Consider the following 72,089-nt stretch of genomic DNA (forward strand, 5'->3'; position numbering starts at 1 on the left):
ACAAAATGAATATTCATGTGCATCAATGAAAAATTTGCAATCAACACAGTATTCATCTGAGTTCATTAGTTTACAAAATGTTCTACATTTGCCTTCTCAGTTGAAGTGGCATTATTTTAAGTTTAGATTTTCCAAGTCAATTAAAAACAAAGAAATAAAACAACTAACTAAAACAAATAATTAATATAACAAATTAAAATAAATAATTAAAATAATAAATACGTGGAACTCCATATGTCAGCACTCTTGTCCGCTTCTGATATGTCCCGACCAGCGATGTTATTCGGTTCATTCGAGTACACTTCCATCTTGGCAATCTTAGATCCATAGGAGTCATCCTTTTTAGCATTCTGGTTATCTTGTCTTCACCTCCACCTGGAGGCAGGCATCTTTTGGTCTTCATCCAGGGGACTCCAGGACTCCATCGTCTCTCCCGTAGGCTCTGATCTCGGAACCTCCGACCAAATAATGTTAATTGTCTAAATCAAAATAGAAAATAAACAAATTAAGTACATAGCATAATACTAACTTCATCCTTTTGCCAAAAATAAAACATGCTTGGTAAAAATATTTCATTTTTTTTTTTTTTCTGAAATGAAACACAAGTTAAAAGAAAACAAGCAGATATTCAATATTTAACACACTCTCTCTCTGCACACCAACCATGAGCTTCCATTATATGTGCATTTATTTATTTATTTATTTATTTATTTATTTATTTATTTATATTATATATTTTTACATATATAACAGTGTTTATGTACCATCATAACAATCAACTTTTTTTTTTTTTAACTTCTTTGTCACTGCCTCCTGATTACACCCATTTATTTTCTCTTTTTTTTTTTTAAAGGACTTTATCTGTCTCTACATGCTCAAGCTGCCTGATCTCATGTCTGGGATGGCATGGTTTGATTTGATTTACATGGACAAACTGCTCTATTGCTGTTTCACCTTCATTTTTCAAAATTTTATACACTACAGGAGAGACCTTATCTATAATTCGAAATGGCCCCTGCCAGGCTGCTAGAAATTTAGAATTTTTCTGTTTACTTTTTCCAAAATGAAACTTGTACACCTGATCCCCTACACTGTATTCCTTTACTGATGTCTTTTTATCATAATATGACTTTGCACTGTCAGCAGCTCTTTCCAGATTTCTCTGCACAAAAGTAAATGCATGTTGCAAATGCCTCCTCAGTTCATCAATATATTCATGAACTGTGGATGCACTCACAAGGGTTTGCTCATGTGTTCTGTATAGTAGGTGTTGTGGTAACACCATTTTCCTACCTGTTAAGACCTCATGGGGGCTAACACCTGTTGCTTTGGCAGGAGTCGATCTGATTGCCATCAAAACCAATGGTAAACGCAAATCCCAGCTGGAACCTGCTTCTGCCACAAATTTCTTTAAAATATCCACAACAGACCTATTGCTTCTTTCAACTGTACCTGAAGACACCGCCCGATATGCGATATGTAGTTTCCTTTTCACACCTAGTATTTGCCATACCTTACTCATTAGAGTACTTGTGAAATTACTTCCTCTGTCTGACTCAATTCTTTGTGGCAACCCAAACCTTGAGAACACATGGTTCACCAGCAATGTGGCTGCTGTTTGCGCACTACAATCTGGTGCAGGAATGCATTCAATCCACTTCGACATCAAACATACCACACTCAAAATATAACGGTGTCCCCTGCTCTACCTTTTTACAGGACCTACATAGTCTATTTGCAAATCTGACCATGGGAGAGTTAGGCCTCTTTTCATCAATGGTGCTCTATGCATTGGTGAAGCAGGTTTAAATTGGGCGCATACTAGACATCCTCTAGTATATAATTCCACATCTTGGGACATATGTGGCCAGTAAGCATAATCTTTTAGTATTTCTAATGTTTTTTGTGAACATTTATGGCCTGCAGTTATGGCATCATGTGCATGGTGTAGCATTAGTCCTCTGAATGAAAGGGGTACTACCCACTGTATTTGCCCTGTTATGGACTCTCTAATCATGAGTCCATCCTGTAATCTAATTCGTGTTTTGTTCTTTAATAACACCCTCAACTCTTCTTTTCCCATACAATCATTTTCTGTTAAAGGATTTTGTTCAGGATCTATCAAATGATTATAATAGATTCCCAAAATTTGATCATTCTTTTGTGCCTCAATCAAATCTTGGTCTGGCGTGTCATGACTCCACTGCACCACTGGTTGATCTACCTCCTTTGGTGCTTTAGAACGTGTGACTGCATCAATTTGTATTTCACCCATTAAATAATCAATAGGTAGCAATTCTCCCATCACAGCCCCAATCTTAGCCAGGTGGTCTGCCTTATCATTTCCCTCCTTATCCTCTCCTGGTGTTTTTAAATACCCACGAATTTTTCTCCAGTATATTGTTAAATTATTTTCTGACACCAATTTGTCTATGGCTTGTATCATTTTTCCATGTTTAAGTGGCTTTTTGTTGTATGTAACCATGCCTCTTGCTTTCCAACCAGGCAAATACTCCACAAAGCTATTCCGTGCATAGTCAGAATCAGTCACCAGGACAATTTCACTGAACTTTTTATCAACTGCAGTAGCAATTGCTTTATAAATGGCTGCCAATTCCGCCACCTGACTGCTCCTATCTCCAATCCTCATCCCTATACTGGGAACGCCTTCACATTTCAACCAGACATTTCCTATTCCTGCCACTAATTGTTTATTACTGTCATTTTCAATGTGAAAAGCACAACCATTCACATATACAGTTGGCAAATCCTTGCATGTTTTTTCATCAAAAGCTTTGTGTGGTGATTGTTCAAATTCCTGTAAACTAGCTTCCACTTCCATTTCATTTGTTATTTGTTCAGCTGCACAGTCATGTAAGTCAGCTAACCCTTGAGCAATTGGGCTCTTTTTATTTTGTCCATATCTCACTTCTACGGGAAAACCTTGTAATGCCAGCGTCCATGAAGTGATTCTGGATTGTGCTAGATTGCCTGATCTAATTCTTTTACTCTCTAAAAATTGCAAAGGTTGATGATTTGTTTCAATAATCACCTTTTCTCCCTGAACAATGGGGCGGAAATGTTGTAGCGCCCACACAGTGGTTAATAGGGCCTTTTCACATTCATTAAATTTCATTTCAACTTGGGAAAATGCCTTACTTGCATATGCAATGGTTTTGTGATTCAAATCGTGTTTTTGTGATAACACTGCTGACATACAATGTTCAGAAAAACCTATTTCTATAAAGAAATCCCTGTCCTTTATGGGGTATGCTAAACATGGTGCCTTTACAAGACATTCCTTTAATTTAGCCACTGCATCAGACTGCCCTCTTTCCCATTTCCAGGGAGTATTCAGTTTAAGCAGTTTAGTCAATGGTTGAGTGATTTCTGCATAATTTTCAATGAACTTTCTGTTATAGCCTGTCATCCCTAATAGACTTTTTACTCCTTTCACATTTTTAGGATCTTTTAATCTTTGTATGGCCTCTATTTTCTTCCTTTGTGGATTTAGCCCATGTTCAGTCACTTCATGCCCTAGAAAGTTCACTTTTTTCTTGCACCATTGTGCTTTTTGCAAAGATACTTTGGCGCCTGCTTTCTGCAATTGGCCAAGTACATGTCTTATTTCATCAAAATGGCTTTTCAGGCTTTCATTTTTTATCAGGACATCATCCACATAAACTATTGTTCCTCTTTCCGCTGCATCCGGCATGGCCTTTCTCAAAAAAATGCCAAATTCACTCCCACTATTGATGTACCCGAATGGCGCTCTACGCCAGGCATATTGAGTCCTGTCAAATGTAAAGGAAAATAAGTGTTGTATCTCCTCTGCCAATGGCACGCACCAATATCCAGAGGTGAGATCTAATGTGGTAAATACATTTGAACCATGTATCTGAGCTAGGCCCTGATCAATGAATGGCAGTGGCCATCTAGATATTGGTACTCTTTTATTTAACTCTCTTAAGTCTGCACACAGCCGCCATTGACCATTTGGCTTTAACACACCTAAAATAGGCGTATTGGATGTGCTATGAATGGGCCTGATTATTCCCCGTGATTCCATATTTTTAATAATCTCTGCCAATGATTCTAAACATGCCAGCGGTAGTCTATACTGGCGTACAAACACTGGATTTCTGCTACAACCTTCTGGTAGCGTGGCCACATGTAAATTAGTTAAACCACAGTCATAAGCATCTTTTGCAAATACATCCTTAAACTCCATAAATATTTCCCTCAGGTCGTCCCTATCCTTATCGCTTTCACATGCATCCGCTAAGGAGATCTGCTCTTCTACCATTCTGGAAAATTCTGGAAACTCTTCTGGTGAGGGAATCTCGGCGCTTTCCTCTAACTGTGTGGCTGTGTCTTTTTGTAAAGCTGCCACTTTTAAATATTTTGGCATATCAGCTTCCACTTCAATGGACTGATTTCCTGTTTCATTTTCATTTAAATTAAATATTATGCAATCCTCTTGATGGCAGCACACCGTCTCATTTGAATCATAAGGATACACAGAATGAATTTTAAATATTCCTTTGGGCTGAGAGTCCAGGTGTTCTGGCAACTCGCCCTTGGCATCTACATATTTTTCAGGAATATTCCCAATCACCATGTTATTTAAATCTGCCGTATAATGTGATTTTTGTATGGCCATTCCTAATGGGGAGTTTTCCTCTAAATGAATATCCTGACAACCTTTATTATTTACCATGATTTTTACAGATCCCTCACCAATGTCTACCAATGGAATGTATTCATAATCCAGGCCTTGCTGTTTTATGGATTCATTCAGGCATACAAATGCATCAGAGCCTTTCATCTGCTGTCCATTTTTGCATTTCAGTGTTATTGCAAACTGTTTTGTAAATGCAGGAATAATAGTATTTTTCCTTATTTGTAATTCGATTGCATAAGGAACCAGTTGTGCACAATGATAAGCCCTTCTTTTGTCTTCAAATTCAGGTGCCGGACCACCTAGGCGTGACCATATTTTTTGATTAAGGAAATCTAACATCATACACATTCTGTGCATGATGTCATTGCCCATGTAAAATTCATTTTGTGCTCCACTCACTATCCATACATTATGGTAAATTGTTTTCTGCCCAATGCTAATTTTAAGCATGCATCTGCCTGCAATTCGGTTTTCAAAGTCTGAATTGTCCAACCCAGAAACATATTGGTTTTTAATCCTAAATTTCGGGATTTCTTCCCTCTCCATAATTTTTTGCAACAATTTCTCATTAATGAAGCTCCTTTCATGTTCAAGCGCTAAAGTGGCTTTTATTGTTTTAAAATAATCATTTATACCAACATGAACCCATGGTTGCTCATCCTCCATGTGTATTTCTGCCAGAGTGGTAATGTGTTTTTCTGAATCTGTTTTAGGAGCAATATTCTGTTTGCACGTTTTCTCTTTTAGATAAAAACATAATGTGTGCTCATCTATGGCAGTCTGCCAATCTTTCCTTGGGTCCAAGTATATTTGTACAGGTAGTTTTTCATTGCCGCTCTGTATTTTGTCTTGACACATTAATATGACAGTGACACTAGGTATGCAGCTATTCTGGAGATATACCTCCACAGCATCATTTGTTTTGGCAACGGTGTGACATTCATTTATATTGCTGTTTTGTGATTTTAGTTTCTTAGGCCTCAATGGTTTTTTGGTTAAGGACCACAGCACTCCATTCACCCCATCTATGAGAGGAGACAATCTTTTCAGGCAATCTGTCCCCATCAGAAATGGAATTTCACAAATAGATGTGATCAATACCTCTTGTTTCATTCTGTGCTTTCCTATTTTTATGTCAACCTCAGTTACACCTATGATGGGCACCTCCTCCCCATTAAAGTTATGCACTGGGCCTTGATTTGCCTTCACTGTGATCTGACTCTGTGGAGGCCTCCCTTCATTGATACTCTTTACCAGCTCCTTGGACATAATTGTGGCCTGTGCGCCAGTGTCAATCATAGCAAAGGTGTGGCATTTTTCTTCTACAGTGATGGGTGCATAATATCTGTCCTCAACTTCCTCTAATACACATAAGAAATGTGAATTCTTACTGATTTCAGGGCTCACCTTTCTCAGATCTTTTTCACTTTTGGCTAAGCACATTGGTAAATGAAAAGACATGTTTCCCTCCTTTTTACCCATTTCTGTGCGAGATATTTTATTCATTTCTCCATGTTGAGAGGTTTTTTGGAGTGTGGCCACTGTTCGCCCATCCATCTGGGTAACATCAGAGACCACATTACAATCCTCCAACTGAACATGTGTAACAACATCATTCAGCAATTTGTCATTTTTTAATTCTGTGCATTTGTGATCATTTAGTGTGATACCAGCCCTTTCAGCCTCTTTAAAAATATGTGGCTCAAAGAATTCTTCAGGTGATTGACTTGTACCCTCCTTGTGAGTATTTCCTTTTTCTGTCTGTGTTTGGTCATTGTTTTGCTTGCCCAGGGAAGGAGCTATAGCATCCCCACTTACTCCCTGTTTATTGGTATTCCCCATGCATGAGTCATTTTTCTTAAATCTGTTCCTTTGTTCTTTTGGAATTCCTAATGTTTCTTTTTCATTTGTGCAAATCTTTACTGTTTTATTTAGCTCTAAGTTAGACCGTACCTCTTTTTTAGAAGTATTTGCACTTTCTGTCACAATTTCATTTACTGGTACTTTCATTTTTAATCCATTAGGCATCTCAGAGTCGTTATGAAAAATTATATCAGAGCAATCTGTCATTTTGGCACTGCAGTTATCATGAGTACTTAGTCACTTTTCGGAAGCCCCCCGGTCATTGCTATGGCCATCAGCCCCCTCTTTGGAAGGTTGTTTTTGCGCTGTATAGAGCTTTCCTATTTGCTCAGCTAACATTTTCACTTGGGCCTCAAGGCACTGGAACCTTTCCATCTCTCTAGGATCCTCTTTCTGTGGCCTAGGTCGATATTGGTTGTTTTCCCCCTGATTGGATTTATTCTGATACCTCTCAGGTGATTGATGTCGGTTGGGATGGTTTCTGAACTCTTGATTCATTTGTGGAGGGGAGCGGGTTGCACCCATCCTTTGATTATAGTCCCCTGGTGGGGAATCATTGTACTGGCGTGGACTGTAGTTCACGTTTTGCCTCATGTCCTGTCTCTCAGATTGTGGGTACTGGCCCCTATGTTGATTTCCATTATCAGTAAATCGATCCACATATCGGGGCCTATCCTGATTACCATATATCATGGTGCTGGGATCAAATCTGCTCTGTGTCCCCAATGACTGGTAGGGACCATCATTTCTTTGATCTTGATTTTGTCTCTGGTTATTGTTCATACCTGCCCTATCAGACCGGTATCCTACCCGGGGTCTGTCCCCTAAATACCTAGGGCTGATGTAGCTCTCTCTATTACTAGGATCATGTGATTGGAACATTGGTACAGGAAATGGCGATCTTTGTTGATTACCCCTTTGTTCAGGTGTCACATTATTTTTACCTTGGCTTTGAGCAGACTCAAGGGACATTTTGGCTGACCTGATTTCCATTACTGTGGCTGAGGGTTCTTTAGATTTAGGTCTAGTATCTTTCATTTTATCACTTTCTCTACCCTGACAATAGAGTACCTCATATAGTTTTGTGCTTTGATGTACAATCCATTCAAGGGACTTGTCACGGTCAAATTCACGGACCAATTGGGATATGATGTCTTTCTGTAGCCCAAGGAAGTATGCAGTTTTAAACTCATTGGAATTTGAGTCAAAAGATACATCAAAGCGAGAAAATGCTCTTTTTAAGTCTTGTAAAAATTGGCGAGGGGATATATTAGGTCCAGCAGTAATTGTGTACGCGACTTTCTTTGCCTCCTGCAATGACTGAAAAGGAGAAAAATGACGCCTAATTTCTTTTTCAAACTCCAGCCATGTCATATTCTGCTGTTCATTTAATCCCCTTATGATGCTGGCCGTCGGGGCATCTAAAGTTAAATGAAACTATTGTCTGTACTGTTCCTTAGGTATCTGGAGTGCTTTAAAAATGTCATGCACCGCTTCTAAGTGATCCTCAATGCAGCATTCACCTCCCTTTTTAAATGGTTTGATAAGGGCTTTAATGGATTTCATTATTTTTATGGGGCTACTTGTTGCAATACATGGAATTGCACTATTTTGTGATTCAATCCTGTTTTCAGGTGTATGATATTGGTGGCTGCCCCCAATGGGAGTATCAAATCCCCCAAGGGCGCTGCAACCAAGTTCAGTCACCGGCCCAGTCACTGGAGCACTAGCTCTTTGGGCAGAGCTAGTATTCACCTCCACTCCATTGAATGTGGTACCCTGCCGCCTCTCCTGGGACCTGGGAATGCACATTTGCTGTTCTAAGTCCTTACACTTTTTAAGGAGTCTGGTTGCTTCATTTTGCAAATAATTATTTTCATCACTCATTTTATTAATCACCTCCTGCATTTCGCACATTTGCATTTGGCATTCATTGAACTCTTTATTTCTCTTGTCTCTTTCTTGGATCATTTTAATCATTTCTTGTTCTGCACTCTGGAGATCACCTTCTTTTTCACAATGTTCTTTTTGTAAAATCTGCATTTCTGAAACAACCTCATCTTTATCCTGCCTAATGTGATCCACTAAGGCTTTTAAGTGTGCCAATTCTTGCTCACTATCTTCAAATTGTTTCTTGCTTTTGGATAACTGAGTATCAAAGTCTCTGCATTTTAATTGCATGTCTTTTTGGCATACATCCAATTCTGCTCTCAACATTTCCTGATTTTTACTTGCCCCCTCTAATTCAGTCTTTAACCTGTTAATTAGCTGAGTATCATTCTCTTGCATTCGCAGGGACTTGTTTAAAATAAACCATATTTTGCCGCATAGCCGTATTAAACAGTCTTTCTCTGCACTTTTATCGGCTGCATTCAATAATCTTGTAAGGCAGACCTGAATTATGCTGCCTTCTGCAAAAATATTGTCTAGTTTTTCTTTCTTCACCTCACCCTGAATGCGGTTACTCCATTCTAACGTGCTATTCGAAGACCAATTCCCATGTGCAAATAACTTTGCCTCTAAATATTGCACTAGATCTGAGAATGTGGTTTCCCTTTGTGACATTCTGAAATTCGTTTTTAGTGGCACACTGCTATTATAAAATGGGTTCCCTTTAATGTGCAAATGGCAGTGTGAGACACACTTGCCACGCCCAGTAGGTACTCTATGATCACTTTCCCGGCCTGCAACGCACCATAAATATGTAGGGTATTTTGTGGAGATTTGGGGCCTGACGGTATTTTATTACCGCCGAAAAATAACTTAGCAATAATCACTCCTCGTATTCAGATTGGGCCCTGTACAACAATAATACAGTGGACATGCATTATTTCAGCACCCAGACATGCATATTTGGTATGCGTGGTTGGTATGCGTGGTTGGTGGTATTTTGGTGAGCATAATTCCCTTGTTTTATTTGTGGCCCCAATGTCCAGAATCCCTTATCTTTGCTTAGATTTTTCGTGTAATCACTAGAGAGACCTCAGACCTACATTTTAGGAATACCACATTTTTCAGTGTTAGTGTTAGTGTGCCACCATGGGAGATCTCACTGACTTATTTACGACAGAGAGCTATATATGGTAATCTTGTGGTAATTTCCACTACCTTATATACGGTAAGGAGCTATGTTCAGAGAGTCTCTCTTCCCGTTGGCTCATGTACCTCCAACGAGCTATGCTACAGTCACTCACAACTGTTCATACTGAATCTGACATGCACACATCTGTCTTAAAATGACCATTGCACTGTTTAAAAATCTCCCCACATCATCAGCATTGTAATGGTAAATAGTAAATACACCACCCGTCTGTTTTCAAATATTTTTCTGTATTATAAAAGTTGCAATTAAACACGATCTCATTCTTTACAGAAATAAATAAAATGGTACAGTAAAAGCATTGTCTGTGACACACTGCAAAGAGAGTGGCGGAGAACAGAACTCAAATTGCAACATTAGCATTTGATTAAGGCACGCACAGGAATCCCCTTTCCTACACTGACTGCATATTTTCGTGCACACCCAGCTCCCACACTTATGTAATTACCTTATCTGTTCAGAGTTTTCTTCAGCTGTTCTCTTTCTGAATGTGGCTCCCTTGAAGATTAACCCCAGTAAAGGAACGCCTGCCTTCTCAAACCGGGGTCATTGCCTGGAATTCTCAGCTTTTGCAGATAGGAATGCCTCAGCCAGGGGAAAGGTCCTTCTTCCAGCTCTGCCAAATCTTGACTGCCTTTTTCCTCCCTCAAACTTCCCCCAGCAAAAAGCCTGATCACTCCCTCTAGCATGATACTTGCTATGATGCTGCTCCAATCAGAATTAATCACGCCATCTCCTCCTTCTCTACACAATGGCTCATTTTTATAGTAATACTTTGTAACCAACTGATTTCCTGTTCTTTCCAGCCCATTTGCGTCCTGTAGTTATGTGGACAGGGCAGCAGAGAGAACAGAAAAAAAAATGGATGTGCGTTTAAAAGTTCACTTTCAGAATAGGCCTAATTCTGCAGTGGAGACACATTTTTATTAGTGGATTATGTTTCATTAGTCAGGTTAGTTGTCAGTAAGGTTAGTTATTATTTTCAAATGTGTCTCTCGCACCATAGGCATTTCAGGTGAAAAATAGTGTGCATTTTTGAATGTGCACGTGTACTTTTAACTGTAAAAATAGATTTTCATCTTATATGTTAAAATCGTTTTTGACTGAATGGCCTGTCTTTCCTTGTTAATCTGGTAACACATATAGCAATGCACCGCACCCTTGTGGTGGTGCTGCAAAAAAAAATTGCTACCTTACCTGTGCAGTAGTGCTGTACTCTGTGCTGTTTGCTACCTGTGTAGTAGTGCTGTACTCTGTGCTGTAACACGCCAAATATCCTTACACCACTTTGAAGTGTACATGGTCTTTGGCACCTCTTGGCCTTTATCGCTCCCTGACAGCTCCACTTGGCAGCACAAGTACCCCGGTGCGAACTGCCTTTGATAGCGCGGGGGTGGATTGGGGCGGTGGTCGTGCAGACAAGACACAGGAAGACTCGTGAATGGAGACACACTTATGTGGATTGCAGGGGGCCGCCCAGCGTGAGGGGGGATGCTTGGCAGGAGACACGGGGTCTGGAGGTAGACATGGGAACAACAACCCATGCTCTATAGACCACTTGGAAGTGTACATGGTCTTTGGCACCTCTTGGCCTTTATCGCTCCCTGACAGCTCCACTTGGCAGCACAAGTACCCCGGTGCGAACTGCCTTTGATAGGACGGGGGGGTGTGGATTAGGGCGGTGGTCGTGCAGACAAGACTCGTTTGCCGCAGGGCCTCACCAAGGGGAGGCCATCTAACTGCATGTAAGAGGCAGGCTGCAGGATCTAGTACATGGAAGGCAGGGGGGTGAGTTTATAAATACCTCACCCTCCCAGGAGAATATATGGGTGCAGTTCACCCTGGAGACCCTGGATGCCTAGGCAGTTAGTCAGCAGCAGGCTGGCCTGTGGTGGCAAGGCGGCACGGGCCAGAGGGGGTCATCTCTGTACCCGGTGCCCAAAAGGATGATTTATTATGATCAACCATATTGATTATTTACCTATAACCATGTTTTGTATCAATAAAATCCAACGGCCTTCCTTTTATTGCCAACGCTTGAACAAAGTGGTGTGGTAAGTATTTTTGGGGGAGGAGGCAAGGCCGGGAGGCTTGATGCCAACCCGCAAAATAACATATGTATGTCTGCTGCATATGGGTTCAACGGTTATGTGGATTGAAGGTGGGCGGCCAGCGTGAGGGAGGATGCTGGCCGGAGACATGTGGTGTGACAAGACAAGGCACAGGAAGACTATTCAATGGAGTCACACTAGATTCATTTAAAAAATCAAAACAACCATTGTTAAAATATATGTTGGGTTTTATTTTAGATCTTAATTTCAATTGAACATAAATAATAAACATTACACATTGTAAAGTTGCGGTTGCAGCACATCCAGGGAAAATCCGCGGTATTGTCCACTGTCGCTGGGGAAATGTTGTCTAATGGCAAGTACCGCACAGGCAGGTATTACACTCCGAACGCGGTGTCCGAGCCTCCCGTGAAGCCACCAAGTGAAGCAACGATAGGCCACCAGCCTGTACCACCTGTGAAAACGAAAGATGCAAACTGTATTAAAATGACAAAACTTTCTTATCACTGTCGATTCAGGTAAAAAAATGTCATTCTGCTTTGAAAAAAATTCTATCTAGAAAATGCACAATATGGAACCAATTTACATGCATTCGAATGATATGTAGATGTAATTTTATATGTGGGAGACGACCATGACATAGTAGTGGCATCACTGACATCAAAACCAGAGTATACTTACTCGTTACTCGGATTACGCGGACGAACAGTGCCGCGAAGTTCGTGCATAAGCACCATCATCATCCTCAACACGGTCCGTGAGAGGCAGGCTTCCCTGAACTCTGGCAGCTCGGTGATGCATTGCGGACTTGGCTCGCCTTCCGAAATGTAGGCCAAGCACCCGGAATTTTCACGGCAGCAGCAGTTCTCCTCCTCAGTTGGCATTAGCTCGCACCGATTGCACGTGCACCAGGTGGAGACGCCGTCCATGCGACATGGTCCAGGCTCTTCATCCGTTGACTGGTCCTCCCAACTGCCGTCCGAATCCCCATCGTTTTCACGTGCTTGCCTTTCCAGTAGTTCTTCCTCGGTGTACTCGGGCTCGTACATATACGGCATTATTGTAGCCATTGTGTGGTAAAGAAAGTAAAATAATTTACAGAGATGGTACAGGTGTTCACAAGAGCTAGAAGCGGCGAAGGTAGCTGACCAGAGCACAGAAACGAGTCACAGAATACTCAAAGTAACACAGAGAGAGTAATGGAATCGAAAATCTGCTGCTGTGTGTTGTGAAACGGTGTGTTTATACTTATTGAGGAAAGAGGCGTCCTGCCATTTCCATGGCGACACTTCATTAGCTGAGGCGCAGCGATTGTTGACACGAAACGTGCTTTGGCGTTGGGAAATGGGCGGTACGCGTCTGCTGATGTCAGGCTCAGGGGCGGGGGAATTGATTTAGTGCCGCATAAGCAGGTGAGCCAGGGCGATGGGGGGAAATTATAGGATTATCAGAAAATGGCGGCTGATTTCGAGTGCGTTAATGGACGAAAAGTCGGGTAAGGTCCATAGGAAAGTTTTCTACGATCTACCGAGTTATGCTTAAAAACACATGGCCGAACCGTAGGGACAATAAAAAAAAAGTTCCGGAACTATCCTTTAATGTTGTATTTTTCTGATTCCACAAGGTGTGAAAAACTAATGCCAGGCCTGCTCATGCCACTGAAAGCATGGCTCCAACACGCTATCAGGATCTGAGACTCCTCGTTGCGGCGTCTCTTTTTCAGCATTTTCCTGCAGCATTTTTTTGTGTTACATTATGTTATGTTAATGAGATTTATTCCACGCACTGCTGACATTTGTATTGTCTCCAGGCACTCTAATGTGGGTGGAGGAGGGGCAAGCCCCCGAAACCCATCTAACAAGACCCTCTACCTGTCTCCCAGGCATCCTCGGGAGGATAGCTCAAGGGCAACGCGCTGCCTTGGAAGCAAGACGACGCAGAGCAACAGAGGTTGGATCCCCGGGTCCGTGCTTAGAGACCTCTGTGTATCAAGCGCGTTATAAATAACCCATCATAATCATAATAATCCACTACCCTAAGAATTGTAACTATATAACCCCTTATTACACCCCTCCTAACATCATGCAGCGAAGGGCCAAATGTGTTGAAACAGCCGAGGCTGCTTTTCATGCGCACATCGGTTTTAAATTGTAGATTGACAGCAAGGCGATCTACACGCGATATTAGGCCTGATGTCTTTGAGGGGTTTTCTGAAGTGGGGCAGGCAAGACATCATTCTCCCTTCCATCATGCTTCCTATCATTGCATATGCATAAGGAAAAGGGGCATCAGGGCACACGAAAGTCAATTTTGCAAAGGGCCTTTGAAATACACGAAGGGCAGACAAAAAAGGTTGGCTGTTGGACTCTTTTTGAGAATGTATGTTTGTGTGTGCGCGCATGTGAATAAATAGGGTACTTTCCAAAGAATATCTTGTGGGGTTTAGCCTGCAGCCTATTGTCATGGAACGTTTAGGCACCTATTTTTGTGTATTTATCTATTTGCATTCATATAGCACTACGAACCTACATGCATCTGAGGGCTGGGATGAAAAGCTGAGTTTGGCACTGGCGCGATGACGGAAGAGCAGGTTCTGCACAGACGTCAAAGCCAGAGCTCTAAACGCTGTGCTATCTGGCCCGCTATGTAAACAGAGCAGAGAACATACCTGACTGGCTCACACTCTCTCGTATCTCCCATTGCAGCAACCACCATCTCATCTTCAGGCGCTGTTATGCTCCATGGTAAAGTAGGTGTTCAAGGTGCATGCAAGATGTTTTGATGGGGTAGGACACTGCAACACATAGGTTTGTCACCAGGTGGCAATGCTACGTCATCGTCGGAGGGAGTAGGTGGGTAGGATGCATTCGATCAAAAGTTGGCATTTACTAGACTTTGACAACCAAAGAAGTAAGTAGATCAGGCATTGTAGGTGGGTGACTGCTTGTTGTGCAATGCTGGGTGATAGATGCAGGGGCGTTTAGCTCGGATCAGGAACCATTGGGTTCAATGAAGGAGAGATGAGCTGCTGAAAGGGATTGGTCGTCTTAAAACGCTTTTGGTGGGATTTTAGCTTACATGGGGTGAATTGGGAAAGCAAAGGATGGCTAGAAAGTAGAACAGAAATAAGATGTTAGGCTCTGTGTGTAGGGACCATTAAGGCGTTATGTCGGGTCATTGCTAAAGGTCAGCACTGTTATAGTGACAATTTAATTAGTATTTAAAGTTCAACTTAAAAGTATGCAAATCTATCAGTGCTTTAAGTGGGATGAGAAATCGGTGGTGGCTTTTGGGCGTGGCCTAAGAACTTGACCAGGGAGGGAGTAGGTGGCAGAGCTTTTTTTAAGAGCTCGAAAGGAGGTGTGGGCATACATTCAGCTGCACCCACCTTTTCTTTCGTTTCTTAATCTGAGACCCCAAACCCATCAGGCAGCTGTTGTGAATATGAGACCACGTACCTACAATCTCCTGGGTCTTCACTGTATTCAATTTTATTTTGAAATAGTCCCATACTAGACTGTTACCCACAAAATGGGATATGTAACTTGGCCTCATTGCCCGTTCCAATATGTATCTTTCAAACACACTTGTGTTGTTTTTAGCCAAGCGGTTCATGATTAGCTGTTCCTCACTAAAACTGTGCAAGACTGACTTCATCATTTTTTTAATGTGGTAAACAGAACTTCAGTAATAAACATTTGCTCTAATGCCAGCCATTGGTTAGCCACCATAGAAAGTTTTACCAAGTGACTGGAGGGCATCACTCTTGCACGTGTAGCGATTATCTTGCGCATTACACCTTGTAAGGTGTTAGCTCGTGCATCAATTATCTTCCAATAGGTAGACAAATAACAAAGGTGAACCTTGATATCAATGGGGACCACGTCAAACTCAAGGTACAGCATCTCTGTAGAAGTCCATGTTGGCGATCTCATCACTCTCTTCAATAGGGTACGTTCTAGGGCTTGTCCTTTAGAATAGCTATGCAATGCCCAAGTTCCCTGCCCATGAAGAATAAACAGTGAGATCATAGTGCCTTCAGCCACCCCTGTTTGCAAAAGACCTAATCGCACCAGCAATCTCCGCCATTCTTATTTGAAGCTGGTCCAAATGTTGTTCACCACTTAGCGTACAGTTCAGTAAAATGCCCAAGTATTTGTATTCCCTAACAATTTCAATGGGGGGGGGCAATTTCCCCATCAGAAGATTTTTGCCTGCCTACGGGCAGGGCTAAAAACCGTGCTTTTTGTTTTCCAATGTTCATGATGAGTGAGTTCCTGTCAGAATAGGTTTTCAAGAGGGACAAAGATGACTGTTGGCCCCCTGGCATCAGGTCCAACAAAACAAGGTCATCCACATACCCCATCCCCAGTACAAAAGTAGTGCCCAACCTGGGAGGGGTTGAGATGGTATTCACAATCACCCCTCCCAAGTCCAACAAATACAAGTTAAACAGCATTGGGGCTAGGATACAACCTTGTTTAAGGCCATTCACAGGGGAAATCCATCTGGACGTGTCTGCATGCAGATTAATGTTATTTATAATGTGTAAGGTTTAACTTTAAAACCATAAACACAATTTAAAAACAGAAACAATGTGCCCATATGTCTTATGTAAAGAATGTACATATGTATTAAACAGAAATGGTGGGAAAGCATCCCTGAGGGGTCTCACAGAGGCTGAATCAACCATCAAGGGATCTATAATTTTGCCACCAAATAAAATAAGTACATCTTAGGCAGTAGTATTTGAGGGTACAAGTAATTGCCCTTGGAAATGTTCCCATAAGCCTGTAAAATGCGAGCTCCCGGGCCATCCATACCAACCACCTTCCTCTGGGCTAAGCAACCTTATGGAGGTTGTTTTTGTAAAGTTATTGATTGCAGTTCTTCTAATGAGGATTCTGTCATACAGCACACATGTCATGCTTGCAGCCTCACACATCTTGATGTCAACGCCTGCATAGAATGTCAAGACCATGAACAATGCTGCATTTCGGGTTAATCCTTCTGCAGATGAGGATTGTGCAGAACAGCCACCTGCAACCTTGGAAAGGTTACCATCCAACAGGAATTGGAACGGACAGAGAAAAACAATGACACATGCAAAAGTAACTGATATACACTTGTCCAGGTGCATCTTAAGGCGAACGCCATTGGGCACTGTCACTCACCTAAATCTGCCCAGAACAGAGTCCAGAGACTGACGCATGTATGTACCCCTGAATGAGACGTATAAAGTGCGAACCTAGACCTAGCTTGGAAGCAACCAAACACTTTACAATGGTGCCTCACCATTGGGGGAGTGAGGATGGCTACTATCCTCACTCGGACGTATAGTCTCGGATAGTCTCGGGAGGATAGCCCAGGGGCAACGTGCTCACCTTGGAAGCAAGACGACACTAGCAACACAGGTTCGATCCACGGGTCTGCGCTTAGGAACCTCTCGGTATTAAGCGCGTTATAAATAACCTATCATATACTGTCCCATGAAGGCCTAGGCCTACATTGATAGCTATAAGTACTGTCATGCGGGTGTTTTTGCCTAAATAAGAACAGGATGTGTTGGCCGAAACACTGTGAACTGTTTCACACCCAGGATTCCAACCACCTTGGAATGGAAGAAAGGATGATCAAATGGATTTGGTGGCTGCCTGAGAGGTCTGCGACTGCATGCTGGTAAATGGAGCTTATTCCGGTGCCACGGGTGTCAGTCCACAGGTAGTTCTGTAATGCCTCCGCAGGTGACATTGCACAGGGGCTACACGATAAGGTGTTTCTATTTACAGATGGTAAATGTGCTATCGGGCTGACACGGAGATATTTCAGGGGTTCAGTACATGTTTCTCACTTTAAACAGCTGGATGCGAAGTGATATGAATGGCAAGTAGGGATTAATGCTGCCAATGGCACAGCCATGCACTCCAAGCACAGAGATTGCATAGGGTGGGAGGAGAAGTCTTCATGACCTCCTAACAAGAGGGGGATCTCGGGGTATCATCATGGCAGCACACTGAGACAGGGATGTACTTGCAAGAGCCTGCCACAGACACCATTTTAATTAAAGGAACACAATGGGCCTCATTATAAGGGTGGTGGCCACGGTATGAACGGTGCCGGTAAGGCACCGGCACCGTTCATAACGGGCCGCAGCATTACGAGTTCTGCTCGTGGGTTCCTGACAGCCCGCCAGGTCTTACCTGGTGGGCTGTGCGGCACCCGCAAGCAGAACTCGTGATTGCACTGGCACCGTTATCAATGGTGCCGGTGCAACCATGCTCAGCAGATGATTTCTATGTATGTGTGCGTCCTTTAATGGGTGGGGGGTTGCTTGTGTTAGCCCAGCCCCAGCCCTTCCCGTCCCTGATCGTCCACGATCGGCCAGAGACCACTCTATGGCTGCTGCAGGTGAGCTTTCTCAGGACCTCAGCAACTGAGGGAGACATTTCCAAATGGGGCAGAATGGGGCTCGGGAGCCCGACATTACCACCACCCGCGAATGGGCAATTACCGGCCCATTCATCTCGTAATGGGCCGTTTATTGCCCAATCGCGGGAGGCCGTGCCGGTAGCAAGCATGGCAGTAGCCGTGCCTGCCATACAGGCAGAGCTACCGCCATGCTCGTATTGAGGCCCAATGAAAGCAAGGAATAGTGGGCTGTTCTAACAAGGAACATATCGTTCATATAAAAAAGTGAACAATGTATCCAAACCTGCACTGGCATGCAGCCCAGTAGCAATCCTATACTGAATCCCATGTGCACACACACACACACATGCACCCCAATATGGACAAGGGCATGGCAACAGAGGAACAGAGAGCATGGAACATGCAGCTACGCTGAAGAGGTCAACTGAAGGAATGCTGAAGAAGCAGGAACAAAGAAGGTGATGATGCATTGGGGCAGCTGGGAATCAGGGCAGCTGAAATCAAACGGGGCCGGTGTTAGGCCCGGGCGACCTCAGTGATCACCTGGGGCACCACATTAGCACCACGCCAGCTTGGGGGAGTCTTTTAAGGGCTCGCTCGAGCTGACGTGGTGGATGAAGGTGCCCTATTGAAAGGAAATACACCCACTCTCGCCACTGCCAGCATCAGAACGGGCACAATTCCTCTCAATAGGGTGCTATTTTGCCCCATGCTAGTTTAGCATCAATGCCACATTGAAGTGAACTCCCTGCTCCAGCACGGGAACAGGGGGTTAATCACTTCTATAGGGTGCCAGAGATCTCTTCAGCCAGAGCGAGAGCTGCAATGTGCTGCAAGGCCATGCTGGCACCTCCTGAAACATGCACTGATGAGTTCTTTGCCCCGTCTGGCTAGGGACGCAGCAGGTTCTAGTACAATTGTTCCTTAGATTGCAGGGGGTGTAAGTGGGGTGTTCCCACTGTGCACAAAATGAGCTTGCAGCACGGGCGTAAAGGGGGCCCCTGCCCTCCCCACGGTATGGAGGCCCTGCCACCACATGTCCTGGGAGCGGGCCGCCTAGGACTAAAACATTTTTTTAAATTGTGTTTTTTTCACTGCCTTCATAAAGAAATAATTTCTGTTACAGAGTAACAGAAATAATTCCTTTATGAAGGTAGAGTAACTACAAAAAGAAATTATTTCTTTTTGAAGTCCGAGGGCTCCCTTCACCCCATGACATGATAGTCTCTAGGCTGGAGACCTCCATGTAATGGGGTGGGAGGTCTAAGACTTCTAAAAGAAATGGTTTCTTATTCAAGTCACTCTGCCTTCGTAAAGAAATTATTTCTATTATGGTTCGGTCCTTAGCGGAAATAATGTCTTTATGAAGTCAGAGTGACTTCAAAAAGAAAGCATTTCTTTTAGAAGTAATAGGGCTCCCCTCAACCCGATGACGTGTGTGTGAGTGTATGTTGAAAGGGTGCACAATAAATGTATGGGTGGGTGCGTGTGTGTGCCTGCATGGTGAAAGCTAACTTCCCGGGCAGTGGGGGGGAGGCAAACCTATTTGTGTGGGGCATCAAACTTCTTATGCATTCTAGTGAGACTATTGCAATTTTACAAGTAGTTAACTCTCTAAGTCTGAAAGCACCCATTTATGGACTGCTGTTAGAATAAGCGGTCGCCTGTCCCCTCTCTACCCTTCCAAACACTTCCCTGGCATGCAGGTACTAAACCAACATCAAGATTTCAATTGCCTAAAGAATAATATATTTGAATGCAGGTACTAACATTGAAATGTTTTACGTTGGTAATTGCTGGGCCTTTGTTAACAGCGAAACCCAGGGAACATCGTGCAGAAACTGATCTTCATCAAGGCACCCCGGAAGTCAGTCGCAAACAGCTGTCGACCGAGATGGGGTCCACCAAAAAAACATTGAAGTAAGAACCAGGAAATCAAGGTCGTCGACATCCATCACAGTCGACTGGGGTTTGGAGGACCGCCATAATCTCCTCGACCGGAGCCTCAACACTCCGCCATTGTCTAAGAACATTTAAACCAAAGACTCTGTTGCCATCACCGTGGACCACTTTTTCCTACCAGAGAATGTTAAGGTCGCCGATAACTGAGGAGAATCCGCTGGTGGATTTCCCGCCACCTTAAGTCCACAAAGACGCTGACGAGTGAAGATCTAGCCATGGTCGAGTCCCGACCATCGACGCCGACACCCAACGCCCGCTTCCGTGTCTACACTCTACTTAGGAACCAGCCTACATCACCTCCTGAGAGCTTAAGCCTTGGTTTTGCGTCCTTCGCTCTGCCATAGAGAACCTAGGCTGAGGTGCTCTGTGCTTCTACTCTGCCATATAAAGGGCAGGAGTACAGATACCCCCCACAAGTCTTTGCAGGAACCCAGGATATGCATCGCTGCAACAGGTCAGAATCCAGCTGGACCACTTTACTTCAAACCAGAGGTACTGTTTAGACTTTGGGTACTTACCTCATTGTCTCTTTAGCTGTGCTCTTCGCAGTTGAGACTTGCATTGGCTACTTTTGTTGGAGTTGATTCCAACTCTGCTTTTCACAAGTTTAACTGCTTGTGACACTACAAGTGATTTCTACACAACTCTCTAACTTAATGCAAGACTTGTATTATCTTCTAAGAACTGCCTTAGCTCCATAGACTGTGCTCCGATTGACTTTGGCTGTCCTGGCTCCCCGCATACTCTTCTAGTCCATTGACATTGATATTTCTGTCCCTCATAGGTGGTAACTTGTTTTAGACAGTTTTTGTTTGTCTAGACTTCATTGAAAGATTTAAGTATATTCACATGCCCTGAGAACCTGTTTAACCTGTTTCCTTCCTTTAACCTTTCCTTTCTTCAAATCTCAGAATCTGTAAAATATAACTAGTGATATATAAATGCCATTACTGTCTTTGTGAATGAAGTCACCCCCGGGTGTAGGAATTATGTAATAAGCATATCCAAAGAATATCCACTGACTGATGCTGATTATGAAAAGTATTTTTAAAGTATATTTGATTGTTACATATCTTGCCCTTTTTAAAGAACGCTTTATTTAAATTTTTGATTTTAAATAAATAAATAACTATTTACAACTGAAACCTTGAGTGTCAGTGTTACTTGAATACCTGTATTTGCGAATGTCATTGCTACAGCTCTACAGCTCACATTTACCCCTCTTGAGATAGACCCGGCCGTTCAGTCACACTACCAACTTGTGTAGTGCAGAGCTAAACCAAAATGTGGCTTACCTAATACCAAGCATATAAGTGTTGTGTAGTCTTACACAGTATTACTACACCAATTCTTACCTACCAGGGTGAGGGGAAGGCTGAAGCCTAGACAGTTCAATGGTGTTGCACCACTACTTGTGTTTAATGCATTGGTTACATACTGGTAATCTTTATTGCTCATAGCCCTATTCTTCCTTGTCCCAGTACTTGTGTATGAGACACTTTGACTCATACACAAGTACTGGGATGAGGTACAGGGACATGGAGGTAATTACTGGCTTAGTTATATGTAATCTTCATTGCTCCTAGTCCCACTCTTCCTCATCCCAGTACTTATCTATGAGGCAAGGAGCCTCATACATAAGCACTGGGACAAGGACAAGGGATGTGGAGGTAATTTTGGGCAGAAAAGCTGATTTTGGGGGCTGGGGTAGGTTGTGGGATGGAGAGGGGATGTGTGGGGCTTGGGAATATAGGGGTGCTGGGTGGGATGGGGATTACGCGATAAATCGTTCACATGTAACCTCAGCTTTGCAAGATAAAACTGACCTGCTGACTACACCAAAATCAGTACGTTTTCAAGAAAATCAGTTCAAAAAATCAGGGTCCCGTCTACGCAAAAACACCTTTGCTAATTGTCATTCTTTGATCATGAAATGTAGAGATGAGCCCTTTGAAAAATACGATTTATGTAGAACCAGTGTTCTTAATATTTTTGGGGATGTGCATGATTTACAAGATGTGTCGTCAAATGATATTGATCAAGTGGAATTTGTATGTGATCAGAATCTGTCGATTGTTCGTTTGTGGATTAAGTCAGGCTTGGTTTTGAACTCGATTTGGAAGGCCAAAATGGATTTGTTCAAGCTGGGCTTCTTGATAGCTCAAGACCCCGAACGTCTAATAGAAGAACGCAAAGGCCGAGCTGCGTATGAAGTTGAAGGATGCTTGGCCGTCTGCTCTTGTTCTTACTGTGGTCCTACTGAGAAACCGCGCCAAGTAGACGTGACACATTCGAGGACATAACCATTAATAGAACCTAACCATAGTCCCCTGACTCTGGTTAGCTGGAATACAAGGGGACATACTCATCTTCAATGGTCCTCAAACCTTTTTTTAAATCAGTTTGATATAGTGGTCCTTCAGGAAACCTGGCTCTTAAAACCGCCTTTATGGGATGATCATGATATTGTACTTTTGCCAGCCATGGGGGGAAACAAGGGAAGACCGACATCTGGTCTTATGGTGGCTGTTAAGACAAGCAAAGGTTTGAGTGTAAACAGATGGGCTGATCCTAATAATTTCTCTCAATTGGTTAAGATCTCCTACTCTAACATTGCCTTTGCTCTAATTAATGTGTATCGTAACCCTATGGGTATTTCTGATGATCTATTTTATAGAGATTTAGTAAGTATCCTAGAAAAGGTTGCACAAGATCAAAATGTGATTGCTACAATTGTGGTAGGGGATTTGAACCTTGATTGTTTTTCTGTAAAGAAGATTTCTGGTGCTCAAGCACGATGGTTAAAATTCACACTAGACCACAATCTGTTTATGGTAAATGGGGCGTTTCCTAGAGATAGCCCGCCTCACCATACGTGGGAAAGAGGAACATCTAAATCTATCATTGATTATCTCTTTGTTACAAAAGAACTGTTCTCTAAAATTTTGGATTTCAAGATTGTAGAGCAAAAAGAAAGTGACCACCTGGCATTAACCGTAGTATGGCAGGAGAATCGAAACGAGCCAGAGCAAAAACAACAGTGGTATCGACACTCTCTTGATACCAATGTTAAAAAAACCCGCCTTAGATGGTCTAGGAAGGCGCTTGATGACCTTGAGAAGAGCACGAGAGAGTGTTTGGGCAACGGGATGGAGTCATATGTGGAGGTGTTATCCAGCATGAAAAACATCCACACTGATAAAAATCTAAAGTATCCGCATCGGCATACTTTTGATCGGGTTGTCCAACAAACCAGAGCTCGTTATAGACGAGACCTGAAGGCCTGTCTCAGATTACCATCGAAAGAGCGCAGAGAAATTCAGAAGCGCGTTAAATGCCGCTACCGTAACTGGATGAGGGCGAGGAAAGCGACGCTCTTCCAGTCCGATAGCGAGTCGTTTATGCAAACCATCCAGAACAAAAATTCTGGACAAATATGGGCACTCTTGAATAAAACGACAAATTCTACCCGAAACAATGACCAATTGAGTGGGGTGACTGAAGTTGAATGGCTGGCTCACTTCACAAAGCTTTATGCAGACGCCAAATTTGTTGAACATAATTATGTGAAACAGTGCTCAGGTTCATGGCAATTAGAGTGCTCTGAGAATATAGTTGAAGATCTTATCAGAAAATCATCCTCTTCCAGAGCAGTGGGCCCAGATGGTTTGAGTAATGCCATGTTCAAGAACAACCCATCGAGATGGGCCGTCATTCTGAATAATATATTTCAGAAAATTCTACTTTCCAGGGAAGTTCCAACTTCTTGGAAAACTTCTTTGATTGTGCCAATCTTTAAAAAGGGAGATAAAGGCTCTCCATCCAGTTATCGTCCTATTGCTCTTCTTGACGCTCCGGGAAAAATCTTCTCTCGGCTGGTCTTGAGAGACTTTGTCAAATGGACGTTAGATTTCCATCATCGCGATCCGAGCCAGACAGGTTTTGTTGCGGGCTTGGGCACGGCGGTAAATTTACTAACTCTGAATGCCTTGAAGACGCAGGCCCAAACCCTCAATCAACCAATTTATTTTGCATTTATTGATCTTAGCTCAGCCTTTGACTCGGTGTCTCGTGTCAAGCTTTTTGAAAAACTTCAAACTGCAAATTGTCCCGCTACTTTGTGCGACATTATTTATGATCTACACTCCCAGACATCCATTAAGGTGAGGCTATCGGTATTAGGCTTGCTGTCAGCTGCCATCAATACCTTCAGAGGCTTAAAGCAAGGTTGTATTCTTGCATCTGCCCTTTTCAACTTTTTTATACATGATGTGATGCACACCATTAATCATGTTGCATCTGATTCCCCGAAGTTGAACGGCCTTGCTTTTAGGGCCTTATGGTATGCTGACGATCTAGTCTTAATTTCTAAAACACCGATAGGTCTACAACGTCTCTTAACCGCTGTGGGATCATATTTGGATGATAATGAATTGATTATAAATATGAAGAAAACACAAATTGCGTACTATGCACCCAGAGCGACTAAAAGGACGAGAATGAACTGGATGATTAAGGGTAGCAGTGTTGAGGTGGCTGTGAACTATCCATACTTGGGCATTTTGGTTGATGGAACCACACAAATGGATTCCCAGATGAGAGCCCTTGAGAATAAATTGGTGTCAGCAATCTCTCAGTCCAGAATTCTACTATATAAATATGGCAAGTTCTCAATTAGTTGTGTAATTATTTTCTGGAGACAAAAAGTGTTGCCCAAACTATTATATGGCCTGGAAACGTTGAACATAATTAAACCTGCCTTCCTAATAACATTGGAATCTAAATTTTGGAGAGCCGTGTTAAGTTTACCTCCATGCGTTCCAGGCCCGTGGGTAAGACACGAGCTGGGCCTCACGTCGCTGTTAGTGGAATATGAGTGGCGATTATGTGCCCTGTTTCGCAAATGTTTGGTACATACACAAATGGATAATCTTACCACTTTGTCCAAGTATATGTTAACATCGTCACATAAATTTGCGACTACCTGGACAAAATACATTTCGCGAATCTTGGCCAACGCTGACATAAGCATAGAGCTCCTTATCATGAATCCAACCAAGGCTAAAGATAAAATCCATAAGAGGGATTGGATTGAGACCCAAAATCTCTGCCTTAGATATAAGGACTTCAATAGCAGTGCCGTTTCTAATAAAAAGTTGGGAGAACTAGAAAGCTATTTATTCAGGTCTCCAACGCCGCAAGTGCGATCTTGCATCTTACGTCTCCGCTTTAATTTGTTTCCAACAAGAGAAGTGTTGCTAAGGAGGCGACAAATTGAGAATGAGTTGAATTTTTGTAGATTCTGCACAAATAAAAACATCAAAGAATCATTAGAACATCTAATAGTAGAATGTCCAGCATTAATAGATCTCAGAGCCAAGTGTTTTTGGAAACATCTAACCCTCTTTGGCTGGATGGCAGAAGAGCACACATGGACTACTATTCTAGCTACAAAAATCATTAGTATCCGCATTGCCACATATAACTTTCTGAATGCCTTAAAATTGAATACTGACCTAAATGTAAGGCTGTGAACTGCACAGTGAAAAATAGGTTGGTTGCAGGGTCTTCAAACTTTGATGCGCAGAAGCTATTTAGGGTTAAGAGAAGGGGAAATGTGTTAGTCCACCTGCATTTTATTTTATCTTACTTTTAACGTGTTGATGTCTTATATTATGTTAATATCCAAAGCCTGGACATGTTGTCCTCTTTTTAATATGTGCTTATGTAGGTGTTCTTCATCTAGTAATTTGTAAAATTTCTTTCTTAACTGTACTGTTCTTTGAAATGAAGATTTAATGAATTAAGCTTTGTATTTGATAAAAGTTGAGTTTCTCAGCTAAATTCAATAAAAAAAATAAAAAAAATAAAAAAAAATCGTAAAGTCATCCATGTCCAGGCTAAGCAGGCATGCTGTGTGGTATTAGTGACTAGAGGAGTATTTTTGTGCAGCCAGTACAGTAATTTCTTAGTTTGGCTGGACTTTTTTTTTAACTGGGCATCTCTGATAAAGCAGTCCTGCTAGGTGTAATTACCTGGCTAGACTGGCCTTTGGGTGCTGCCAGTCTATCCGTTTCCTACTGCAGTATTTTTCTGTGCATGTGTGATAAAATAACCATGATAAGTGATATTGCTTCGACTGGCTTTTTAGCGCAGCCGGTCTAGGTATGCCTAAATGTCGCTTTGCATGCTTTTCTGTTGTGTGTTATTACGTGTCTAGACTATTGTGTAGCCAGTTGGACATGTTTTCAGTGTGGCATGGCATTTTTAATAGCAAAGCATTTTATTAATTAAAGCATTAATGTTCCTGTGCACTGTTGGTGCATGCATTGGATTTTTAGATTGGTGTTACCCTACATAACAATTGCAATGCGAATGCGATGCCTTTTTAGCCAATTTTTGGCAGAAAGTGTACTGTATATTCCATTAAAACACACATTTATATCTTTCTCCTACTGCAGTTTGTGGCGTACCCCGTAGTGCGCAAGTGTGGTAATCTAGGCTGGCCCAGAGTGCGGCACGACCTGTGATTTGTTGCCGGTGGGCTCAGCATGGTTCTCAGGCGGCCCCCAGATTGTGTGTTATGCCACTGGCTTGCAGGGCTGCTGATAGATTTTGATACAGGTGCAGCCAGGGTCGGTTTTAGCTCTGGCAGTGAAAGGTCCGAGTGGGGGCACTAAATTTATTTTCCTCGCTGCGGGCGCTGGCGGCGCTAAGGCTGTCCCTGAAGGGGATACAGAGGCGCGCTGAAAGGGGCGCGTGAAAGAGAGATGGGTGTGAACGCCCCTAGAACTGACAAACACTAGCAACGGCAAGCGACAGGGGACTGGAGAGCCCGGCGACAGCACGCAGTGGCACAGATGACAGCATCAGACAGCACTAGTTCAGCCAACAACCTAAAGTGGCATATGATGCGTCGGGCACCGCCAGCAATGGATGGGCAAGCAAGACTTCGCCGGGTCAGTGAGCGAGCTAGCGGGGCGTTCAATTCTGTAAATGATGTGGAATGAAAACCGGGTGCGGACTGACCCTGTGGTGTTTGCGGTCTCGAGAAGGAGGAGTTCAAAAGAGTGGTGGCAAGAGTAATTTGCATATGTCTTTTAAAATCCTTATGGAATGGAACTTCAGAGCAAGGAACCGAAAGCAGCCCAGAACCATTGCCAGTGGTTGTGATTAATTCAAAGATTCCCATCCACGTTTTCATGCCCCAGTGGAATCAGCCCAGGATATCATTGCCCTGTTTGCCAACACTGGCGCGCACTCTTTTGCGCATGGAAACTGGGCGTGGACATGCTCTATCAGAAACGTGCATTGCCCATTGAGACCCAGAGACATCCAGAGGGGCTGTTGGAGGAATGCTGCAGTTCTGGATACTGTAGACATCGCTATGCACACCCCTAAAAACACTCCAGCGAACTAAGGCAAAGCATATTGCCTGAGACTATGGATGCTCACAGCTATATGGAGTACATTTGCTTTCATGCGTCCACTATTTATGAGGTGTTTGGTTCAGTAATAATTGGTGTCAGTGAAGTGTCTAAAAATGACAGGCCCCCAACACCTCTGCAAAAGCCACCAAATGGCCCCTTTGTAGACAGGGGCCCCTGCCGTTCATCCGAGCGAATCTTTGTACGTTGGGACTTGCAGTTGCGTCTTTTTTATATTTATTTATATTTGTGGCCCTTCAAGTCTCTGCTGTAAGAAAACAGGTCCGGATTAAGGTGATGACTGTGACATATGTCCTTTTATTTTGTATTTATAGAGCCTAGAGTTCACAACATAATGGCATCTTGGCACTAGTGTCTTTAGGAAACCATCATATGAATGTGAGTTGATTATTCGTAAGGTTTTCCATCAGGAAGGAGTCAGAGGATCTACAGAGAAGGCGTTACTGTTGCAGTCACATGTTACAGAAACAGGATAGGGCCCAGAAAGTAGGTAGAAGAGTAGCAAGGTAAGGGACAACCACAACAGCATAGGCCCCGGAAAGTAGGAAGATTAGAAAGGTTAGGGACAACCACTGGCTCCCCCTCACTCACACAACACTCCACTCTTACCACTGGCATAGCTTCATGCAGGCAGGGAAGACAGGGCAGACAGAAATCACATCACCACAATGGCTTCTTTGAGGAGTCAGTGGGCAGCTCTGCTGCTTTACTGCATATGACTTTACTAATTTATGGAGGTAAAAACGAAATAAATCAAGTACACCAAGAAGCAATTTGTTTTGTTACATTTGACCCTTGCTCACTGTCTTTCCTCCAGCAGACTGAGGTCTGGATTCCCCTGGGGAAAGGAAGTGCGGGCACAGTACTCCCCTCCATGGACATTCCTAGGCGCTATGAAACTACTGCATTGGTGATTTGGCACAGTATAAAAGTACTTTGACGGATACCCGTGTTCTCGTTGCCTTTTTTTGCACCTTTGTATTTTAAATTTAGACTAACTGATTATTTATGTTTAAATTGGGTTCCCAATCAAACACCTCTATGTACGCCGACCATCTCACCCTGCCACCCACTTCTCCCCAATATCCTTCCCCAAACACACAACGCATATTACATGGACGCGGTAGCGTCCATGTAGTTATGGTTAAGTTGGTGTTTCCAAAGGAAGAGCATTTTTTGGGTGGCTTATAACATCGCTCCCTCTGGACGAATCCTCACCAAACTTTGCCAAACAAGTATATGGCCCACTCTGTATTTTTTTGCAAAGTCTGGAGAGGTTTGGTCCAGGGGGGGCAAAGTTATAGGGGGGGTCCTAAAACTTTTGTTTTTTCCCATAGACATAATGGGAAAAAACTTTGCGAACGCCTACAGCCCAAACCGCTGGACGGATTTAGACCAAATTTGCGGCAGGAGCGGGGGCTTGGTCCCGAAAGCGTGCTTTTGCAAATTTGGTGTAAATCCGTCCAGTAGTTTTTTTTAAATGTCCAAAATGTAAGGCAAAAAAATTAGTGATATCTCCGTTCGCTCCGCAGACGGACTTCCCGGTTCGCTCCGAGAACAGTGCCCTGATTGGCCGAACGGCTTGCGTGATGTCCGCGGACATCGGACGTGTTCGCTGATTGGACGGCGTGGTGCGTGAAGCACGTCAGATTTTCTGTGGCACCCACCATCTTGCATTCGCGGACGACGGCGGACAGCGCAGTGAAACTTGGATTAAAAATTGTATTTAGTGGAGTGTGTTGGTGTGTAAGAGTGTTTGGGGAGGGTGGGGGAGTATGAGATAGGTTCAATGATCTGTTTTTTTTTATGTGCTAGACACTTTTGTTGTGTTCGATTTTTCTGCTGACAACACGGCTGTTCTGAAATGTTCGTAAATAAACAGAATGGATTCGGTGTCAAGTTGAAAGTGTTCTAAGAAGACTCGTGGGGTCCTGGAATGTACGCAGGGGGTGTCCTGAAGACGTTGTCTGTATTGTTCGTTGTCAAGCTGAAAGTGTTCTAAGAACACTTGCGTTGTCCTGAAATGTTTGTACATAAAGAAAATGGGGGGTGTTCTGAGGACGTTGTCCGTATTGTTCGCTGGCAAGTTGAATGTGTTCTAAGAACACTCGCAGTGTCCTGAAATGTTCAAAAAATAAACAAAATGGGGGTGTTCTGAGGACGTTCTCCGTACTGTGTGCCTGCTTAGCTGTATCCAATGAGGGAATGGCACAGAGAATGAAGTGGACATGGTAGAAGGGCTGTCTAAGAGTTACGCTGTCTGTGGACAGGGCGTGCTACATCCGGGGTTTTACAGCAGATCCAGCATGGAAAGAAGACTGTAGGGATCAGCCAATCAGATGTTGAGGTTGTGGATTTGTGTTCAAAGAGACTGTGTGTAGTGAAGATGGCAGAAGTGGAGAAAGTCAGGGTGTTGGTGCTTGGAGATATGTTTGTGCATGGTTTACAACAGTATGCTCAATGCAGGCATGTTGCAAAGAATTTTGATGTTAAAGGAGTGGAGGTGGTGTGGAGCACTGTGCCTGATTGCAATGTACAGGGAATTGTACAAGTTTGTGAAGATATGGGCAGGATGAACAGTCCCCATGTGGTAGTTTTGCACTATGGTGCTTTCCATTTGGGCTATGTCAGTGCCCCTACTTTGTTGGCAGATTTGGAACACTTGGTTCAAGCAGTAATGAACATCCTTCCAAATGCCAAAGTATTTTTTTCTGGATTAGTACCTGGGGCAATATGGGACAATAGTTACCCCCTGCAGCATGAGCTAAACTGCTGCATCCTTTGCATCGGCGTCAGACACGAGACCGCCAGGTGCATATTTGCTAAAGTGACAATGCTGCTTATCGCGGCTTCTGCTGCAACACTTCGGAAAGGCCGGTAAACATTGTATGGTCTGTCGGCTTGGGTCATATTGATGCTGCAGTTTATGATCATGAAATGAGCACAGTGGTTTCATCATAGCCGTGGGTACGTGGCGGGACAGAAACACATTTCTATTTGTGATTGTATTAACTGCATTTTAAGGATTTTAAGGGACAATAGTTCAGATTTTTTTCCTCAGCAAAACAATGCTAGGTGTGTCATCAACCGAGGCATGTGTGCCTTCATGCTTAGAGCTGGTATGTTCTTCTGTAATAATGATAATATTGATTCCAGTAATGTTGTTTATTTTAAAGAAAAGGGCATTTCCTTATCTTTTATGGGAAATGCCATTCTGTTTTGGAATGTAAGGGTTGCTTTGGAGAAGGTTATGTGAAGATTTTAGGAGTAAAGTAAGAAAAATAAAAATAAAAATACAAAATAACAGGTGTCTGTCAAGCATCTGCAAAAAAACCCCAAAAAACGGCTCTTTTCAGAGCCAACCTCAAAGGGGAAATGGGGCACACTATTTAAATTTACATTCACCACGCTCAGATTTTCGATATGTCCGCCGACATGGCGGTAGTCCGCGGACATCGAAATCCCTAGCTAGGGGTTCAGTATGTTCTATGCTACATGTATATAAAGTCAGGGATATTATGGTTAAGTTGTGCTACAAAAACATATGAAATTCAGTAAAAAAAAACTTTGTTAAAGGGACGTTATGGTTAAGTTGCGCTAATAAAAACCTATGAAATTCAATGAAAAAACTTTGTTAAAAGGGACGTTATGGTTAAGTTGCGCTACTAAAAACCTATCAAATTCAGTAAAAAAACTTTGTTAAAGGAACGTTATGGTTCAAAGTAAAACCGAAAAACCCCTGAAATTCGGCAGTTATGGTAAGATAAGCAACCATAACTCGCGCCACCGTGCACTGCTAGCACTAACACCCAGGACATCAAAGATGACATCACAAATGTCATTGATCATCTGTATGTAGTAGCACCAAAACGCCAAAAGATTCAACCACAGGGACGTATTCAGTGACAGGGTTGGAGTTTGGCATGGTTGATGGTGGCAGTGTCCAGGGTGAGGGTACAGTTTTGTGGACTTTTTCAAATGAACATTGCGATTGTGATCAACAATATCTCCATGATATGATATGATAGTTTATTTATATAGTGCCTATACACAATGTGTTTCAAAGCGCTTCAAGTCAAGGGAGGGACCAAAGGAAAATACAATGACATTCTTAATCGCTGTGAGCAATAAGGATGCGAAATGAACTATCGTACTCGGCCTGACGTAATTTCAGATAGTGCAAGAGCTAAGACATAGATAAGGAAGGGAGGGTGAGAGTGGGAAGGAAATGGAAACAGATAGGCGACTACTGTACTAGGCCTAACAACATTTCTGGTAGAGCCAGAGAAAACAAAAGGTAATGGAGAGGGGTGCAGAAAGGGAGGGGAGGAACAAAACAAGCGACTATCGTACTAGGGGAGGAGGGGAGGAGATAGGAAAAGGGAGAGGAGGAGAGAACAGAGAGTGAGCAGTCAAAAAGAGTGGAGAAGCAAGAGGGGAGAGTGAATACAATTGCAGAAGTCAGTAGTAACAAGTAATGTTGCAAGCCAGGATACAAGATGAAGATGGGAACAGCATGATTCAGGGCCACCATGAGTACAAGATGCAAAGGAAGTCCAGCATGAGAGTTGAGAAAGATGATTCACCGTGAATCAATGAAGTTCATAAAAGTCAAATCCAGCATTGGCCACAAGACGGTGATGGTGAAACCAGAATGTATCAGGACAGACTCCTGCAGAAGTAGGCTGGAGGGGGGAGAGGGAGCAGGGTAGCAGAATCAATCAAAACAGGCAACAGCTGTGTGCGAGAAGGGTGAGGGTGCACAAGGGAACAGCACAGGGGGACCTGAGAGGGTGGGGATGGCCTCTGGGGACAGAGGGAGTAAACACATGTTGGTGCATGCTTACCTGCTGTCTGAGCAAGGGGTTGAGTCCTGGGTCCTCCTGGTCCAAATAGGAATTGCCCATTTCTTTGTCTGCCCTTCGCTTCGGACGCCTTGGCGAGAGATGCCCTTGAACTAAGAGTTAAGAGCAGGAAGGAAGAGGCAGGGCTAAGAAGGTGGGTGGTGCTTAGACCAGGTGACCTAGATCCATCTGCACCTGCTCCCCATCTGCAAAGGAAAAAAGGCCGGAGGGCTCCTTAAGTAGTGAAAAAGAGTGACAACCAGGAAGGCACAAGGTGGGCGTGGCTTGCCAAGTGGGTAAAAAGAGTGGCAACTTGGAAGGACCAGGTGCGCCGGGCTTGCTAAGTGGGGGAAAAAGAGCAGCAACCTGGACGGCACCAGGTGGGCAGGGCTTGCTAAATGGGGAAAAAGAGCGGCAACCTGGAAGGCACCAGGTGGGTGGGGCTTGCTAAGTGGGGAAAAAGAGCGGCAACCTGGAAGGCACCAGGTGGACGGGGCTTAGGCCAGGTGACCTAGATCCACCTGGACATCATCTGCAAAGGAAAAGAGTCTGGAGGGCTCCTTAAGTAGGAAAAAAGAGCGGCAAACAGGAAGGCCCCAGGTGGGCAGGCCTTGCTAAGTGGGGAAGAAGAGCGGAAGCCTGGAAGGCACCAGGTGGGAGGGGCTTAGGCCAGGTGACCTTTATCCATCTGCACCAGCTCCCCATCTGCCATGTCTGTACATCTCAACTGAGCATATTTTGAAAGAGGTCATCTAATTTGGAAACATTTTAACCCTTCTAACACATCAAGTGCCCTTTGTATTGAGGAAAACCTTGGTCAACAGTCAACATTGGATTAGTTCCCATTGACTTCAAAGGGCTCATCTGGCTAACACCCACCAAACGTCCTGATTTCACCTACTTGGGGAGTCAATAGGTTGAGAGCTGTGCATGTCCATAAAACGTGCTGCATCATTCTAACAGGAGTTGGTTACCAACACTGACAGTTAAGTTAGAACATCAATGACGTGAGAAAATCCTAAATTTCATGGTGTGCGTGGTACTGTTAAGATAAACTCAGCTCTCTTAACAGGAGTCTGCCCCATGGAAGGCCTGATACATCCTGTGTTATCTAGAATGCAGGAATGACACACAGAAGACAATGATCCTGCTTCACTATTTTATGTGCTAAATTCCCACTGCATTGTTGAGCTCCTTCTGGGGAACTTGTCGGCTTCTACCATATTGAGCAATGCCACTCCATCTCCAACTCCTCCCCTCACTTCCTTGCCTCACCCTTCACCCAGGAAGTGGTATCCAGTCCACTAACTCTTCTGCATGGTCATAGTCCCTTTCCAGGATTTGACAACCCCACACTTTACATGTCAGCTGTAGATGCATCCTTCATGCTTCGGTGAGAGGCAAGGGAGGTTGAATTGCCCTAGCTAATTTTTCCAAGATGTGATGTACATCGACATGTGCTCCTGGTTTGTCTCCTCAAGAACTACTGGTGTGATAACTGGACCCTCTTCTTCTTTGGTTGTGATAGTCCCAAGAGTACTTTCCAAAATGTCAGATGTTGCAAGTCATTCTGCATCCTGGTGGCAGCAGCGGAACCACAATTTATTGCCTGGCAATAACTTGTACAGAGATTTCATGAAAAAGTATGTCTGACTTCTCCTGTTGACATCGCCTAAAATCCAATTATGTTCCTACATATCAGCTTTGTGGCACCCCTTCTGCATTCAGGACTCTCATTTGTTTGTGTTCACCATGTCTCATTGATGTTATCCCTCTCCTGACCATTCAACCCAATATCACTGTGGATGGATATGTCCCAGTGGTGCTGTGCAGTGGGTTCAGATATGTGTGCAGCACCTGATGCATTATATTGTCTTCTTCAGGGTGCCCATGAATAGCCATCCCATTTGCAGCTGAACGCAACAGTGTGATTGTCTGGTGGGTGAAGTTCATATATTTCCTAAAACTCCCAAAGACATGACTATAACGCTCATGCCCGTCACTGTGGCGGACATGGCATTTAACGGGCCACCAGCCCGAGCTATTGTAGGTCCAAGTTAAGCCTGGGCCTCAGCTAGGGCTGTGGGCCGTTAAACCCTGTGCCCACCCTGGCGGCGGGGCTCAAAATGTATTCGCAGCCGGGATTTCCCAGGGTGCAGATCATTTTCTTTTTTTTGGTTCCGATGGTAGAGCATGTGCACATCTCCCATTGGAATGAAAAAAAATGTAAATAAAATGGATGCCGCCATAAACATAGAAAAAAAGATAGGTCCCTTTTCGAATGACAGCAGCCACTGAAAACATTTTTGTTGACGCTTTTCTTTTTCCTCTGTCTCGGGCAGTGAAGGCAAAATCGCACCTGGTAATGGAGGATTCTGATTGGTCAGACCGCCTTTTTTAGGTGCAAATGTTGAATATTGCTCCATTACCTTTTGTGGCTTTGTTGGGACTTACAACGTGACATTTAGAACTGGAGTATTCCCCCCCACCTCATGTCAGTGAACCAAGCATTTTTCCTGTTGTGTCAGCAGCTCTGACCTCCAAAGTGGGTGTGGCTTCCTTCCTTTGGTGGAGCCTAGACATAGAAAATACCTCTTGGCAAATCCCTATACCAGGCCATTCAAAGATGAAAAACACACAGGGAGGGCTTCTTAGTTGCCCACACTACATCGGTGGCCTTCCTAAGCCAGTTTGACTGATTTCCTTTAAAGTTTCCTGGGAATCAATAGGACAACTCTTTCAAGTATTAGTTAATTTTTTTTATTTTATTGTTTTATTGGTTAATTATCTTTCAACCTTTAACATAAATCCAACAACCATCAACTCAGGGGCACTGGGGCAAGGAGGAGAGAGAAAGACAAAGAAAGAGACAGATCAAGTCTAACAACTCTCCATCCCCCCAGGTAGTAGTCTTTGCTCAGCCCCAGTTCAGTGGTTGATCTCAACTTTCTCTGTTAACAATACCTCTACAAATTCCAAAGCGTCAATTGTGTGACCAAGTCGGTCCGCAGTTAGCAACCTCTCCCACAATTGTTCTTCTAGAGCAGAGTCACACTCATTGGAGTAGGCCCACATTGCCCTTGTCCTTTGATCACTTAGAAAGGGGCAGTTGAGCATCAGATGTCTTATTGTTTCAATGGAATCCACATCGTTGCAGAAGTGACAAGTAGCTGATGATGTGATTTGCTTCCGTAGTAGCATCACTTCTCTTGTCGCTAAGATTTTAAATCTACAGCTTAGCAATATGTCTTTGTAATGTGCAGAAGGGAACCTTCTCAAATATGAAGGTAGTTCATTGAGTTTCTTACGCTCCCATATGATATTAGGGCATGATTTACTTTTACTTTTAATTTCGATAGTTTCTTCCCAATTCTTCTCTTGTAAACTCTTTTTAACCTTATTCGGGTTTGCTTTTAAAGTCTCCATCTTGATGTTAAAGTAATCTAAGTATTATTTGCAGTGAACTTTCAATCTCAGAAGGTTTTTATTCTTTTTTTACTCTGTACCTCTTAGTATATCAAAAGGTGCTGGTGGAGAGTCTAGCTCACACTTCCGAAAAAGGGAGATTGTTTTCCACATAATTATAGATGTTAAAGATTGCAATCTTAGTTCATGTCTTATTATGGCTACTGAAACTTAGTTAGGTAGCCTCAGGATCTTCCTCCAAAAGAAGGCTTCACATAAGTCCCAAATTCTCCAGGCAAGATTAACAAGGGCTTCCACCCCATATGTAATCACTGCAGACACCGTCTGCTTATAGAAGGTTACTATAGGAATCATAGAAAAGGTCCCAAAATGACGATGTAATGCTCTTCCCTAATTGGTTAATTTCATCGGTTTCTCCCTAATCAGTTGGTAGTGGCCCAGCTCATTGACATTTTTGTTGATTTGTATCCCAAGATAAATTATTGACTGTACTACTTCAAGCTGCCGATTTTCGATACTCCATTTAAAGATTTTTGATTTTCCTCTTTGCCACATACGGATTTCATTATCAACACTTTAGATTTCTCAATATTGATCCTCATCTCGTTTTTATCCAGATAGATTTTGAGTGCTTCTAATCGTCTCTGGAGTCCTATATCGGTCAAATCGATAAAAACTAAATCTTCCGCGTATAGGATCCACAGGATTTCACCATCTCCAATCTTGGGTGGGAAGGCTCAGACTTGTAGTTGGGAATCCTTTACATCGGCCAAATATAATGCAAAGAGAAAGGGAGCCAAGGCACACCCTTGTTTTTTAAACTCTCGAAAAGTATGGATCTTCTTTGTTATGGTACCATCTCTAGATAGTTGAATGTGTATTGTTGTATCCGTATACAGAGCTTGTGTTGCCTCTAAATGATCTGCCGGGCAATTCCATTGTTTTAACTTGGACCATAGAAGTTCTCGGTTTATGCATTCAAACACTTGTTCTAATTCTATGAATCCAAGGTAGACTTTACACTTGGACTTTAATGCTCGTTACTTCAAGAGATTTAGAATGAACAGGTTCAGGGAGGTGTCTACTCCACTTATGAAAGCTGTTTGGCGTTTGTCTAGAATGTCTGCCTTCATTAGCCAATTCTTAAGGTTGCGCAAAAGGATTGACACAAAGATTTTGCCAATAGAATCTAATAGTGCTCTTGGTCTGTAGTTACGAGGATTACTACGGTGTCCCTTTTTAAAAATTGGGACAATGATTGCATCCTTCCAAGATGGTGGTACTGTTCTTGTTCGCTTAACTTGGCTGAAAATCAGGTATATCAAGTCGGCCCAGCTTTCTTTGTTTTCCTTCAGCATCAAATTCGACACACCGTCGGGCCCCACTGCCCTTGAGGAGCTCAGTTTAGTTATCATCCCCAAGATTTCTGTCCGGTCAAAATCATTGTGCATGCCAATTTACTCATCTTCTTTTCTTGTCGACTTATGGGTTCCTTTCTCCCAAAGAGAGACATATAATGGGAGAACCAAACGTTCCTCTGACACTTGATTGATTATTACTGCAGCTTGAAAATCGTCTCCCTTATTGATGATGTCCCATAGGTATTGTGGATTGCATACACGTACCGCTGCCAGCATTCTTTCTGCATTATATTGTGCTCTTTTGGCTTTTGTACTCTTTAACCAATTTTAATAAGTCTGCCTACACTTTCTGATTTCTTCCACTTTCTGAGGACCGTCAGTCTTTAATAGTCAGAGTAATTGTGCTCTGTGTTCCTTCCTTTTTTTCACTACTCTATATTATAAGCGTGTTTCCTATTGACCACTGTGGTTTTGGTTGAATTGGGCATGATTTCAAACTCCTTCAATAGCCACCCATATTTAACCTCCTCTGGGTTACTAGCAACATAATGATGAAAGCACGTGGCCAGTTTAGGGAGGGCCTCCTTTTTTGTTCTCAGTTTGTTGTGTTCCCATGTTACTTCAGATGTGATTATTTTAGGCCTCTCACTCCTTTCCTCTACCCAGGTCATTTGTCTAGCAGATCGTGGTCACTAGTTGCTTGTTTTTTAACTGTAAATGATCTAATAAATTGTACAGTGTTCCTTGTAACAAAACAGTAATCAAGGCAAGCACTACTAGCACCACAGAACCAGGTAGCCACACCATCGAAAATCCCCTGAGGTTGACCCATTTAACATAATCATGGAGCGGATTTCCATTTCCGTTTTCCGTCGCCGCTCCTTTTCTTCCAAGTGCTTAGTTTTCTTTGGTTTCCCATCTCTGTTTAACAGTTTAATGTTAAGATTGCCACAGACTAATATTAATTGGTTAGGATCTTCTATCATGGATTTATCAATTTGTTCCATGATGTCTCTTATGTACTTGTCAGTAGGGCACTTATTGTCAATCCAATAGGTGTTAATTAGGAGGATTTTTGTCTCCAGTTTCCTTGAACGTTTCTTAATCCGTAGAATTTGGACAAAGGCATTCAGGATATGATGTACCAATACTTCAAGATCACTGCTCATTTTGACCATAGCCTATAGACCAGCATAAGGCCTTCCCTTCTCACCTTTTCTTGTGGGGTTGATGTAAACATCGTAATCTTCACAAATCGGTTAATCTCTTATCCATGATTCTTGCAGGCAGATAATTTCATATTGTCCTAGGAAATGATCTTCACTTGAGAATAAGTGCTTGAATCCTCGTGTGTTCCATGAAGCAATTCTCACTTTCTTCTCAGTTAGAAACTTTTTCGGTCTATTTTTTCTTCTTCGTAGTTAGGGCTTCGACCATCCATGACCAATGAACTTTGTTTTGAACTTTTTGCTGTGTGGCTTTTATTACTTTTAACTCAAGTCGAGTGTACACGCGGGGGGACGGATTCCACCCACTTTATTCAGAGGGTTGACTCAGTCCCCCCACGTAAAATGAGAAACAATGAATGACCCCTTTGAATTTATGAATTAAAGACGACCTCGGGGATCATCGTCAGGTTTGTAGGCTGGAGACTTCACCACTGCACTATATAACCTGATGAAAAATAACAACCAACTAAAGATGAAATGTTGCATTTCAGTAGTGCAAGTTCCAAGGAAAACATTTGTATTTGTATTGGTTCTTGGAGTTTAAAACATGCACACCTTTTAATCTTTTCAAAAACACTATGAGAGGAAAATATCCTCTCTTGGTTTTGTGTGTGTGTTGATTTTATGAAAGACAAATGCCATTTGTCACGGTCAATTTGGGGGTTTATGCAAAGCCAATTTAATGAAATGTGTATATTTCACCTTGATATGCTAATTTCTGGTGACGTTGCATCCATTTGCGTTTGTTGAGGAGTCCCCCCACTTTAATTTTTAGGACTTGACCCCTGAACTGCTTTCTAGAATTGTCAATTGTAAAGCTGAGCTTTTTCCCTTCCACCCTTGATGGTAAAATGACTTTAGAGGCAGCCGGCAGTTTCGCCCTTGGTGGTAGGACGACTTTAGAGGCAGCCAGCAATTTCAACTTGGATTTTGGTTTATCCACTTTATTTTTCCCAGAGGGTCTTGACTTTTCTCCCTTTCCACATGTTTTATCTTTTGCATCTTGGATTTTATCTTTGCCAACACTTTGCTTAGGGACCAAACCTCTCCTAGTTTGGTGTCTTTTTGATGACTTTGGGTGAGCGCATTCCTTTGCATGCAATGGAGTTTTCCCGGGATTCTTATCATGGTCTCCGAGTTCCGTCAATTCATATCCGAGTAAGATGATTTTGTCCTTCATTTCCAACAAAGGTTCCTTTATCAGACCGGATCTTAGATGCAGAATTACCAAGTCCAGTCTCTTTTCATTAACAAATTCCACCATTCCAATGTCATCTGATGTGATAAACTGCAAAGCAGGAATCTGCCACAAGAGTGACATGACTTTTTCTCGGTTTAGGAGCACCCTTTTTGAGTCCTTCTCAGTTCTCCCTAGCATTACTTTACAATCGTTCTTGCTTTATTTGATCTTCTCTGAACGGGCCGTCTCTTTCCCTGGTGGAGTTGAATCAGGCCTATCATGCCTGGACTTCTTTTCTTTTGAGTTCAGATGTAATATGGGTTCAAGTCTCTCTTTCACTTGTTTGGGTGTCTTCCCTTTTACGTTCAGTTTTAGTCTCGATGCCTCCTCGCATCCTTTCCTTTTATCTTCTAATGTAGTAAAAACCACATTCTTTTTCATTTCCTCGTTCCCAGGACAACTTTTCTCCTTATCTTTTGACCTCTTTTCCTTATTATTTTCCTCTTTCCCGAACATCCTTTTACTATCAGGCACACAGAGATCATTTTTTTCTTTCTCAGAAGAAATTCTGGCCTGATTTCCAACTTCCTGCCAGTCTGAGGGACTAAAACTCTCCCACAAGTCTTCCTCTTTATTTTGTTCCAAGACCTTGATGGGGTAACTCAAACAGGATTCAGAGACCATCGAGTCGTCTCCTGGTGAGCTGATAGTCCACGTACGAGGGGAATTTGGGGCAGATATAACTTGGGAGTTTTTCTCCAATACCAATTCTATTCTAGGCTTTTTGGCCACCTGTGGTTCTTCTAATCTTGGTGACGTCCTTATATTCCTTAGAAAGGATCTTGATCCATTTTGCTTTCGGCATCTGACTTGGTTCTTTGTTTTTTTTCTCTTTGTCGGTTCTTCCTGGGCCACGTTTCCATTAGAATTTATCGCTCCATTTGATGCCAAGAAAATCGAAAAAGTTGATTTGGCTAAATTGTCCGAGGATCTTCCAGTGTTTTTAACAAATATTTCATTATCCAGGGGCTTTCTTCTGCCATCCACCCCTTCTTGTGTATTAGCCTTACTTTTTTGAAGTTGTAAGGGACCCCCCTTTGATATATGCTTTTCCTTACTTTGATTTTCAACCGCAGGGCAGTCCTGATTTGCTGATGGATGGCGAGTTCCTCGATGTTCACAACTATCTGCTGTTGCTAAGGTGGAGCACTCTTTCAGATTTATGATAGTTCCTCATCCACTTACAATCTTCTATTACCACCTCCATGAGAAGAGTTTTATCATTTGATTCACATCTTGCCAAGTCACTAAGACGGTTTCGCCACATGCAGGTTTGCTCAGCTTCCTTATCTAATCTCCGCTCTACTGTTTCCGTAATGCGACCAAGATCACACAGTTTCTCTTTGGATTTTAGATTGATCACTAGCAGCTCTTGTAGCGAGTCATTTATGTTTTCATATAATTTCAGGAAAGGCGCAACCGAAATTGTCAGGGCAGCCATGACTGTATTTTGGATGTAAACCGAGGTCTCCATCCTGTTCTTTTTCAGTAGACCCTCCATTTTCAATAGCATGGATTGTTCAGACATGGTTTCACTCGAGAGGGGAGCTGCTTGTGGGGTTATCAAGCTTCCACTTAGAGAGGTAAGTCCGGGATAAGAGTTGGCTCTCATAGCCCCAAGATCCGGCACTAAGCTATAATCCCTATCAAGGGCTGCAATTTTGTCCTTGATAAAGGAAAGGCTCTTCCGCTTCTCTTGAGCAACTTTATCCGTGAGTGCCGTGATATCTTTCACTAGTTTATCCGCTAACAGTGAATTGATTGGGTCTTTTTTGCCAGCTCCTTCCACCTATCTGGGGGTAGAATTAATGCTTCATTTGCTTGTTTGTTTTTCTTGACAGTAGACCCCCTTTTATTTATGTCTCCTTTTTCCGCCTGGCTAATTGCACTTTAATCCCAGCTCTCCATTTCCCTCGCCAGCCGAGCCTGGTTCTCAGCTGGGAGAGGAGTGTCCTCGAAAACACCCCAGTCGTCTATGTCTTCCCAAATTGAGGGCAAATAATTGTTGTTTGGCTTTTCGCAATCAGTGTAGATTTACCTAGCAGGATTTGGAGGTGTAAGAAGTTTTTCCTTTCCATCACCTTCTTGACTGTCAAGGACATTTTCCTGAGTCTTTTCCATGTCTCCTACTGAACTGCCCTCTTCAGAAGCAGTTCTCTTCTTGTGCCGATCTAACGGCTGCGCTTCCAGAACTCCAAGGCCACGCTGCTCCACTTCCAGTTTGTCACTCAGCGAACGCGCCACTCTGCCTGGAGGTGAAATGGGGCAGGGGAGAGGCGCAGCCAAGCAGCCCACCTCTCTTTCCACCAGCTCCGCAGGCCAGGCCCTCGCCCCACTGATGCAGCCAAACCGTGGCAAATCAGGGAGAGGCCCCAAAGAGTCCCCCCCCCCACATCCGCCGCGTCCACCATTGCCTCCACGCCCGCCTCAATTTCGGCCGCTCCTAGCTCACCCATCGGTAAGTTCGGAGGGGCCGTTTGTTCTATGCCAGCTGCTTCTGAGTCCGAAAGTGTTTGTGAGTTCTCTCCGAATAACGGGGCCGGGCTGGAGGGGGTTACTGTCAGATGATTTGTTCTTGGTGTAGTGGGTTGAGTGGAACCCAAGACCATTGCAGCCCCTCTCTTTTGAGCCTGTCCAAAATCGTTCCCAGGTAAGAGAGTCAGTGATCCCAGAGGTTTTTGCACAAGCACCCCCGCCTCCCCTTCCCTAGACAATGTTTGCAGAGTGGCATTTTCAAAAGAGGGTTTATCCGATGCATTCCTTTGCCTTCATTCATGTCCAAGCCCTGTGATCCTATTAGGTGACACTAGGGCTGTCACCAAGTCCGTCGGTTCATGGGCAGTGAATGAGAGCCTTAGTTGTTTTAATGTTGGAAAGGCCGTTTGTGTGGACAGACTAGTGGGATTTTTAGTTAACGATGGGCTTCCCCGTTGCCTCGCCTTGAGTCTGGTTCGGGTCCCAGCAGAATCGCCCGGGACATCCTTAGGCTCCCCGTCCAATTTTTTCATCGCTGTGTAGCTCCTCCACGTTTCGTTATACCAGGTAGTTCAGGAGAGTTCAAGATCACTGAGTGGAGGGGCCGGTGCCGTCCTCCACCAGCAAACACAGTGTAACACCACTTGCCGCCACTTTTGCAGCCGCTTTCGCGGATATGTAATGGTTTCATGGGTAATTTCCCAGGAAGCAGACGGTCACAAGCACCGCCTCCAGGCAGGCCCAAGGGAACAGCAACAGCACAGCGCAGGGTCCAGGTACTGGGCAACACCACTTGCCACCACTTTTGCAGCCGCTTTTGCGGTATGTGGTGGTTTTATGGGTAATTTCCGAGGAAGCAGCAGGTCACAAGCACCGCCTCCAGGCAGGCCCAAGGGAACAGCAACAGCACAGTGCAGGATCCAGGTACCGGGTAACACGACTTGCCGCCACTTTCGCCAACTATTATACCTTCCATATGTATCGATAATTCATCTTTACTTTTGATTGAATAACACTGTTTCGGCAGCATCAATACCTGAGCAGAACATCCGAACATCCTTTGCTGGTCTCCAATACAATGTGCTAAAATGTATAGCCCCATGTGCGTCTTTGTCTAATATGCTTGTGTTTCTTCTTTGATCCTATCCATTGGGATTGCAGGTGGATCAAGAATGATTAAATCCTATGTTCATAGTCTTTAAATTTGTATGTCACATATTTCGCTTCAAAAGGCATTCATATTTTTGGATTGTTGAATATGGCCAGCAGTACTTGATCATCTGTTACTATCATGAAACACGCTGCATACAAAAATAGGTTTAAACCAGGGATGTCAATTCAGCAAAATTCCTGGGGTAGTGGAAGTTACATTACACACCCGATGACATCACAGGACATCGAAATGTGCACCCTTGTATGCAAACCTCTTCATGGGTTTTTTTGAAATTCAATATGCATGGAAACATCCACTCTTCAACAACAATGTCAAATTTTGGGGATGCTTTATAGATGATATTTTGCTCATCTAGGAAAGCGACACCACAGAACTGGAAAATTATGTAACTTATCTTAATGACAACAACTACAATCTTTCCTTCACAAAAACAGTTAGTTCAACAAGGATAGAATTCCTAGACCAGGAACTCTTTGTTGAAAACTCACAGATTCAAACCAAACTGTTTACAAAACCATCAGCAGGGAATAGTCTCCTCTATGTAACATCATATCATCCGAGACATACAGTTCAAAATATACCTTATGGGGAGATTCTTAGAAAAAAACGAAATTGCAGCACTATCTCCACTTTTCAAGAAAATGTAAAGTTAACCTTTTCAAAATTAAGACAAAGAGGTTATGGCATCAACAACATTAAAACTGCCATTAAAAAGGCAGAAAACATTTCAAGAGAAACTTTACTCATTGATAAACCAAAAACCACAAACATCAGACAAAAGACGCGATTCATTACAACATATAGTACAGAATCAAGGAGAATTAAGAAAATATTATCAGAAAATTGGAACATCCTCCTTACAGATTCGAGCTTGAGAACACATGTGGATGAAACAGCAAGGATATGTTTTCGAAAAGCTCCAACTATAAGAAATCTTGTTAGTCCCAGCTTCCTTAAACCATTACCGGACACTAGGAAAATATTCTTTCAATCACTCATGAAAAGTACCCAAAAATGTGGACATTGTAAACTATGCCCATTTTTAAGTACAGGAAAAAAGGAGATCACATTATCAAATGGTAAAACCAAGCAAATTAACCAACTCATCAACTGCAACTCAACATTTGTGATCTATGGACTAGAATGCACTTGCAAAAAACTATACATTGGGAGCACCATACGAAAACTCAAAGTAAGCATGTTTGAACATTTGAGAGCCATACAAAATAAAAATCTAAGATCTCCCATATCAGCTCACATAATGGAAAATCATCCATTGATGGAAATATCAGAGTTAAAAATATTTGGCTTGGAAAAAATTAGTTTACCACCAAGAGGAGGAAACAAAGAAGACATTTTGAGAAAACAAGAAAGCAAATGGATATGTATTATGGACACATGTGTAACTGGTCTGAATTGTGATACAGAGATGTACAATTGGCTATGATTTAACATTTTGTAAATATGGATTATGAATATGTCTGGTTAAAAATATGATGTATATATGATTTGGTTGTATCTAAATATTGTGACCCTCTGAAATTGATATTTAACAAAAAGTAGTAACCTTATTAAATATTTGTACAGTCAGAGTAGGACTTTGTGTAAAGAAAACATCACCATAGAACCATCACGATATATAGGTCACTCTCAAAAATGTGAAATAAGGGATATCTGGTACTAAATAATTGAACATACAATAAGCTTTGAAACGGATCCGAAATACCTTAACAACAAATAGCTTGCTTTCTACAAGAATAGTAAATAAAATGGCCGCTGATGCACGAGGTTACGCAATGACGACATTGCGCGGCACGGAATAACATGGCGCGCGGCGTGATGACGTCATCGCGACTCCCGCGAAAAGTACAAAAATAGCGTTTGGTTACAGAGTTGCTGCGAAAGCATCCTGCAGCACTCTGTTGGAACACCAGAACCAGGAAGGACGTATTTAAAGGAGAAATCCATAGAAAATCAAGGTGAGAGTAACTAACTTTTCACTTTAAGGATATCTAAAGGTGGAACCCTACATTTATTCCAAAGCCATTTTTAAATAGCATGGTAGTTAGCTAAACCTTACACCATGTAAGTAAGCCTTCTCTTTACCCACAGAACTTGCTAAGAATTTTCAGCAGAGAGCTGAATATTGCAGAATATTACTAAAAACCTTGCAGTCAAGGAAATTAATTGATTGAAAAATAAAACAAACATGGAAAAAGTGAATACACCTTTAAAAGGGTTTTATGAAGGATCTATATAGGGTGAGTAAAGAAAACATTATATATCTTGTTAAGACTAAAAAGCCAACTTGTAAAGTATAATTGTAACAATGGCCTTTTCTTTCTTTTTTTCGTTTTTTTTCTGATAAAGATGTTAATTTGACCAGGATATGCTCTCCTGAAGAACCATTGTTTAAAGCAATGGGGAAACACGTGTCGAGAGTGAGAGTGCGTGGAAACTAAAAACTCGAAAAACAAATATTACAATTTGAGAACTTTTCTGCATATTGAGTTACTAAGTGTGGAATGAACACTTGGATAATGGAATTATACATGTGAAGATAACATGTGAAACTTAAATAGCATTACAGGACAGCAGCATTGTATTGAAGACCTCTCTTTTCTACTTTTGTTCTATTTTTGTTCTTTTCCTTTTTGAAAATTTGTCAATTGAATTCATAACTCGAATACTCACCGCACTAAATTTACCTAAAAAGGTTGGCGCATTTGAGTAAAACTGTATATCTCACATCAATCTACTTCCTAATTGTTTCTGTGAAGCAGCCACACATGGATTTGAGAATTACTCATGCAGACACCATCTAAAAAAGCAAGCAAAACACTCAACTGCACAGCTGTTGCCATGGATAAGCTTTCTGTCTGGTTACAACCTTTTTTTCAATCATATGAGCTTTGACCCTGAAGGCATCACACTAAATTCCATTTAACCCAAATTACATCACCTGAAGTGATTGATGCGTGTAAACACGTACATAAGCTTGCATTTCATAAAATACCAAACTGGCACAAACACAGACATCAGACTTTTTTAGGTACCAAACACATTTTAACTGGTCTGCTGTGATGAATCAACTTCCGGGGCACCAGTGGTCCATGGATGAATATCGGTTTATAAACCATCAATCAGCCCCATGCCTCCAGTACACCAGAAGGGATCCGAACAGATTATAAACACAAGCAAATTATAAACCCCCTTGTCCAATTTTGGTAACGTGTATGGAATGGCAGGCTTATCTCTGCAAGCTCGTGGATTGTTGGTTAGTTGCAACACAGCAAAAATACAATTATTAACCAGTGATAAAAGGGGCTTTCCAGTCAAGGTTATATACAAATATCTGCTTTATTATTTTGACAACAAACAGGTCTAGCACACTACGAAATACAACCCACCCTGTAAAGGAATGCAGAGGACAGACAGTTTCAAAGAAGGAAAAGGGATGCACTCTGGATACTGACATGAGGGTAGTCGGTAAAGTAATTCTATGGTGAGATAGGAGGCGAGCATTATGCTTTCTTCCTTTATTACTGGCAATCAGCACTTTCAAATTTAAACACATTATTTAATTTTTTTTACAAATTTATCAACATTTTGTTCGTGTCCCTTTTCTTGAACTAAAAGGGTTGATAGTTTATGCTCTTTCCCACAAAAAAAAATGTCTTTGGACTACTAACTCCCATGCTTCCCTGCTTTCTTGTAGTCCAGCTTGAAACCTTCCCTTGTCCAATCAGGCTCTGTCCTCTGCTATATGACCTCCTTCCATGAGACAATCCTCCTCTTTCTTTGTTGCTGGCATATAAGATAAGTACCATGGATAGCTTTATTTCATAACTATGCGTGTGAAGAATGATCATGATTTCTTTATCATAATGTCTTTAGCAAAGCGCAGTTATCATACTTATGGGCTCGCGTAGTACATTTAAAAAAAGTAAAGTTAAAGAGATTTTGTTCGCATATTCGCTTACCTTCGGCGAACGGAGGCGTCAGCGCACAGCCTGCGCAGGCCTCTAAGACCTTGCGGGCGCCAGCGCGGGAAGGTGTTTTCCCCTCGCAGCGAGCGCACGGTGCGTCGAGGTCTCTAGGACCTCGCAGACACCAATTCATGAGGAGGCAGTTTCCTCCCGTCAAACACTGCACGAGAGAGCGCTATATTTTGGAGTTTAGCACCGGCAGACATTCCATCCAGTGGCAATCTTTATAGAGCACAAAAACAAAAAGGTTTGTGTGGTACACTAGCTGAAGTGAAGTCCCCTCCAGCAGCTACTTGTAGCTTGAATAGATAATGACACATGTTCACAGCCACACAGCCTCCCAGAGCACTTCCCCAGAGTGGAGTGCAGAGGAAGAACGGGGAGAACAGCCTGCAGCTGAAGAGGAGGATCTCTCTCTCAGTTTTAAGAGAGTGTTAGGAGACTCTCTTTCTCAGGCAGTATCAGAGGGCATGATGCCCCTAGCCCAGAGGCTAGAACACTTGGAAGCCATGCTACAGAAGCAGAAGGCAGATAAAGAGGTTTCAAGAAGGAAGAGGGCGCTGAGCCCAGGGGAGGGGACATCAGCAAGACAACCTGAGGAAGAGGTTGAGGGCTGTAAGAAAGCTCGGAAGAGGACCCCCTCTTTAACGCCCCCGACCACCTCAGAAGGGGTGAGTTTAGCACCTCAAGAGTCAGCCGACCCAGTGAGTAGGCTTAAAAAAGCCTCATGATGAGGGCGGTAGTGCCGGACTCTCGACTCCCTACCCCAGGAGTGTACAATGAAGGGGAAGAGGAGGACGCGGGATACTCGCCAGACGACGAAGGCGAGGAGGACATTGTCATGCCTCACGCGAAATCCACACAAGAACCGCGAGAGGAGGAAGACGAGGGGTTGCTAGAGATGTTCGACCCCGAATCGATCGCTCATCCCAGATCCTCTGAGTGGGTGGCTTCGCCCAGAGTGGTGCAATATATGGCACTACACATTAGGAAGCCACTGGATAAGGAAGTAAGGGCGAAGATGAGAGCAGAGTGTCCCAGGCCACTGTTACCAGGGAAAGTCACAGAAACACCAGAACTGGATCCAAAGATGGTGACATTCACCACGAAAGCAACGAAAGATATTAAGAAAGGTGTGGACAGAGCGTGGCGGGGATGCCAGGACAGAGTACTGGACATGGCAGCCCTGCTCGCTAAAATAATGGACCTGGCAGAGAAAGCCGCAGACACCGGCAAGCCAGTAGACGTTGTGGCACTGGAAAACTAGGCTCAAAGAGCTGTTTGCTTGCTAGGTAACGCTAACTGCGCCCTGTCAGCAGAAAGGAGACGTATTGTCCTACTCAAAATAGACGGAAAATTTAGTGATTTGGCCTCGTATGAGGCTGGAGGAGAAGCGAAAGGACTACTATTTGGCGACACTTTCGCTAAAGAAATGTCTCCGTTTGTTGGGACATACTCGGTGCTCGAGAAGGTGCAGAATTCCATCAAGCGAATCTTCCCCGGCCGGGTTTTTGCTGGGACCGGACGGCAAAGAGGTCGGGCGTCCGGGCGTCCGGTCGTTTTGGTCAATCCAGAAGACCTCAAGGGCACAGAGCCCAATACTGGGACAACCGGCAACAGGACAACTTCTTTCCTACTAGATCCAGGTTTCCCATAAACCGCAGAAGAGGCTCCTACAGGCAGGCGAACGCACCAAGCGGTGAGTACCCAGCGAGCTGTTTTCCCTATGGGAGGCAGGACACGTTGGTTCTTGAATGCATGGGAAGAATTATCCAGCGATGCATGGGTATTGCAAGCAGTTTCAGGCATGCAGCTAGAATTTGTAGGTGACCCCACACAAGCGCGAGAACCTACGCAGATGCACATGCCCTTAGCAGAGCGACAGCGGCTATGCAGCGAACTCCAGAGCCTAGCGGACAAGGGCGCGATAGAAAGAGAAAGATTGCAAAACAAGGGTTTCCTCAACAACATGTTTCTGGTGCACAGAGGAGAAAAAGTGAGGCCCGTCATCAATCTAAAGAATTTGAACGAGTGGATAGTGTACAGACACTTCAAAATGGAGGTGATTCATCTTCTGCGGGACCTTCTCAGAACAGGGGATTTGTTAGTCAGGCTAGACCTGAAAGACGCCTATCTTTCGATCCCAATAGCGACTCAGCACCGGAGATATCTCCGTTTCCGATTGGGGAACGACATTTGGAGGTTTACCTGTCTGCCCTTCAGCCTAGCTTCAGCGCCATGGGCGTTCACAAAGATCATGCGCCCGGTAGCAGCAGCCATCCGCGAGAGGGGGATCAGGATGATCTTATACCTGGACGACATCCTCATATTGGGACAGTGCGCCACCAGCCTGCGAGAGCAGGCAGTTTGAGTGTGCGAACTCATGACCTCTCTCAGCTTCATCATAAACGAAGAAAAATCCGAACTATACCCATCGCAGAGGATGGATTTTCTTGGTTTCGTAATAGATACCAAGAAGTCCACTTTAGAGCTGCCTGCAGTTGAGGGGCGTGGCTTGACGCCGACTAAGATGGCGGCGTGACCTGGCAGCTCCGTCTCACTGAAAATAAAATAAGGCATTTCCCATTATTCTTTTCCCCTATCACTTACCTTCTCCTCCCTGCGCTATGGTCCGGACCTCCTCCACGAACCGCTGAACGAAATTCAGCGCAGCTCCACGTTCGCCCGCGCCGGCTCACCGGCTCCAGCCAACAAGCTCCGGGGACCGCCGCGGCCGCCTTCCTGCATCCGCGCACCGTGAAGTAAGTGTCGGCGTCACGTGTTACGTGACGCGCCGGCCGCGGCCTGGTCCGCCCTCCTTCTCTTCCCCGCCACAAAACTGCTGCCTCTGGTGCCGGCGCGCAATAGCTCCATAAATAAAGCATTCCCTGAAGAGAGGAAGAAAAAAAAAAAAAAAAAAAAAAAAAAAAAAAAAAAAAATTAAGGATTAGGAAGCCCATTTCAGCTATATAAAAAACAATACCACACAAGATACAGAAACGATTTAAATTTAACCAATATCTCGGCCATACCCTTCCACACAAAGAAGAAATTGAACATTTTCTTGATCTCTGAGACTTTTGGGACTAGATAAAGAGGGGAAAGGAAAAAAAAAAAAAAAAAAAAACAGCAATAAAGAAACATAGAAAGGAATACTGTTTTATTGCACAGGATCTCCTCCACACGTTACCACTCATGTGACACAACCCTTTCTATTTGAAGCTCGATTTTGGTTCTAATTGAGAGCACACATAGGTGAACCACGCATTCTATATGCAGGAATATGCATGGAACTGGGCATAACCACAACTCAAAATTGAACTTGACGGTAACTGGATACCCACATTAAATGGAAGCTTCCTACCACTACAAGGCTTATAGCACTCTCAACTCACACCTAAGTTTACGCCTTATTATTCAACAGTGCTTCTATTAACCTCCTCTATCAGGAGTAGTACTACCTTAATAATATGGACGTAATAATTGTAAACTATGGTACATAGAACCCCACGAAGTTACTATTGAAAGACTCTATACATATGTGCTTACCACCACAAGCCCTTCTCAAAAAAGCTTCTATTTGAAACGGAACCTACTATTGCTCTACATGCAACAACTTTCTACAATTCTTTACATTGCATCATCAATACCGCTTACCAAGCTCTTTTCAATTGCCCACATATCTATATCTTGCAGCCAATATAATGGCGGCCAACAAAAAAAACAATACCTCAACTACCAAAGAACCTAATACTCTCACCGCCAACCTCAAGAGACCCAAAAGTGACTCACCTCCTCCGTTGGGCATCTCGGATCCTGCTTTGGAGGCCATTTTGGCAGAGATTAGATCACTCAAACCCTTCATAGAGACCACAAATTTAAAATTACAACAGTTGGACGACAGATGGAAGGGTTTTGAAAATAGAATGGACGAGGTGGAGAAGCGAGTGGGTCTAGTAGAAGATACCACATCTAAAGTAAAGCAACTGGAAAATGCAATAAAAGAACTTCAAAAACACAATGAAGATTTGGAAAATCGCAGTAGACGTAATAACCTCCGCATCTCAGGACTACCAGAGGGATCAGAGGGAACCAATACCATTGTCTTTTTGCAAACATTTTTAGCAAAGCTGCTTCACTTACCCCCTGATCTAACACTTAATATTCAACGTGCGCATAGAGTTGGCCAACTATCTACCTCCACCTCTCCTCGACTTTCGTCCAGAACAATGATCTTTTATCTTCTGGAATACTCCCAACTTCAGCTCATTATATCTGCAGCAAAGGAACATAAATCCCTTATATGGAATGGCTCTAAGATTTTCATTTCACAGGATGTCGCTAAAAGCACGGCACAGCGCAGGAAAGTATTCCTATCCTTTCGCCCAGCCCTGAAACAGCTTAATATACGTTATGGGCTATACCACCCTTGTTCTTTCAAAATCACATATGAAGGCCGTACCAGAATGTTTGAAGAACCAACAGACCTAAAAGCATTTATACGATCCATCAAATCCGATAACATGGACACTACCTCGCCTGCAAGTACCTCCACCTCTTTCGTTACATGAACGTTTTGCTCCCTTTCTCTCCTTCCTATTACAAATGCAATGCCATGACTATCTCCTATATATATGACGTGGGACGGGTGGCCTCGTGACGTCCATCTTCCATCCTGGGTCGCTCTACTTCCCTTTTGACGACTCAGCGGGTGTCACCCTTCCCTACTAATTGAAACTCCCCTAGCCTCCTTTTCCTCCAGTCTGATCAGTGTTCTATTCCATATCTTCAAGCCATTAGGCAACCGTTTATGATCAGACACCCCAACCCTCATCCTATTACCTCATGTGTTTTCCTAATGTGTCCCTTTCTCATTAATTGGTATTCAAAATATTGTTCTTGGGCACTAATTATTTGCATCTATATGGTTCACAAATGCTGTTTCAGACACTGTTCTAGAGCACCTAACATTTGCATGTATAAGGTCTTATATTATCGCTATGCTATCATAACATTTAAACGGTTATTATGATTTTTAAATGTGTAACATGGAACATTAAGGGTTGCAACAATCCCATCAAAAGGTGTAAGGTCATCTCGCATCTTAACAAACTAAACCCCTCCATAGCCTGTATACAGGAAACGCATTTATCTGTCAGAGAAACACTGAAACTGAAGTCCCGTTGGATCAAAGAAATCATTTCCAGTCCTGCTGTTGCTAAAAAAAATGGGGTAGCTATTTTAATCAGCAAGAAACTATCATATAAAGTTCTCGACCAAGGTGCGGACACAGATGGCAGATGGGTTTGGGTTAAACTAAATGTAAACTCTACTGATGTTACCATTCTGAATATTTATGGCCCCACCTGCCCAGATCCCAAGTTTTGGACCACCATCAAACAAATGATACTTCAAAAAAACTTTACAAATTTAATTATGTGTGGGGATATGAATCAAGTCCTTGATCCTTTTCTGGATAGAAAATCTAGCTGCCTGTTCAAAAATAACAAAACACACAAATCCTTTTCAGAATGCTTAGCCGAAACTGGTCTTATTGATACATGGAGAATATCTCACCCTACTCAACTTGACTACACTTTCCACTCTTCCCCACATAATACTCTCTCTCGTCTTGACTATATTTTTTCCACTAAAAACCTTACAGGTACCATTATAGATTCCAAAATAGAAAATATCATTATTTCTGATCATGCCCCTGTTTGTACCTCTTTCAGTCTTTCTGATGTTCGGAAACCGTCATCTCGGTGGAAGCTTAACAATTTTCTTTTACAAGACCCTCAATTCATCCTATCCGTAGAGTCTTTTGTTCAACAATTCTATGCGGATAATCAAGACAGTGACACTTCGGTAGGGAATAATTGGGATGCCTTTAAAGCTGCATTAAGAGGTCACATCATGGCTTACTCTGGAAAAATGAAAGCTCTACGCAAAAAACACTTAGATGACCTTTACTCTCAGCTAACTACAGCCGAACAACACTACTATAGTGTTTCCAACCCTACCAATCTCCGCAAAGTACTGACTTTACGCTACTCAATTAACAAAGAGATCACAAATCTTGCTGCAGGGACAATTCTTAAATACAAAACTAAAATATATCAAACATCCAACAAAGCTGGAAAAGCACTGGCCTCTTACCTAAAAACCAAAAAGGAACAATTTTTCATATCTCACATCAAAGACCCTTTAGGCAATGTGCATCACCATCCCAAAGATATACTAAATTGTTTTAGAGACTTCTACACCAAACTATACACTCCCGAAAACTCCATTCCCCATAATAACATCACATCCTTTTTTGATAACATTAACAGATCCTCCTACCCCCAAGCTGATTTATCCTCTTTAGACTCTGTAATTACTCTCCCAGAGATTTCCAAAGCAATCAAAGGATTGGGTAAAAGCAAGGCTCCAGGCCCTGATGGCCTTTCCACAGAATTCTATGATAGATTAGCTCAATCTCTTATACCCAAGCTTCAAAATCTATTTTCTTACTTTATATCCCAAGAAGCATCCTCAGGTTCCTTCTCAGAAGCCTTGCTTATTCTATTCCCCAAACCCGATAAGGACCCGTCTCTACCAGGTAATTATCGGCCCATCTCTCTAATAAACGTAGAAAGCAAAATCTTTGCAAAAATCTTAGCCAACAGGATCGAATCCTCCCTTCCTTACCTTGTCAAACCTGAACAAGTCGGATATGTTAAAGGGCGCAACATCTCTTCCAATGCCAGACTCCTTCTAAATGCTATCCACTTATCCAGTAAAAATAAAAAAGATAAACAGGGCGCAGCGGTTATAGCATTAGATGCAGAAAAAGCCTTTGACCGAGTCAGCTGGGACTTCATGTTTCAATCCCTCCGCTGGCACGGTTGCAGTGACAAGTTCATCTCTCTAGTCAGTTTACTTTACTCATCCCCAAAATCTTCAATATGTATTAATGGTCTTACCTCCCCATTTTTTTCCCTCAGCAGAGGCACTAGACAAGGTTGCCCCCTCTCACCTATTCTATACATCCTCTCCTTAGAACCGTTACTAGAATTAATCAGATCCAATAAAAATATTCCAGGTATAGCAAGTGGCACATCCCATATTAAAATAGCTGCTTACGCTGATGACATCCTTATTCTCATCAAAAACCCCAAAATACACCTCCCATATTTACTTGAAGTACTATCCCAATTTAGTTCAGTTTCAGGGTACAAACTTAACAAAGATAAGTCAGAAATTATGCCCCTCAATCCCTACTGCTTTAAACATGACATAGACCCCTTTGGTTTTAAATGGTGCAGTTCCTCTATTAAATACTTAGGCCTTAGATTTGCTCCTACCATCCAAGACACCATCAAACAGAACACTCAATCATTACTAAATAGACTTAAGGAATTAACATCCAGATGGTCCCCCTTGTATCTATCTTGGTGGGGTCGACTAGATACGATCAAGATGATGTTATCACCAATAATTTTATATTATCTACAACTCCTATGTGTTCCAATATCTCCTTCCTTTTATAAATCAATTTACTCTATCCTACTAAATTTCCTATGGGGGGAGGGTAAAAGCAAAAGAATAGCCTTAATCAAATTAAAGGCTCCATATGACAAAGGAGGTGTTAGGTTTCCTGATTTCAAAGCATACCACACTGCTTTTCTTTTGAAGCAAGCTAGATACTGGTTTGCCTGCCCCATAACGTCAGACATTGCCACATGGTGTACCATAGAGAAGCAGTTAATGTATCCAGTAGAAATCACCGACCTCATTTATATATCTAAGCACTCCTCACTGGCTATATCAGAACCCATTAGAGCCACAATATCAGCCCTCCAACTCTTTTTATTCACACAGACAGACTCCCCAAAAAAACACCTTTCTCCTTACCTATGGCATAATAATAAGATACTGATTAAGAATAAAACCCTAAATAGAAAATCCTGGAAGAAAAAGGGTATCAGATTTATACAACAAATCATAAATAAATCATCTATCCTTTCCTTTCAGCAGCTTAAATGTCAATTCTCAATTCCCAACACAGATTACAACTTTTATAATGAATTAGTTAATTCATGCTTTGACGCTCTCCACAGCTCCTCCAATGATATTCTGACTCCTGATGCCTCAAGATTGATACATCTTACAATGCCCACTGACACAAAGGCTTCAACATTCTACAACATTCTCATATCATCCCTGAAGTTGTGCTCGATACGCCACAAATGGGAAGATGACTTCGGATACATTTTAAACGATCACACATGGTCTAAGCTCTTCTCTAGAATCAAATATATCTCAACATCAGCAAATAACTCCCAACATTTTTTCTTCTTTATACACAGAGCTTTCATCACACCAGCCAGACTATCTCTATCCAATATCAATAACAATGATAATTGTTGGACATGTGGAGTCACTCCTGCATCGTATGAGCACATGTTCTTCTCATGTCCCTATACCCTTAAGTTCTGGCAACAAGTGTGGAAATACCTTAACTCTATTTTTTTCATTGACATACCACTTTCATTTATGAATATTGTTTTAGGTAGTCTGGCTATTACCACCCACTTGCCCTCTGGTGCATCCAAGCTCTATGATCTTTTCATTTGTTTAGCTAAGAAATGTATAACTGCCAATTGGAAAAATTCTCGTTCCTTGTGTATAAGAAGTTGGTGGAACAATATATGTCTCACGCAAAAGATGGAAATGTGCATGGCAAACAATCTTAATTCTATACCCAAATTTAATGCTAAATGGTCATTTTTCATTCGCTATCTGAATCACTTTAATGTAACCACGCACGGAATGTGACATCCTCAAATATATCATACTCCTTTGATGCTCCCAAGATCTTTACATGTGAATTTTGATCCGATCACTCAACTGAATATTTATTGTAATATATGCCAAGGTGCCTCTCTTCATTAATATTTACCTCCCTTCCTTTTTCCCCCCTCCCCTCACATCTCGTGTTTGTCAATTGTCAGTCTTGTGTTTGTCTTCCCCCACTTAAGACATCATAATGCAGAAATCGTTTTACACTAAGTTTAGCACAATACTGTGCCATGGTTGTTTTCAATTGTATTGACAATTTGTTCCTCTAATGCTTAACTCCTAAATATACACAGTGTACTAAATTAATTGCTCTCTCGGAACACCTTCTTGTACCACTGTTTAACCCATACCATTGTATAGGTTTTACTGCATTATGTTTGTGAAGTTATGACTTTATGATTGTATACTACATAACTTAATAAAAATTATTAAAATAAAAAAAAAGAGCTGCCTGCAGCAAAAATAAAAGGCACAAAGAAGGAGCTGAGAGCGACAGTAGCGAAGAAAGTAGTATCTCTTCGCAGCCTAGCCCGGATAGTAGGACTGCTCGCAGCGTACATCCAAGCTATTTTCCCCAGTCTGCTGCATTACAGAGCACTTCAGAGGTTGAAAATAAGACACCTCAGAGAAGGGCTCGGATACCATCAGTTAGTGACATTAGACCAGGAAGCCATCACCGAACTCCAATGGTGGTTGCAAAACATGGAAGCCTGGAATGGCCGGGCAATTTTCGGAGACTCCCCAGACATCGTCATAGAGTCAGACGCGAGCAGAGCGGGTTGGGGGGCGCAATGCGCTACTTGCAAACAGGAGGGAAATGGTCCGCCCAGGAACTATCGCTCCACATAAACTGCCTGGAACTTCTGGCAGGTTCTTTCGCAGTGCAAGCCTTTACCAAGGACCGAGCCAAATGTTGCGTACTTCTGAAAATGGACAATATATTGGCAGTCCGTTATATCAACAAACTGGGAAGGACCTCCTCCAGGATGTTGGCCGAGTTGGCGAAAGATTTTTGGCATTATTGCCTGAGGCAACAAATTTCGGTATCAGCAGAATACTTGCCAGGATTGCAAAACACGATAGCGGACTGGAATTCGCGATATTTGGTAGACTCCAGCGACTGGAGTATCCCGACAGAGGTTTTACAGCTTTTTCAAGCCTTATGGGGTCCCCTGGACACCGACCTATTCGCATCCAGGCTAAATGCTCAGATACCTAAATTCTTCAGTTGGAGGATAGACCCAGCGGCAGTGGGCACGGACGCTTTCCTACAGCAGTGGAAGGGAACGATTCACTACGCCTTTCCCCTATTTGCAATGATAACGAGAGTTCTGGCGAAAGTGTTGGTTCTAGTGGTTCCGATCTGGAAATAGCAGCCGTGGTTTCCAGTAGTGATGGAACATTCTATGGATTTCCCGAGAGAGATTCCTCGCAGGGTGGACATTCTTTGGGACCTAAACGGGCAATTCCATCCACTAGTCATGGGGGACACACTTCGTCTGATGGCTTCCAGGGTTTCGGGCAGAGATTGCATCTGCCAGGAATTTCGCAACTCACTTCCGACTGTATCAGGGACTCGTGGGCACCGTCTACCATTAGGAGCTATGGTGCCGCGTGGAAGCGGTGGTCCGCATTCTGCGAGGGGATTGATATTGATCCCATTTCAGCCCCTATATTATAGGTTATTAACTTCCTAGCACAGCGCTTTGAGGAAGGGGCAGCATATAGGACTATTGGGGTGTATAGATCGGCCATTTCAGCTGGTCATGATAAAGTGGAAGGAGCACCTATAGGTGAGCATCCAACGATTTTAAGACTTCTAAAAGGTATCAAAATGCGCAAAGCCCCAGGTCCCAAGTACACAGTTCTCTGGGATGTACAGAAAGTCTTTAAGCTGTTCCTGGCATGGCCACATAACAATCATCTCTCCCGATCGCAGCTATCAGGGAAACTAGCTATGCTTCTGTGTCTCATATCCTGCAGGCGGGTATCAGACGTTAAGGCCTTAGAGGTGGACAGAAAGATATTCTACCCGTATGGGGTGGCATTTAACGTGGCAAATGGGACAAAGTCAGACTCATCGATTATATCATACCCGTATTTTCCAGATAACACCAAATTATGCATAGCGCAATGCATTAAAGATTATGAAGCAGCTACAGCGCAGTACAGGCCCAGGGGGGTTACTCAGCTCTTAATTGCGCGTAGGAAACCATTTCACGCAGTAGCGACAGCCACGATAGCTAGGTGGGTCAGAGAAGTCATGCACTGGGCAGGCATTGATTTAGAGCAGTTTGGGGCTCATTCCGTGAGAGGCGCGATGGCGTCCATGGCATTCTCAGTAGGAGTATCTTTGCAAGACATTATGAAAGCTGCGGATTAGTCTAATGAATCCACATTCAAAACCTTTTATTTCAAACCTATCTCCCAGATAGCGAATACAGTAATGGACAGCTTTGAACAAGCATAATGCTCGCCTCCTGTCTCGCCATAGAATGAAGATTGCCCATGCTGAGAGCGCTGGACAGTCTTGATTCTATTAAAGACAAGGAGGCGAGCATTATATCCCACCCGGTTATACGTGATATTAGATACTTAAAGTAAGGTTTGGATATTGTTGTGCATCATGGATGACTTGAAGATGTAGAACCCACCCTTATGATTATTTGTCTATTGAATACAGGAGAAGATCAGAAGCAGACATGAGAGATCTGCATCATCAAGATCTGGAAGTCGAGTTTAGTTCCATTGGCAGGTTAAAGTTCAGACAAGGGCTGCAGTTCAGTCAGTTGAAGTTGGCAGTTGCTGTTCAAGTTATTTAGACATTCATCACCAAAGAAAGAGGAGGATTGTCTCATGGAAGGGGGTCATAAAGCAGAGGACAGAGCCTGATTGGACAAGGGACGGTTTCAGGCTGGACTACAAGAAAGCAGGAAGCATGGTAGTTAGTAGTCCAAAGACATTTGTTTTTGTGGGAAAGAGCATAAACTATCAACCCTTTTAGTTCAAGAAAGGGGACACGAACAAAATGTTGATAAGTTTGTAAAAAAAAAATGTGTTTAAATTTGAAAGTACTGATTGGCAGTAATAAAGGAAGAAAGCATAATGCTCGCCTCCTTGTCTTTAATAGAATCAAGACTGTTCAGCGCTCTCAGCATGGGCAATCTTCATTAATCACAGTAGTTCAAAGACACTTGGGTTCAACACAAAGGGAGCAATGGGTCATAAAATGTCACTATGGGCCTTCGAAGAAGCACCAGGGGGACAGAACCACAATATTCCTTGTGCTTGTAGAAGTTCTTGGTGCTCGTCAGGGTGGAGTTGGTTTCAGGGCGCTTTGCAGATCCTGCGACAGAGTTCAAGACAGAGACAGCTACGGGTATCGGGCAGCAGGCAGTTCGGTGAGCGAGGCTGGACGGACAGCAGCAGGCTGACATACACAGCAGCTCTGGGTCAGGAATTGTCTCGGTGCTGGTCGGCGGTTCTGAAGCACTGGTCGAGGCCTCTTGGATGGCGTTAGCTACTGCGGCGTAACAACAGTCAGCGGTGCAGTCGGTTGCAGCTCGAGGGCCTCGACTGGCTCGAAAATGTGTTTTTAGGCAGATGCTGGTTGAAGCTTTTTGATGTACTCCTCGTAGCTTCTTCACTGGGCTTGCATCGTTCTTCAAAGCAGACGGCCCAAAGCTGAGGAAAGTGTAACAGGCAACAGCCTTGTCCTTGGTTTTATTCAGAGACTCTCTGGCACTTCCCACCCAAGAAGCTTGCTTGCAGGGCCTAGCAGGGCATGCTGTGTGCTGGCTGGTACCGGTTCTGGAGCTGCTGGAGGGTCATCTGGATTCAGTACCTCCCTCTTTTCCCTGGAAAATGTTTAGGGGAGGGATCTTGCTTGACTCTTTGGAAATCCTGGCCTTCCTTCACTGGTGGAAGCTGTAAGGCAGACTGTACCTTCAGCCAGGGTCCAAATTAGTTATTCTTGCTAGTCCTTGCTAAGTCTTCAGATGATCTACCAAACGAGGGGCTTGACCTTCTTTTTAAGCCAAATGGCCCCCAGTGATTGGTGTAGGCTAAGCCTACTTTAATTAACTAATCATGGGTCCCCACCAACAATCACCTGTATGCCTGAGGTCATAACCAGAGTACTTTGAAAATGAAAAGGTAAATGGGTGAAAACATGAAATACTTAGTCCCATCCATCTTCCTGTCTGTTGTCAATCAAAGAGTCTCTATGGGTAATTGAGCTCTCTGTGGTTCCTGATTAAAGCAGCAGGTCTCCCTTTAAGCTGTGGCGAGATCAGACCTTTGGTCTCCGCCAAACCACATACTTGTACTTTCTGGGAGCTGGCTTCAGGCTGATACAGTGCAAATAGAATGCTGTTGGGGGTTTCCTGTCCTTTGTTAGTCCTGCGACCAGGCCTCCCGTGAGCCTGTTTAAATTAACTCTGATTAGTATGCAAGGCTGCCACCAGCAGCTAAGAAAGGAAAGGGCGGATCCATGGAGCCTTTGTTAGTTAATTACTCTGTGCATGGTGGGAGGAAGGTTTTGCTCTCCCCCTTCTGAGATGCCTTGATATACTCTTGGCTGTGATATTCCAACTAAATATGACAGGTGGGGGTGGCGCCTGTAGACTGTGTCCACCCAGAGTACACAGGTCTATGTGTATGGCGTGCGGTGAGCACAGGAAAATGTGTGCAGATTAGCCCCACACATTTTCCGGAGGTTGATCTACCATCATTCAATTTCATTTCAAATTTCAAAAAAGCCCAGGTGAGCGCTCCGCCACCACGCAGATGGTCGAATTCCTCACAGCTGCTGCCTTTATATGCCATGGAGTGGGTCATGTTAAGACAAGAGTAGCCATGTTTGAACCAACATAGGCCACGGGCACTACTGCGCACATGCTACTACAGCTTATATGGTCATTTACTGCCATGTTTTACCAATTATAGCTGCACATGTCAGGTCTAGTAATCATATGCCAAGTAAAGCCCCACATTCCCAGGAGCTGCCACAAAACAGTATGCCAATTATAGACTCTGTTTGAGGATTCTGTCATCCTATGTATGTTATAGTCTTTCAGTCTTGATACAGAATGTTTAAACCACAGCTGTCACACTTAAAGAAAAATTCATGATGATTTCCACTTCCTCTTGAATCTGTTCCCAAAAGGCATAGTGGGTGACTGTCATTTATGCACATTTAAAAGCGCATTATGTTTGCGAATTCAGTATGAGCATTTTAAATGCACAGAAGCACCTTCTGATTTGCGCAAAGAATGGAAAAAGAGGATGTGAATGAACACATCTAAGATGCGCTCATTCAAACGTCCTTTGTGGATTGGGCTGCTCCTTTTTGGGCGCAAGTGATGAGGTGCGCTAAAGCAACCATCCGTGCCCAAAAAACGTTTTGAGAATCGAATCTTATGACATTATTGTTCTGAGCCTTTGTTTGGATTTGTTGATGCTAGCAGTTAGGCATTTACAATAATCCATTACTTACATAGCGCTTCTACCAAAGCACTTTACATAAAACACTCTTTGTAAAATTATTTTACTCGGCAACAGAAATTAATACTCATTTGTCACTCAAAAGGATGGGTAGACCTCACTAGGCTTCAACCCTGTGCCCTGTAGAACACCCATAGATTACAGCAGTGAGCACTTAACCTGCTGAGCTATCTTACTAGACATTTCTCCTTAAATATGCATACCACAGCATTTGGTAATTTATTAGATTTCTTATTAACATAACACTTATTATTACAGTGCTTAAAAGCAGGAGGAACATGTCATGGCCCATTCGTAAATCTGATAATACTATTGATATATTTTGTTTTAAAAGGGACTGGAGGGGGATAAGAGAAGGTGGTGGCTAGTTAGCTTAATGCATGTTTCTTTTTAACTGCACAATTGATTAAAAAGTATACTGTAATATTAATAATAATAATAATAATAATAATAATACTGTGTTGACATTGAAAGGTTGGTAAATTAAGCACTACTATATTTCACAGTAATAAAACCTATTTTTACAGTGCTTAGAAGCATGAGGAGTCAGGAGTCTGATATAATACCCTCAATTTTACCTTCCTATGGGGAAAATTCATACCACAGTAACATCACAATTTGGAGAATTCTTGCACAAATCGAAAGGCCTAAGAAACATAAAGCGTTAAAATAGAATCTAAATGAGAAGCTCTGGGCCTGGGGCATTCAGACTGCCTGGCCTATATTGACAATCACTAACCTTCAGCTGCACCATTGTGTGTGCCCATTAGAGAAACCCAAACTTCTCAGGATTAATTCCAAAATTAAAGAGGGCCATAAGAACCTGCTTTATTTTCGTTGTCACACTGCTTCTGTAATGCTTGACCAGGAGTCACAAAGGCAGTGCAAGGGAGTCATCAAGGGTTGCAGCTATGAACCTTTGTAAAAGCAAAAGAGAAATATCGAGGCTGAGTACCACCAAAAGGAAATACACCAAACACAGGCTTATAAAGATTCTCAGATCTTTATTCAAATAACTGTACAGTTTACAAAGAAACAAAGTATCAGACAGCTATCTGGCCCTCAGTACATCACAACGAATACCAGCCTTTTCGGTGTGAGAAGTGAGAGGTACTGGACGTCTACATATTCACAGCTTTTATACAATTCTCAATCGCAATGTCCAGTCCCTCTGCAAGTTAATTATTCTCGGTCTAGGGTTCGTTCCGAGTTCGCCTCTAGTTAGTCCAACTATATGCATGTGGATTACATCTCGTTTATAAAACAACAAGTCACAATGGCAACAGCGTATCTTAGAATTTGACATTAATCCTTAGTACATGTTTTATACAATGTAGTTCAACAAGTGCTCACATTCAGTATTTAAACAACATTGTATTCAATGTATGTCCGCGATCGGGCTTGTTGGCGCGAGTAATCCTTTGATCTTCAGGTCAAACATAAGACATGGTTTTATTACATGACCCAAACATTTAGCCTACAGGCAGTCTAGGCATTAACCTGTGTAAAGGTCAGGACGGCTAAGGTTACGAGCAGGAGAACACTGTCCACCATTTTAGAATACAGAGTGACTTTGAAACAGAAATCAAAATGGCAGATGTTCCCAAAATGGCGGCTAGGTTGATCTAAGGTCGGAACCTTGCAACGCGGATTTCTTCGCAGAGCGACTGGGTTTAGGCCAATATATACAATAAAGGAGGCATAATATGATATCACGTTTAACAAACCCTACTTTTGGCCTAAGCCAAGTGCTAAACTACTTCTAGTCACTTTACAAGTAACTCCACGTCTCAATGTCCATACATACTGAATCACTATCAGAGATATCAATTGCCATGAGGTCAGATACTAAGATTTCTTTCAGCAAGAATTCATTTGAGATCTTCTCTGGGGCGTATACTTTATGCCCTAATGCACCCATCGCTTGTGCACAACATCCTCCTCACATCGAACATATACCGGGAAGACATTGTATACAGCAGCAAAGAAACAACAGAATACCTAAAATAATAATCAAGACCGAAAGTTACTTCCATCCCCAAGATCGTAGGAGGTCCCAGAACCAAGCGCTAAGATCCCAGTTTCCCTCGGGAACATGCACTTCTGAACTAAGAACATGCAGATATTGAATCTCCCTAAAGATTGTTGGGGAGGAATCTGGCACGAAAATGCAGCAAGCAGACCCCACTAATTTACATAGCCCACCACATTCAGCCAGGATGACATCTAATGTCATCCGGTTCTGAAGTGCCACTAACCTTATTGCTTTCTGTTCTAACATCATATTATAGAGTATGTCAGTGGTCCGGTTGATGGTCCTCTCCAGTACTCTCGCTAGTCTCCTGATGTCTTCTGAGTTCAGTATTTGCCCCCAAAATGGCACAAAGGATTTAGCTACATCGCCCAGAACTTGTGCTGAAGTATCGCCATTCTCGTCCTGACGTGGACGAGCCTTTGAAGTTTCTACAGTGCTGCCAATGAATACCCCAGGTAACAGAATCCCTAAATAACACGTTCCCTGCCAATCCCTGGGTAACCATGGAAATGCTACATTACCGCAAACAAAGTAGACAGGTTGGCCTAGATACAAAGGTCTGTTCTCACTTGTCAAATTCGCAACGTTGGAGCAACCCTTAAAATCACCCATTGACTGTGTACCATTCCTCTGTATGCAGAAAAAACTGAATCGGGGCTGTGGTTAACAGTATAAGAAGGTGGCGTGGCATCCCTATTGCCTATAGGAGCCATCTTGAAAGAGATCAAAGATTGGAAAGGACGGGACAGTCTGTCAGAGGGCCTAATAGAAGCAACATTTGGCTTGCTCCTATTCGCAAAAATTGAGCATCCCAGGGGCGTCAGAACACGTCTTTCAAAATCATTCAAGTTCGTCCCATCAAAGTTCCCTGAGATGCTATCGTTCCATCGGCCAAAGAATAGTGCTCTAAGAGACGCATAGCAAGCAGTTGTCAAAGGTAAAGGATGAATATACCAACCCATCCCCTTACCCCCGTGTTGCAGTAAATGCGAACAAACCCAACAGTTAGACCTATTAAGAATGGTATGTGTAGCGCTCATGATGAGTAATAGAGTGTTGTTGTGATAACTCTGTCTGTGCTGAGAGTCTCTCTGAGATAAAGTATGCAGATGTACAAAAGGAGTAGGAACAGTGGGTACATTTTAAGTGGGTAACACATTTTCGAGCGGATGTACTTCTTCCAGATATCAAAATCCCAAGGCAATGACTATTGTAAAACTAATCAACATTATCACTAAGCAACAATACGTTTTCGGGGCCCAGGCATTTGAATGTTCATTTCCGTAGCTGGTCACACAGTCTCTTATCTTTTCCGTATGAGTGGGAGTGGTTGCAGGCATTATTCTTCAAACGATTTACACCAATGTTGTTTTGCTGGCGACCTCCAGGCCGAGCGTCTTCTTAGTCCTTTCACAAACCCTAGCCAACAGAATCCCCTTCTACACAAATGATCGGGCCACAAAGGAAAGCCCTTGATGACTTTTCTTCGAAGGCACAGCCGAACAGTGCAGTAGGTCTATTTCCTCAGACGCAGATTGTACCTTTTAATCCCTGGTACTGAGTGATCTGTGAACAACGTGTCGTCACTTCCCGTTGGAAGTGACGAATCCAAAGCAGGATCTGATGCAAGATCCAGAACAAATTCAAAAGACGAAACTGTTGGAAAGTGTGGAGATTAAATGGCTGTTTCCCCAGGCCTCAGGGGCTCAGGGAGAGTCTCTGGTGCACTCTCAATGCTGTTTACTGCTTCGTAATCGTTGGTTGCAGTACTGGTGAGGGGTTCTGTATCTTCTGTAGCGTGTGGCACAGGGTGTGGAATCCTCTTGATATGTGATGCATGGATCCAATTCTTCTTTCCTGCTACCCGGACTGCCGTCTGTGTGACCAGGAGGACCTGATGCAGGCCCGCCAACGAGGTGCGAGGCAAGAGGATTGCTCGAATGCTTTCGTAAGGACCCAGTCACCCGGCCGTATGCTGTGGCCGGGGCCCTCGTATTTCACAGGTAAAGCCTCTTGCACCTGGTGATAAATCAAATACAGATTTTTAGTTAACTGGCCACAATAATCAGAAAGAAGTACATTATCGACCTCGCGCAAAGAACGGGGCCAGGGGACATTCCAAATATTAGCTGGCCTACCCATGACCACCTCAAAGGGAGAGAGCCCAGTCTTAGTTTGAGGGGTCGTCCTCATGGACAATAATATGATCGGTAAGGTGTCCGGCCATTTTAGTTTGGTGCCAGCACACGTCTTAGCGAGCTTGTTCTTGATGATGCTGTTGTGTCTTTCTACTAGTCCAGCACTCTGTGCGTGTCTGGCCGAATGGAATCTTTTATCGATCTGTAATCCCGCGCATATCTGCAGAATTACAGCAGTGATAAAATGTGGACCATTGTCCGACCAGATGACTCTTGGCAAAACAAATCTTGGAAAATATTCCTTCCGCATGATCTTTGCCGTGGTCATGGCTGTGGCATCTTTGACGAGAAAAGCTTCAACCCATTTGCTAAAGGCACAGATGACAACTAATACGTACTTGAAATTATGACAATGCTCCATTTCGATAAAGTCAAAATGAATCACCTCAAAGGGGACAGAAGGTGGACCAGCCCTACCCCAAGGAGTTGATGTGCCCTTTCCCACATTGTGCTGCAAACAAATCATAAACCTCTGAATGAAGCGTTCATCTACTTTAGGGATTTTGTCATTTATCCACACATTTTGCAACATTTTGGTGACTTTACGAGCACAAATATGGGTGGGACCATGAGCCATAACAACCATCATCATAACATATGCGTCAGGCAATAGCCATTTCCCTTCAACTTTGTCCACCCAACACCCATCATCATCCAATTTTCCTAAGCCCTCAGCCCATTTCTTAGATTCTTCTAACGTGGCATCAGCTTGAATATTCTTTACGGAATCAATACCCTCATCCAAAGTACAGGCATTTGTGGCTTCCCTTGAAGTATACATGTCTGAAGAGGGATCAGTGGCAGTCTGTTTGGCTATCTGGTCAGCAAAAGCATTACCTTTTCCTACATTGTCTATGACCTTCTGATGCGCTGCGCATTTCATAATAGCTAGCTGAGTAGGGAGTGCAAGCGCTGAGAGTAACCGTACTATCAAGGATCCATGTTGGATTTTAGTACCATGTGAAGTCAAGAAACCTCTTTCTGCCCAAAGTCTGCCGAAGTTGTGAACCACCCCAAAGGCATACTGACTGTCAGTACATATATTTACTGTAAGCCCTTCGGAAAGTACACAAGCTCGAGTTAATGCTATAATCTCTGCAGCCTGCGCGGAGTTATGCGTGATACTTTTGGTCTCCATGACCGTGCTCAATGTGGTGATTGCGTAAGCAGCTGTGGATGTACCATCCAAAAGTTTGAAACAAGAGCCATCACAAAACAGCTACCCTAGCGGATTGTTCAAAGGAGTGTCCTTTAGGTCAATTCTGCCCTTAGTCTCTTGTTCTGTGGTGTATAGGCAGTCATGTGACTCTTCGTCACTGCAAGCAGTACCTTGCGGGAAAGGTAGAAGTTCAGCCGGATTAAGGACACAACAACTCTTAATATGGATGTGCGGTGCAAACAAGATCAATTTGTATCTTGTTAATCGTGCGGAGGTAAGGTGTTGCGTTTGTGTTCTGTTTAATATAATATCTACAGAGTGAGGTACCATCAGGGTTAGAGCAGGGCCTAGGACCATTCCCTCGCTCTGTTTAACAGATGCAGCAGCAGCGACAGCCCTCAAACATTTTGGCAAAGCGCATGCAACAGGATCAAGGGCGGAAGAAAAGTAGCCGCACGGCCTATTCTTCCCTCCATGTTCCTGCATTAATACAGCCAAAGCACATCCATCACATTCATGCACATACAACACGAAGGCCTTTTCATAGTTTGGTGTGCCCAAAACTGGTGCCCAGCACAATGCAGTCTTAAGCAGATCAAATGATTGCTGGTGTTCCAAGTTCCATGGCAATGGCGAAGAAATGCCCTTCTTCGTCAAAGCCAACATTGGTTTAATCACTAAGGAGAAATTCGGGATCCACTGCCTACAGTAAGAAGCCATTCCTATCAAGGCTCTAACTTCCTTCTGTGTATTTGGGACAGACATGCTAGAAATGATTTTTATCCGGTCAGGCGTCAACCTTCTTCACTCTTTTGACCGGAGATAGCTTAAATAGGCAACCTCCTGTCGACGTTATTGAAATTTTTTAAGCAAAGCTTTGTGTCCATGTTGAGCTAGATGAATAAGCAGCAACACAGTGCCCTCCTTACAAGCGCTCTCTAAATCAGCAGCTAAAAGCAGGTCGTCAACATACTGAAGCAGTGTACAAGTAGAGGGCAACTCAAGGGTATCGAGCTGCTCTTTGAAAGCCCTACTATAGATGCTAGGATTTTCCGTGTAACCTTGCGGTGCACGGGTAAAAGTAAACGAGCGTCCCCCTAAGGTGAACGCGAACAATTATCTACTGTCCTTATGTATAGGAATACTAAAGAAGGCGTTCTTTAGGTCCACAACACTAAAGTAAGTAGCTGAAGCCGGAATCCTGGTCAATATTGTTGTCACATCAGGCACACTACGAAATTGTGGAGCAACGATCTTATTAATGGCACGTAGATCAATAATGAAACAGAAGGGAATTGCATTATCGCCTTTATTGTACACGGGCAAAGTCGGACTATTGCACAAACTACCTGCAATTTCCTCAATCACCCCTCGATGCACAAAATTGGAGACAATGCTTTTCAAAGCTTGCTCACCATCGACCGAGATCTTATACTGGGGAATATGTGGCAACTTTACTCCATGTTTCAAAACAATCTTAACGGGCTCAATTTGCAAACCACCCACATCATTGTCGTCAATCGCCCACAAACACTCCGTAACATCTCTAAATTCCGGCAGCAAAGGTCTGGTCAAGAATTGAGAGACAGAAAGTTGCTGTGGTGAAATTGTCAAATGCACTCCGTCAGAAGAACAATGAATTACTGCATTTAATTCCTTCAACAGATTCAACTCCAACAAATTCTCTCCACAATTCGTGGTCAAAAGGAATGGACAGTGGTCCGTAAATGGACCCAAAGAAATAGGTACCGGCGAAGAACCCGGACAGACGACTGGTGTGCCAGAAAACCCTACAGAAACATTGGTTTACCCTGACAGTGGAATGTTTGGAACCCGTGAATGGTCAATGGAACACTGTGCCCCTCTATCTATCAAGAATAGATGTTTCCTATTACCCACTAACATTTCAACGTAGGGACCTTTCTGATTAACGGGAATAGGCGTTGGTTCCAAACCCTGTTTCGGGCAATCCTAGCGAAACAAAATGTCGTCGAAAGGAAGTTCTTCAGAGAAGTAAGCAGCAGAAGGATGGTCAAAAATGTTTCTATTATCCACACTCAATGCCTGATTGTCCTGTGAAAAAGGTTGCTGTGAATCTTGTGAAAACTGACCTCTACCAGGACCCCTTAACCCTGGGCGGCCTCTGGGTCGTCTACCCATATTCCCAAATGTGTTATTTGACCTCTGCTGGAGGATCGGTCATTGTGCACGCCAATGACCCTCTTGTCTGCAATAAGCACACTGGTTAATGTTTACAGGACCCAAGGGCGCATTTCCCTGTGGAACGTACTGACCTCTAAATTGAAAATTACCCCCTCTAGGGCCTATACAATTTGCTGCAATAGTACTTTTGTCTTTAAGTCACCTTTTCTCTTTTTAAGTCTTTCCTTTTCATTATTGACTCTGTGCTTAAGTCTTGTCCACTATAATATGAAAATACTTGTTCGAACTGATTGAAGAACTTGGTAGCAACCTCAGATTTCCCTTGGACACAGGCCGTAAACTTGTCCCAAATAATCCTTCTTTCAGGAATTATAGTCTTCAATTTCGAAACTATTCTATCATGGTAGTTAGTAGTCCAAAGACATTTGTTTTTGTGGGAAAGAGCATAAACTATCAACCCTTTTAGTTCAAGAAAGGGGACACGAACAAAATGTTGATAAGTTAGTATTACCTGTGGTGGTTTCCCACCAGCTGGTCTTTCGCTATCAAGACTAGTCATAGTATCCCATGAATCTCCTAACCCTGGTATATCATCTATAGTCCTAATCTCTTTCTACAAATCAACGGGCAGGAGTATGGAAAACAACAGATCAATATCACTTAAGGTGAACACTGAAGATTGTAAAACAGACTCTATTTCTTTGTAGAACCCCGTCGGATTCTTCCTAATATTGGGAATAGACTGCTTAATGGTGTTCACTTCCTGTCTTGAGAACGGGACGTGAACGAACTGCGACACATAATGTGCAGGAATTTCTTGAGCAGCAGTACCTGCTGCAGCATTAGCTGGAATCTCTTCTTTTGGGATAAATGTCAGAGAGACCTCTCTCATTGGCAACTGAGAATCACTGTATCACTTTTCTCTGCATTTCTGGCGTATACTGACTATACGTGTCATACACTTCGACGGGAAGTATCTGAGATCCAACTAATCGCATCTTTCGTACAAATTCGTGTCGCCTCATTTATCGACTTTCGACAAGGAGAAAACCGTTTCTGTACGAACATAACATCCAAGCTATCACCATCTACATCTTCATTCTTTAGCCCTTCCAATTCCCTTCTATACACAAAAACCCTCTCAACATGCTCTTGTACCTTCTCCCCAGTATCTCTAGAAAATGCTAAAGTATTCAGATCCCTTAACCCTTGTGGGAGATCTGTATCACGTAGTCTGTTCCACATTACACATAAATGAATTCCTAATCCCTCCATAAAAACGTTTTTCCAGGAAAATTGTCTAAATTATAAAGTGTGGCAAGAATATCAGCTTGGTCACCCTTCTCCATGCAATGCTTAGCCCATGCAGTTAACTCACGCTTTTTCTCTGAAGATACAGTATTACGAGTTACAGCCCTTGATCCTGCTCCCTGATCTACTACAAGCGGTGTAGGACCACTTGGAAGAGGCGGCTAGGTCGATCTCAGGTCAGAACCTTGCAACGTGGATTTCTTCGCAGAGCGACTGGGCTTAGGCCAATATATACAATAAAGGAGGCATAATACCGTTTAACACCTTGAGGAATCCCCAATGGTGTTCATTGTTCTAAATGCCAATGTGGCAGCTAGCCTTTCCTTCTACGGTCAAGAGCAGGCCTTCTCAGTCTCTGGCAAACGTATGCAAATATATAACATGATGTGGCTGAGGCAGCTAATACCTTTGTATGCTGTGCGTGTATGGGTTTAAGTACTAAAGGACTGGCATTAACAATCATAAAGAGGATGGCTAGGATCAGACTGACATGCATGGAAATAGGACAATGCCTGAAGTGCCAACCTATCTGGCAAGTGTGGACCAATTTTCTGGAACAATATGGCCCAATTTTCTTGGATAATGTGTGTCATTTTGGTGAGTTAAAGTACTTTGCACTTTATAGTTTTCACCAATGGTACTGAAACAATGTGCACTAAAAGGCACAACGTGTTATCGATGTTAAAGATAATGACCCTAGAGTTACACTCACATTGCTCTCAGCAAAGAGTAATGAAAAGCCATTTGGGATAATGGGTCACATTTTTATTTGCTGCCCAGCTATTTGCTGTCCCAGTCCCAGTCTGACATTGTCGATGTATGCTGCATGATTTGCATTTGTCACATGTTTTGACAGCTTGTAATACCTTCTCTCAGTTGTTTCACCAGTTGAACATGCTGTCCTGCCTTATGAGTTTAGGCAGTGGTGTGCCCAACGTTGCATAGTCTCCAATGCACGTTGCTCAGTAACATGCCATGCCATGAACTGACATACATGGGTGGAAGCGTGTTGGGTAGTGCCGTCCCCTTGCTGGATCTTTCTTTCTATCGTTATACAGAGAGTTTATGCACTAGTGATTCAAAGGTGATTAGCCGGCTCAAATTCAAGTACAGTGTGCCATTGTTTTGTTCGATAATCTCTGTGTGACAGATGCTGGACAAACACCCACATACGATGTGTGTGGATTGCACTATTTCATTAGAAGTAGAAGCAATCTGCCTTTAACTGAGCAGAGAGCACACAGGCATTAACTGTTCGTTAACTCTAAAAGTAGATTGAAAACCTCCATTCTTTAGCATATATTCCTTTTCTTATTATTTTTAATTATTTGATATGTCAATAATCCATAAACCAACATGTATGAAATTACAGCGTTTGATATACAAGGACATTTTACGATCTCTACAGCCTTGAAAAAGACTTGCTGGGCGAAACACATGTTGGCTTAACTAGCAATTGGAAGTTATCTAATTTTGTTTCAAAGACCGAAAGCGTGGTTTAATTAGTAATCTGAATATTTTCCACTTGACCAGAATATGGGCACTCAATGACAGTAAAAACATTTCTCACCCAAT

Source organism: Ambystoma mexicanum, chromosome 7p (assembly GCF_040938575.1).
Source record: "Ambystoma mexicanum isolate Mex_15411 chromosome 7p, UKY_AmexF1_1, whole genome shotgun sequence".
Classification (NCBI taxonomy): Eukaryota; Metazoa; Chordata; class Amphibia; order Caudata; family Ambystomatidae; genus Ambystoma; species Ambystoma mexicanum.